The sequence below is a fragment of the Sceloporus occidentalis genome, unplaced genomic scaffold, assembly GCF_023333645.1.
Source record: "Sceloporus occidentalis isolate IW3139 unplaced genomic scaffold, rSceOcc1.0.p SCAF_5, whole genome shotgun sequence".
Classification (NCBI taxonomy): Eukaryota; Metazoa; Chordata; class Lepidosauria; order Squamata; family Phrynosomatidae; genus Sceloporus; species Sceloporus occidentalis.
The window spans coordinates 33,544,065-33,600,866 of NW_028316985.1; the positions used below are offsets into that span (position 1 = coordinate 33,544,065).

At 39.8% G+C, this 56,802-nt stretch overlaps 1 protein-coding gene across 1 annotated transcript; it reads right to left on the reverse strand.

Moving 5' to 3' along the window:
- Positions 1 to 10,783: 10,783 nt before the first annotated feature.
- Positions 10,784 to 51,376, reverse strand: MFNG (MFNG O-fucosylpeptide 3-beta-N-acetylglucosaminyltransferase). Its single transcript, XM_089528117.1, has 8 exons — positions 51,023 to 51,376; positions 44,376 to 44,424; positions 38,393 to 38,495; positions 37,162 to 37,315; positions 36,399 to 36,484; positions 13,753 to 13,918; positions 11,735 to 11,820; positions 10,784 to 11,264 (listed from the first exon to the last, which is right to left on the reverse strand). The coding sequence occupies exons 1-8, from the start codon at positions 51,374 to 51,376 to the stop codon at positions 11,198 to 11,200; spliced, it is 1,065 nt and encodes a 354-aa protein (XP_089384243.1). The 3' UTR covers positions 10,784 to 11,197.
- Positions 51,377 to 56,802: the final 5,426 nt, after the last annotated feature.

Below are 56,802 nucleotides of genomic sequence, written 5' to 3' on the forward strand. Positions count from 1 at the left end.
GATGACCACACACTCAGAAAGGAGAGATGTAGTAGTGATGGGTGACTTCAACTATTCTGATATTTGCTGGAAGTCAAACTCAGCCAAATCCTCAAGGTCTAGTAAATTCCTCACTTGCCTTGAAGACAATTTCATTGTCCAACAGGTGGAAGAGGCAACAAGGGGGTCAGCTATTTTAGATCTGATCCTAACCAACAAGGATGACTTGGTTAATGGGGTGCAAGTGGTGGGATCATTAGGTGGAAGTGACCATGTTCTCCTGGAGTTTGTTATACAGTGGAAAGGAGAAGCCAGGCAGAGTCAGACACGCATCCTAGACTTTAGGAGAGTGGATTTCAGTAAACTTAGAGAAATACTGGGGTTGATCCCATGGTCAGGAATACTAAAAGAGAAGGGAGTTCAAGATGGATGGGAGTTTCTCAAAAGGGAGATACTGAAGGCACAAATTAAAACAGTTCCGGTGAGAAAGAAAAACAGGAGATGTCTCAAGAAACCAGGATGGATCACCAAGGAACTTTCAACTCAGCTAAATTTTAAACAGAACATGTATAAGAAATGGAAAAATGGGGAAATCACCAAAGAGAAATTCAAACAAATAGCTAGCACGTGTAGAGATAAAGTCAGAACAGCTAAAGCACAGAATGAACTCAGGCTTGCTAGAGAGGTGAAGAACAACAAAAAGGGCTTTTATGGATATGTCCGCAGCAAAAGGAAGAAGAAGGAAACGGTAGGGTCACTGCATGGAGAAGATGGCAAAATGCTAACAGAAGACAGAGAAAAGGCAGAATTACTCAACACTTTCTTTGTCTCAGTCTTCTCAGAAAAGGCAAAGGGTCCTCAACCTGAGGATAATGGAGCAGAGGACAGAATAGGGGAATTTCAGCACAAAATAAGTAAAGAGATAGTACAGGAATACCTGTTTAACCTAAATGAATATAAGTCTCCAGGACCAGATGAACTACATCCAAGGGTATTAAAAGAACTGGCAAATATAATATTGGAGCCATTGACAATAATCTTTGAAAACTCCTGGAGAACAGGAGAAGTATCAGCAGACTGGAGGAGGGCAAACATTGTTCCCATCTTCAAAAAGGGGAAGAAAGAGGATCCAAACAATTATCGTCCAGTTAGTCTGACATCAATACCAGGAAAGATTCTGGAGCAGATCATTAAAAAGAGAGTCTGTGAACATCTAGAAAGCAATTCCATAATCACAAAAAGTCAACATGGGTTTCAGAGAAACAAATCATGCCAGACAAATCTTATCTCATTCTTTGATAAAGTTAACAGCTTGTTAGATGAAGGGAATGCTGTGGATATAATATATCTTGATTTCAGTAAGGCCTTTGACAAAGTTCCCCATGACATTCTTGCAAACAAGTTTGTAAAATGTGGGCTTGGCAAGGCAACTGTTACGTGGATTTGTAATTGGTTGACCGGACAAACCCAAAGGGTGCTCAACAATGGCACCTTTTCTTCCTGGAGAGAAGTGATCAGTGGGGTCCCACAGGGCTCTGTCCTGGCCCAGTGTTATTCAACATCTTTATCAATGACTTGGAGGAAAAAATTGGGGGAATACTTATCAAATTTGCAGATGACACCAAATTAGGAGGAATAGCTAATACTCCAGAGGACAGGATCAAAATTCAAAATGACCTGAATAAACTAGAAAGCTGGGCCACAGCTAACAAAATGAACTTCAACAGGGAGAAATATAAGGTACTGCACTTAGGGCGGAAAAATGAAATGCACAGATATAGGATGGGGGACACCTGGCTTAAGGAGACAACATGTGAAAGGGATCTAGGAGTCCAAGTAGACCACAAGTTGAACATGAGTCAACAATGCGATGCGGCAGCTAACAAGGCCAATGCGATTTTAGGCTGCATCAATAGAAGTATAGTGTCTAGATCAAGGGAAGTAATAGTGCCACTATATTCTGTTCTGGTCAGGCCCCACCTGGAATATTGTGTCCAGTTCTGGGCGCCACAATTCAAAAAGGACATTGAGAAACTGGAGCGTGTCCAAAGGAGGGCGACTAAAATGGTGAAGGGTCTAGAACACCTTAGGGAGCTGGGTATGTTTAGCCTGGAGAAAAGAAGGTTAAGAGGTGATATGATAGCCCTGTTTAAATATTTGAAGGGATGTCATATTGAGGAGGGAGCAAGTTTGTTTTCTGCTGCTCCAGAGACTAGGACCCGGAGCAATGGATGCAAGCTGCAGGAAAAGAGATTCCACCTCAACATTAGGAGGAACTTCCTGACAGTATGGCTGTTCGACAGTGGAACACACTTCCTCGGAGTGTAGTGGAGTCTCCCTCCTTGGAGGTCTTCAAACGGAGGCTGGATGGCCATCTGTCGGGGATGCTTTGATTTGGATTTCCTGCATGGCAGGGGGTTGGACTGGATGGCCCTTATGGTCTCTTCCAACTCTATGATTCTATGATTCTATGATTTCTGTGCCATTTTAAGTCCAAGGGAGGCCTTTGTTCAGCAGGAGGTGACCTAAAAGTCAATAGCCCAGGGGCAATAAAAGTATCGAAACTGCAATACATGCTAGCTATGGGGCATTTTGGAAGGTGAGATCAGAAAGAAAGAAAACTCTGAAGACTATTAAAATGGCCCTGGAGAGTGTATGTAACCCACAGGCCACATTTCCCCCACTCCTGGATTAAAGTGAAAGGTCTGAGAGGGAAACATGAAGTCTGGCATCCTCTCACTTCATATATACATGTGTGAATCTGTGAATTTTTTACCCCTTTTTCATTATGTGGGTCAGAATTTTCTTCCTTCCCCATGCAATGACAAAATCCTCTGACACCCCACCATATTTCTGTGCTCTCCTTCCATTGCCATGACATGGTCAAAGGAGAGCAGGAAAAGCTGAGAAGCATCTTAGCCCAACACACAACAAGAAGGCATCATCTGGAATTTTCTGGGCCTCCTCAAGAGGTCCTGGAAGATGATTTCATCATTGTGTGTCTGACTATAGTCACAATACCAGACTCTTTGTAGATGCCCCTTGGCCTCCACCCTACATGACAGTGAGGTATGGGGCACAGGAGAATGGTGAGTCCTTTGGGAGGCAATTGCAGAGACATTTCATAGTTCTGTCATGGGAGAAATTGAGGATATCTCCCAGTGCAGCATCTCAAGTGAAGATAGCTTGACCCTGGATCACGAATGAGGAGTGTGACCTGCCATACATTTTTGGACTGCAACTCTCATGTTATCTCTCCCCTGGCTACAATGGGTAGGATTGATGAGTACTGAAGTTCAACAAAGCCTAGAGAGCCACTTAAACCAAAGCTGGAGCTTCTGTCTAGACAGTTCAGGCAAAAGCTCAGGAGATCGGGAGTTTATCCTGTGAATATTTTGGAAAAATCATGTAATTATGCATAATGATTTGACACAATATCACACAAAGCCTGCCACAAAGAAGTATCAAAGTACATCTTTTTACTTTTGGAATTTCAGCAACAATGCATTTCCGATATCACTTTTTTTGTGCAATTGCATGTAATAATCACTCACCATTTCGACTTCATTTGCAGGATGCTTTAAATCAAGGGTAGGCAACCTTATTGAGGTGGGGGCCGGGTTGCTGTCCCTCAGACAACTGGGGGGCCGAAGCCAAAAAATAAATAATTAAATATTTTTTTTAAAAAAAGTAAATATATAAATAAACCAGGACAAATGTAGGACAAAATTTTCAAATGGAAGACACTTTTTTAAAAAAAAAAATGTAGGACACGTGAAAAATTTTGCTGATTTTTAAAAAAATGTTAATATAAATGCATGTTTCTGAGGCTTCTATAGACAATTTTCCCCCAAAGGCCCCGGCGGCAATCGGCGGCAGGACCGGGCTGGGGCCGGTCCCAAGGCCTTGCCGGGCCGCATCCGGCCCGCGGGCCGCAGGTTGCCTACCCCTGCTTTAAATGCATTTTAATCTCTCTTTAATGTTGAAATCAGCACCAGTGTGATAAACTCCTAAGACTGACCAAGCTCCAGCCCTAGCCATTCTGGTTGTTGTTGTTATTATTATTATTATTATTATTTACTATTATTTAAATTATTTAGATTGTGTTTCCGACCCTGGTCTCTGGAGCAGCAGAAAACAAGTGTACCCCATCCTCAGTCACTTCAAATATTTAAACCTGGCTCCAAATATTTCTTCAAATATTTAAACATGGCTATCGTGTTGATCATATTAACCTTCTCCTGTCCAAGCTAAACATACCCAGCTCCCCAAGGCACTCTTCTTATGGTATGTTTTCCAAACTTTTCACCAGTTTGGTTGCCCTCCTCTGGACATACTCCAGCTTGTCAACACCCTTCTTGAATTGTGGTGCCCAGAACTGAACACAATATTCCAGGTGTGGTCTGACCAAGGCAGAACAGAATGGTGCTATTACTTCCCTCAAAATATTACCATATTATCTAGTCCCAAATCTTCTGCAACATACCAAGGAGCTTATGACAAAATGGTCTCTCCCTTCCTGCTAGATGCCTGAAAATGTCAGAGATGGCAGCAAGTGACCTCTGTTGCAATGTGAAATAATAGAGTATGTTTCTACTATGACATTGTAACCTCCATTAAGAATTTACTTGGGAATGTAACTTTCACTTTTTTAAAAAATATCCCTTGCTTCTATCAATCCTATCTTCCCTCAAGTACAAAACCATTCCCTTAGCAATAGAACAGAAACTGTGATAATGAGAGTATATAAATCAGTAATGTACCATTGCAACCCAGTTTATAGACAACTGCTGAGGACAAGGGACTCCAGTATCAGCAACTTTGATATTAACCCTTGCTGTCTAAGGAATTCAGGAAGATGTAGACCAAACATGTAAGGTTTCCAAGTCTTCTGGTAATAACAGTTCCAGAGGCAGTTTTGTTCCCCTCTTCTAATAATGACCTTCCATTTTAACTAAGCCCCCACTGGGGTTTCACCAGCCCTCACAAATCTACTCTGGGTCTGCAGTCCATCCACTCCTGCCTTTCTCCATGTTCCCCCCCCCAAAAAAAAAAAACTGTGAGGGAGAATGTCACTGGCCAAGTCAACATTAGCTGTTCTAGCAGGGTCTGCGAGAAGATATAGTTCTGCCAGGAACTTCATTTTGTTTGTCAGATGTCCATAGCCAAGGTCTCTAACAGCTGTTCTTCTTCATGGAGGATAAGATTATCAAAAGGTACTAGGCATGCCAGGATCAGAGATGGCATACCTCTGAATGACAACTACAGAACATCAAAAGGGGGTTTGCTCTCTTGGCCTTACATCCTGCTTATGGGTTTGCCAGAGGCTGGGCATCATGGGAAACACGGTGCTGTGAAATAGGAACAGGCAACTACATCTCCCAATGTTTTGGCCTACAACTGCCATCGGCTTTAGCAAGGTTTCTCTAATATTATTTGCATTTCCAAATAAAATATCTCATATGTGCATAGAAAAATGATCCCATTGAAGATGAAGCACCAAACTTGTGTGTGGCTGCTTAAAGAACAGTGTGAATTTTCTAAATCACCCAATAAAATAGCTTTTGTGGCCTAGAAAATAACTTTACCAGGTTTTTTGCTTTCTTCCTCCAGCCTTATGGTTAGAATAAAAGGGTAACTAGGCTCTCTGATTTGAGAGGTGTTTTTCAAGTGAAATCAAGTGGTGTACCTGGACTTTGATTCCCCTGATCATTCTTGACATTCCCTTTTTGTAAGTCCAGCCAATTTGCCTAAGGGTAGACTAATTTGCATGTGTTAAGCAACTGCTTCCTGTATTTAAATCCATGCCTAGCCAAAGACTTTAAAATACTTCAGGGTATTCCTAGTAAACTTGTTCTGTTGTTTTTGAACAGAGAATAAATAGCAGATGGTAAGCGGAGCAAATTACTAGGAACCTCTGTAATTTATATTGCCTTGTTCTCACACTGCAAGAACCACATTCTTTTCTATACATGTATTTGGATCCTGATGATATTCATGGCACTTTTCTAATCCTTGCTTTTATTCAATAAGCATTTCTTGAATATTAAGTATATGTCCTTGAATGTCATGACCAGAAGAAGTAAAGCTGTACAGGATCTATGTATGTAATTAGCACATCTTGGAAAATTTTGGACAATGGCTCCCAGAATCTGCCACTTAGTATGAGCAGAGTGGCTGAGCAATTCTGGTAGTTGCAGAAAATTAATTAATTTTTCCAGGTTTTGGCAAATAGGAGAGTACATACATGATTGCCCTAATTCACTCTTTTTATTTAAATCAAGGACAGGGAACATGGGGTCATCCATAGATTCTTAGATTTTAGCCACAAGCCATAAGTCCAACAGGACCTAGAGGGGCACCTATTCCCCAATCCATAATTCTTACTTTATTATTTATATTCTAACCCTCAAAAATCTCCATGTCTTTGCTTCCTTTATTTCTTCACTCATGTCTTTATACATTCCTATCCATGATCTCTATTCATCCAGTTCCCCTGTTTTTACCCATGCAAAGATCTTTTGCCTCCCCAGATTTTACCCATTCTGTTTTGCTACTATTACACCTTGAACTGCCTCCTAGGACATCGTTGTGGGACCACCTCCCTCACTTTCTTCAAATTTCTTTCATACATGCAACTTTTCCATGAATCATTTCAGAAATTTACCCAGTCTTCATGTTCACAGTAGGCAAACTGTAATCCTCCAGATGTTGGTGAATGCCTATCACCCTGAAAGTTAAACTTATGCACCACAGGCTCAGAATAAGAGATCATGTTGTCTTGTCAGTCAAAGTCTAGAGGTCGAAGTAGAGCCTTTAGCAACTAGCTGGATTTACAGACAGGTGTTGTGTCATTTTGCCAGTTCCTTCCTCTGAACTATAGCCTACAGCACCTGGTATTCATTGGTGGTCTCCCATTCAAGTACAACCAGGGTTGACCCTACTTATCTTCCAAAATCAGACTGTATCTGGTGCCTTTGAGGTATTTCAGCCACACACAGGACATTACTGTAAATATAATACAGATCAGACATAGAAGTTAAGAAGCAAACCAGTTGCAGCACTAAAGACAGCTCCTGACAGAGAACATATTCCAGCACACTCCAGACAGAGTAGAAGTAACCATTACAAAGATCTCCTCATGGCAGTTCTCTATAAGATTTATATTAGTTACACAAGGGCTTTTGACTCCCAGTCTTTTAACAATAGCAGCAACAAAATGAGTCACCACTATAACCCTCTTCATTCTGGTGAGATGGGGGGACTTGAGTAACCACGATTACCTGATTACATTAAAGGAGATATATTAAAGGAGAAGTACTTAAGATTTTAAACAATCATATTCTGAAATCCATTCTAAGTGCAGAATAATAACTGAAGACAACCAGTGCTGGTGCTACGTACAACTATTTTAATCTTATCTTTATATTAGACGTCGTGTGTTGTGTGTGATCTTTATATCAGCATTTTTATAACCTGGAAAATATTAGATTCTGCATTTCATTTTCCTTTCTGTAGGGCAAGTAATTTTCTAGGGCAAGATTTTTCCTAGCTTTGAGATTTTGTACTCTCAGTTATTATTGTCATAACACTTGAAGTATCACTTTTAAAAATGATAATTGCTCAAATAAGCTTTGCATCAAACATTATTGGAATATATATTGTGAGCAAAGCAGCTCCTCATCTTAAAAACCCTAAAGGATCACATCTGATCTTAGAAACTAAGCAGGGTCAGCCTTGTTAGTCCTTGAATGGGAGACTGCCAACATATACTAGGTGCTGTAGCCAGTGGCGGGATACAAACCGCCATATAGTATGTATAGGATACGTACTAGGGTTAGGAAGGGGCGGTGCTTCCGCACCCCCCTAACCCTAGTACATATCCTATATGTACAAGATGGCAGCGCCCCTTCTACATGGGCGCCGCCATCTTTACGTACTGGACACATAGTGTCCAGACGTGTCGCAGCGCCTATGACGTCATGAGTCCACGCCAGGCGCCTCGCGACATCATAGAGGCGCCGCAAGAAGAAGCTCCGAAATGGAGCTTCTTATTTGCTCCGCGCGGGAGCCGCGCGGTTTGACTGCTGCAGCTCCCGCGCGGAGCAAACGGCGGCGGCGGGGAAGCGCCGCAAAGCGGCGGTTTGTATCCCGCCTATATTTCAGAGGGAAGAACTGGTAAAGCCACCTTTGAATCCTCTTTGCCTCAGAAAATCTTATGAAATTCATGGGGTCACCATAAGTCAACAGACAACTTGAAGGCATACACACACACACACTTCAGTTTACATGCCTTCTTATAACTTCATCTCAGGCCCTTTTTACCATCCAGTGGAACCATCATTGTTACTTCTTGTGTTTAAAAAACACCAACATGTCTTTGGGCTCTTTTGTGTAACACTACATTTCAAAATCTTATTCTGAATGCTGTCTATAATCTCTCTGGCTGGTTTGGAAATATCTTAAATATTTGGGGTGCATTATGAAAATGGACATGTCCCATTTCTGGGCTCTACTAATTAGAGCGTCTTGGACTACATGTGTTCCCTCTTCTTCTTTGTTCTTTCTTCAGATCAAATTCTTCATCTTAAGATGCAGGAGCTCAAACCATTGGACATGTCAAAGACAAGAACATCACCCAAAATGGACTTGCTCTCTAATATTCCAACTTATTTTCTGAAAAACTATGGCACTGTTATAACCTTCCAAAAATTAATAATAACGAATTCTTCATAATCTATTCACTCATTAAAAAAAATACCTTTTACCTGCACTGAGAGCTTCAAAACACAAAGTGTTTTATACTTCACTGAAATAGAGGCCTCACTTTTTAGGGCTTTGATCAATGTGATGCTATTTGATCTCCATTACTCTGTACCTAGAACAGTTCTCAGAGAATTAATGTTCAGATTTTTCAAAAGAATGAAAGACTTAAGGTTATTTAGCATGCTAGAGTAGGCATCCTTTAAGATACTAGTGCTTCAGAAGTTTTTTAAAAAGCCAAAGCCACTGATCCCCTCCTTAGGCATGGGTTTTACAAAACCAATAGACTTTCAGTGGACAAAGATAAAGGGCTAACCCCTAGGAGTAGACTGTGACGACTGCGGTAACGAACCCATATTCTGTTAGCATGGTGTAATGAGTACCGTACTGGGTTATGATTGTAAAGACCTGGGAACAAAATCCTGACTTGGGCCTGATGAGCATGGGATAACTTTGGGTCAGTCACTATCTTTCAGCCTCACTTACCTTTTGGGATTGTTAAAGGAACAAAATGGAAGAGGGGATCAAGATACATGACCACTGAATAACTCAGGTATAAATTAACAATAAGACAAATATATTATTATTAATAAAGAATGAATATAGCCTTTTTCTAATAATTAACATGAGGCTTAATCCACCAGAGGATGTTCCCGAATAATCCTCACCTATCAGCATCTTTACAAAACAAATGCATATACCAGTCTTCTCTAGCTGGACACTTTCCAGATGTGTTGGACTATAACTTCCATCATCCCAAGGCAATGTGCACAATATGATTTGTGGATGATAGAGTTCTAATTCAACAAATTTGGGAGGTTCCACATTTGAGAAGGCCAGCTGATACTACTGCACTCTCTCCTGGCTTCTGATTCTATAGGGCTTGTTAAAGAAGTCTTCCCAGTGACTTTGATCATATGGGCCAGATATATCTAGTTCCTAATTATTTTCTTGCACTGCTTCTGTTCAGTTCAATTGTGCTTGCACGGGACTATTTAATGCTGCTCCAAATTCCACCTACCAAGCTGTCTGCTTCATCTGGGCTCTTGGTAGGGACAACTAAACAAGAAAGCAATGCCCTTGAAACTTCTTCAACCTCTTTTTGGAGATACAGGTGGAAAACACAGCATATGAACCCTTTCATTCAATTCATGTTGGCTTTCTAAGCCAAGTGTATTTCACAGATCCAAGATGGTATCAATATTGAAAAATGCAGAGAGTATCTAAAAGAGGGCATACAAAGGCTAAAGACTGGCCTATGGATGCTGCAGAAATTAAAATGAACACTGCTGGATTAGACCAAAAAGTTCTTCTTGTCCAGGAATCTATTCTACACAGTGGACAGCAAGTAAGACCTGTCACCAATCCAACACCTGCTGCTCTTCCCCAATAATTGTTAAGTGGAGACATACTGCTTCTGATCCTAAAGGCAGTATTGTTTGCCTTCAAAAAAATTTGCTCTCTTATGGTAACTCTAATGCAAACCTATTAGGTTTCCTTGGCAAAGTAGGGGGTTTGTCACTGCCGTCTTCTGGACAGACAGAGTGTGACTTGACCAAGGGGTCACCCAATTGGTTTCCGTGGTTGAGCAGGATCCAAACCTTTATCCCAACACTCAAAACACTACACCACATTGGCTCAGAAGTTGTATATAGCCATCAGAATATCTAATAGCCATTGATAGTCTTATGCTCCATTGGTTTTACAGTACTAACCCCCTTTGAAAGCCATCTAAACTGGTGACCAATTTCATTGTCTTAGTGGCCTTAGAACTTCTCATCTTATATCTTCCCTTCTGGGGTCTGGGAAATAATGAGTAGCCTTTCAGATTTGTTGTAAGGATGACAGCCAGGCAATGCACACACTTTGCTTTGAACACTGGTTACATTGTTGTTATTACTACTATCTCCACTATTGCTATTGCTGTTACTCTTAGTATTCTAACCTCAACTTTTGTTCCTGCTATCAAAAGACAAACTAGCAATTCTGAAGGATACTCTGACTTGGATTCTCTGACAATGTGTCCCTTATCTATGTGTACATTATCAGCAGACCACAATATTTATCCATAGCTTCTTTAATTATTTAATTAAATAGAATTAAAAAGGATAGAATGAGCAAGCTATAGGCCCTGAGTTACCCATGAAATTGCACCAGTAGCTACTGGAGAGATGTGTTTTCATTGGAGAGGCAATGTGAATTGATCAGAGGACAGTCACATTTAACTGCCACAGTCATAGTCTGAAGAACAACTTTTTGCCTATCCTCTTTTCTCAAACACCAATAGGCCCTCTAGTCTGTTACTTCATCTCCTTGTCTATCGTCAATAAGCACAGACATGATTAAGTCAGTGTGTAGCTCTCCTGTTTTCTGCTGAACAGGGACTTGAGAGAGGTGTGGGCTTCATCTGACATAAGAGACTTCTTCACTCATAGTGAGGGTTTCCAAGAAGTTGTCATTGAGTGACTGATTGTGGGCACCAGGATGTATCTGGATAAAGAAGGCAATGAAGCGACCGGAACCTGGAAAAAAGAGAGGACGGGGGAGGCACATAACGTGAGAGCTTCTGCTGTTGTGGGGAGAGAATGCATAGGAAAAGTGTATATTCCCCAGTGCCCTATCCAACACCAGATGCTCTCACACTGCACTGCAGAGAAACCCTCTTATTCTGTGTAGATTTAACAGGAGCTGCAGCCAGAGTACACCTTGTCCAGCCCCTTGGGACTGAACAACCTTGAATGTTTTGGCTTTGATTTCAGCCTTTGCAATAAAGGTTCAGTTTAAATGATTATAAAAGAAAGTAAACCATGAACAGCAGGAATGAAGCCAAGACAGTTTTGGCTGTACATTTCCCCCCAGTTCCAGGCCTTCGTTCTTCCTCTGGACAATCACTACCTGAAGCTCCACTGGTTTCCTCATAAAGCTCTGCTCTTGCTACTTATCCTTCTCCACCTGGCTTCATATAATTGCCAGACACAAACTTAAGACATACCTGGAAGGATCTTCTTGTTGGGAAAAAGGACCAGCCAGTTTGATAGTATTGAGTTTCTTCTCAAAAATGCCATAGCTGAGAGTGACCTAGAAGGGAATAGCAGATGAAGAAATAGCTGTGTAATATGCATGCCCTTATGTTACATCTGTTTTATGACCACCTAAAATTATATGTCATGCATGCACATATGCTCTGCTAACTCAGGACAAAGTTTCCTATGGGGCTGTGCAGCTGCCTCCATCTTCCCCAGATCATGGCAACCACTCACCGTGACCCCAATCTGGCCTTTTCAGGGTACAAAAAGGAGCTGCAAAAGAAGCTCTTTTTTGCGCCCTAGAAAGGGCATAATAGCCCTGGCACTGTGGCTTTAAGGTGCTCCTTTGGTGCTGCATCATGTAAATGCAGCACCAGAGGAGCACCGTGACACTGCACACCGTGTGGAGCGGCGGATGGCATCATGCTGCCATGAGGGCAGAGTTGGGGCATGCATTATATGGATGTCATCATGCCCCAACTCCACCACCAGACCAGCCTTAATGGCCGGACTGCACAGTCCCTATGTCCCACCTATGCTCTTAATTCTTGCACATTTTAAATAATAGATCTGGTTGGGAACATGGAACCAGGAAGTTATCAACACTTACCCAAGGAATGGTTGATTGTGCATCTCTTTAAAATAAATAAATGGCTATATATATATAAATATATATATTTAATATATATATTAAACCTTTTTACTTCCAGCATTTAAGGCAGAAACTTCACAAAGTTTACAAGGTGAAACAATAAAACAACTCTCAGACTGAGTCATAGGTCCAAATGACCATGCCTTGACTGTTTCTAACACCTGTACTCTCCAATATATTAACTCAAAGATCGAGAACCCCAAATTTAATGGTATTTCAAGTCTCCAAGCTGTTCACAAGTCCTCTTCTTCTTTTAAACAACTACTTTAGAAGGGATGGGCAAGACTGAGATATGAGCTACACAATTAGCCCAATTAATGCAGTGGTTGATGCTGGAATGTACCAATTCAGACTGAAGGCAAGTACTGCTTTCACATTTTTGGAAACACATACTACACAGATAGACAAACAAATAATAATAATAATAATAATAATAATAATAATAATAATAATAATTTTATTTATATACCGCCCTTCTATAAACCAGGGCGGTGTACAACATAAAATCATATACAATACATACAATGAAAACAGCAGATACATTAAAATAGGTTCCTCACCACAGAAATCTAGCATTCCATCTATCCAATGATACTGAGAAGAGTTTATATCATGCACTATTGCTGACTTCATGGCTCTCCTCTCAGAAGAAGGGTGGGTAATTTACTGGCACTTCTTCAGAATGGAAGAGGTGCCTTTCCCTGCATGTTGACTGGCAGAAGTTTTATTGGCTATTTAATTGCCTTTTCATTCCCTAGCCTATTATTGACAAGAAGTGTCTGGGGAAGCATTTGTCAGGAAAGCCTCATCTAAATAATGCATGATTGATTCAATCAGTGTCACAATTACTAAGGAGATGATGTGAATGACTGCCTTTCCTGCAGCCTCTCTCTCTCTCTCTCTCCCACTTTCTCCTGACCCTCCTGGTCTCTCCCTTTTCTGGGCAACCCAGAATTTTGATAATCTGGCAAATCCCTATTCAAAGTCAATTTCAGGCTATTTGGTCACATGTAATAGATGGAGAGCTAGCATGCTGCTGGCAGTAGGAAAGAGAATGAGTCTGGCCCTAGCAATCTCCACAGCAAGGAATGAGTTCTTCTGGGAAAAGAATTGCATTGCCCCCAGGTATAAAATATAACACATCCTAATTGAACTGAGAAAATGTTACATCACTGCAACAGATGTGCAACTTCAAGGAGAGATTATTGGATTTTGGACAACCCAATATGTAACAATGGGACCAATTCAGGCACTACACAAACTCTTCATTTGGAATGTCTGCCTCACTCAAGCATAGTTACAACCATCCTCTGCCTTTCTGCATCATCTCACCTGCTTGGTTAACTCAGGATTCTGAATGAGCTGCAGGTTCTCCAGGTGAGAGTGAAACAGTGTACTGGGAACCAGATGACCTCCTAATTTGCACTCAATGATGTAACCCACCGTGCAGTCATCTGGAAGATGGATGAGCTCTGATGTGATCAGGAAGTTGCTGCCACTTAAGAAAAACAGAACCAGATATATTGAGTAAGAGACTTGAAATTATGGAAGTGAAAACCAGGAACTGAAATTAGGGGATTAATTTTCTAGGTAGAACAGTAGGACTGAGAGTGAACATAAGAGTGAACATGGGTGTATGAGACAAAAGAACTATCTAGACCAGCATTATTTCCCCACTATGATCAACCACATATTGCCTAGGTTCCCTATCAGTTGGTATCCAGAAGCATATTATACAAATATGCTCAGGATATATGGTACCTATGGCCTGGGATAGACCGCCCATGCGCTGCCTCTCCGGAGTAAAAAGAACCCAGTGTTTCTGGGTTCTTTTTATGGTGCCAGAGTGATGTCACAAGTGTGCCACTGGCGCACTCACGACATAAGCGATGCACGTCATTGTGTGGATGCTGCGCATCGCTTACGTCAAAATGGTGGCGTCCGTGTACATGGGACGTCATCATTAGTCTGCCGCCACTCCATACTAGGGTTAGGGACCGTGCGGTTGGTGCGTGGTCCCTAACCCTAGAATCGGAAGCAGCATGGCACTTTGGGACCATCTGTCCCACGCCATAGTGAAAAGAAAAGAATTACAGTTGTGGCCATTTTATTAAGTTTAAATGGTGCCTGAATTACCAACATTACATGAATTATGTAGATTTTGTGTAATTGTTTGGTTGTTGCAGTTTTTGTTGCTGTTCCAGTTTTGCAGAATGAAGTGAGTGAATGCAGTGAGTTAAAACGTCAGATGCTTGCCATACATCTGTTAGTCAGGTTGATCAACGTGTATAGTTTAAGATTCACTGGCAATTTTACTTCTGTTTGGTTTTAATCAAATCACAGATTTCTTCATATCCTGGATGGAAAGAATTTATAAAAATGTGGGAACAACAGAAAAGGCTGGAGAAAATAGTTAAACTGCCATAGAGGGAACAAGGCAAACAATGCAAGGACCCAACAGTGGGAGGCAAGAAAATCTGCACAGGCAGCAAGTAGGGGGGACACATGGGACCTTACCACACAGGGCACAGAAGTAGGGTCAGTTCGCATTGGCCGATGCGTATTCACACCTGGGCGGCCTTCCGCATCGAGGTTTTGCGAATCGGCCAATCCATATTCAGGCAAAGTGAGGCAAGTGCAGATTGGATAACCACACCAGCCCAATACAATGTGTATTGGCCGATGCGCATCGGCAGCTTTGCGCATGCTCTGTGGGGCGATGAACGGGGGCAACATTTTTAACTTCCAGGGGTGAAGAATGAGGTCACTGTTTAGCACGTAATATCGCGAGAATTGCTGCCTTTAGCCACTTACGAAAGGGGTATGCACCATCTGTGTGTGTGTGTGTGTGTGTGTGTGTGTGTGTGTGTATGCACATAAATACATATATATAAATACACACACACACACACACACACATACTTATATATATATATACACATAGTGGTACAGCCAAAAGTGAGATGCCTTTTTTTATGTGTACACACACATTTGTCTGTATGAGTGTTTATATATATATATATATATATACACACACACACACACACACACACACACATATATATACACACATATATATGCAAAAAAACACTTGCCACAGCCAAAAGTGTGATGCCGTATTTATATGTGTACACACATCTGTCTGCTTGAGTGTTTATATATGTGTGTGTGTGTGTGTGTGTGTGTGTGTGTGTACACACACACACAGAGAGAGATATACACACATATACACATAGTGGTACTGCCAAAAGTGTGAAGCCGTATTTATATGTGTACACACACAGCTGTCTGTGTGTGTGTGTGTATACCTACAAATACATATACACACACATGCATACACACACACACACACACACACACACACAAACTGTGGCGCAGCCGAAAGTGTAATGCTGCGTGTATATGCTTACACACACATCTTTGTGTGTGTGTGTGTGTATATACACACATACATATACATACACACACACACACACATATACACACACACACACACACAAGCTGTGGAGCAGCCGAAAGTGTAATGCTGCATGTATATGCTTACACACACATCTTTGTGTGTGTGTGTGTGTGTGTGTGTATACATACATATACATACATATACACACACAGACACACACACACACAAGCTGTGGAGCAGCCGAAAGTGTAATGCTGCATGTATATGCTTACACACACACGTTTTTGTGTGTGTGTGTGTGTGTGTGTGTGTGTGTGTGTATATACATACATATACATATACATCCCCCCCCCCCCGACACAAAAGGTTTGTGCTTTATCTTGTCGGTCAGTGGAAAAATCGCTCCCCAGCCCCGGTGGTTGTCCTGAAAGGGGAAAGGGCCAACGGAAGGAGAAGGGGGAAATTCCAGCGCAGCATCATGGGAAATTTGTAACCTGGTGGTCTTCAGGAGAACCAGCGGATTGGATGTACACACCAGCCAAAGCAGCAGAGGTTTCGCACTGGCCATCAATACGGATCCCGCCGATCCACTAATTTTGCGCACTCGCAAAACGGAGGAGCCGGCTGCCTTCAGTTCAGAACCCAGCCGTGAATACGCATTGGCCAAAGTGTATTCACATTATATCGCATTGGTCAATATGTATTCTGAGCTCACAGGTGTGGAACACAAATGCAATATAACGCGAATACGCATCGACCAATGCGAACTGACCCTAATTCCGCACTCAGAAAATCCCTGTGTGGTAAGGTCTATGGTCTTAGATGTCTCTACACTAAAGCACAGAGCATGGGAAATAAACAGGATGAACTTGAACACCTAGCACAACAAAGCAAATAAGATATAAAAGGCATCACTAAATCCTGGTAGGATAAATCTCATGATTGGAATGTAGTAATAAAGGGGTATAACCTTTTTAAGAGAAATAGGCCAAACAGGAAAAAAGAGGAATAGCATTATATGTCAGGGAAATTTACACCAGTGAAGAGATCCAGGATTTCAATCCTGGAAGCCAGGTGGAGAGCATCTGAATAAAAATGAAAGGGGAGGGAAACAACAGGGATGTTATTGATTGGGTCTACTACAGACCCCCAAATCAAACAGAGGAACTGGATCATGCCTTTCTAGAACAGATGATCACACACTCAGAAAGGAGAGATGTAGTAGTTATGGGTGACTTCAACTATTCTAGAGCCAGCGGGAGGGGGGGAAATGCCAGTAAGGCAGGCAGCAAGGGAATTTCACAAATAGTCAAGTCCTATTGTCCCCAGTGCTGCCACTGGGGACAATGAGACTTGAATACTTGTGAAATTTCAGATTGGCAGGGGGAGGGAGACAGATGTATCCCCCTGTGAATCCAGAGGGACTACTGTAATTTCTTTTACAAAGATTTCCATTCTCAATATAGATTCATATGGCAACCCAGAGTACATAGGTAAAACTATTACTACTACTACTACTACTACTTCTACATGGCATCTCTCTTGTTACAGCAGGCAGACATCAGGACTGTGAAGAAAGGAAAGAGAAGGAGAAACCATATCTGCCTCTTCCCCGACTGTCTGGAAGAATTTAAAACTGCATAAAGATACATATTCATGTTGCATATGCTACCTTTGTTGTTTCTCTAAATGTAAAGAACCTGCATCCAGTCAATGGCTGAGCCTCTCTAGACGCAAATATCCTTTGCTCCTCAAATATAAATTGAAAGAATTTATTTTACTCCCTCTGAACTCCTGTTTGCCTACACATCAGACATCTACTGAATCGATACTCTCTAAAAAGGAGACAAATGTGCTAATAAGTTCCTCAACAGGCAGATTCCTCTTCCTGGCCTACTTCCTGTTTAATGTGAAAATTAATGACTTTGTTATTCAGTTTTTAACACTTCAAAATGAGAAGGGAAGCTTCTGGAGTATTTTATTTCTCATTTATGCAAGAAAACCAGGGGAAGAACAGCATCTGGGTGCATTAAAAAGGCGTAGGTAGCCATGTTAGACCATGAGGCAGGAAAATCCAAATATTGCAGTAGGAATGCCTTTATAAGAGCAACCAAAATACTGTAAAGTAGTATGACCTTTTTCTCAGGCTTTCCACCATCTTCACAGGTACAATTATGGGGATGCAAGACAAGGGTTTTTGTGCTGATGCCCCAGGTAATAGGACACTCTTCATAGGCAGGTTAGAATAACCCCCTCCTTATAGACCTTCTGTGGGCTTTCAAAGATATTTTATTTCAAATAGGCTTTACAGAACTGAAGATTTTTAAAGCAAGGCATTTCCAGAGGTTGTGTATGATTTTAGTTATTTTAATTGTACTTGTCTTTTAAACTACTTTTTATCATTTATTAAATGTTTTACAATGGTTCCATTCCTTCCTGGAGGATTGAACCCAGAAGGTGGTGCTGGAAGACTTCTCTTTGATGCTCTGGCCATTTGGTTGTAAGGTCTGTCAAGGTCCACCACCACCACCACCACCTCCATCATGCTAGTTAATATATACATGAAACCACTGGGAGAGGTCATCCAGAGTTTTGGGGTGCAGTGCCATCAATATGTGGACAACACCCAACTCTACTACTCCTTTCTACCTCAACCCCAGGAGGTGTCTTGGTTCTAAACCATATGTCTGTCATCAGAAATCGGCAAATTCATACTTAATCCAGACAAGGCAAAGTGTTCTTGGCCAACCATAAGGCTGCTCAGAGAATAGGGATTCAGCCTGTGTTAGATGGGCTTACACTTCCCTTGAAGATGCAGGTTTGCAGTTTTGATGTACTCCTGGACTGTGTTTTGAACCTGGAGTCCCAGGTTTCGGCAGTGACCAGAGGTGTCACAACTGTGCCTGTTCCTTGAGACATCAGACCCGGCCCCAGTGGTACATGCCTTAGTTACATCCCATTTGGACTACTGTAATGTGTTTTACTTGAGTCTGCTTTCGAAGAGTATTCAGAAGTTTCAGCTGATCTAAAGTTGCAGTCAGATTGTTAACTGGGTCAGGTTACAGAAACCAAACTACGCCCCTGTTGATACAGCTTCACTGGCTGCCACTTTGTCTCTGGACACAATTCAAAATGCTGGTTATGACCTATAAAGTCGTATATGGCTAAGGTTCAGGCTATCTGGCAAGCGGTATCTCCCAATATGAGCTGGCCCAGGCTCTGAGGTGATCAGGCGAGGCCCTTCTCTCACTCTTGCCATCAGAGGCATAGTTTGTGGGGCCCTTCCTAATGGCTGCCCCTAGACTCTACAACTCCCTTCCCAAGGAAACTAGAATGGCCCCCTCTCTGTTGTCCTTCTGCTGGCAGTATGAGACCTTCCTGTTCAGACAGGCATTTAAAATAGAAATTTTAAAGAACATCTGGGGGCTTTACATTATTTTAAAGGTTATGTTTTTAAGTGCTTTTATCTTTTGTATTCTATTTTCGAATAAATGATCCATTTTAATATTGTAGTAATTTAATACCTTTTTAACTGTCATTTTAAAAAATGTTTAATTGTACTGTATTTTTAGACTGTAAGCTGCTTTGAATCCTAATTTTGGGAAGAAAGCAGGGTACAAAAATATAATAATAATAATAATAATAATAATAATAATAATAATAATGCTGTATTGTTCTAATTGAACTGTTTTTAAGAACTTTTTTTTAAAGTAGCATTGTTTCTTTTTATATGAGGGTGAAATATTTTAACACTGTAAATAGTTTAACTATATTTTAATATTCACTTTTTTATTTTTTTTATTGTATTGTCCTTTCAAATTGTGAGTCACTTTGAGTCCCCATTTTGGGGGGAAGTAGGATGCAGATGATGATGATGATGATTTTGACATCATCTTTCTTCCAATAAGTTCAAAGTGAAATATGTGTTTCTCATCCCCATATACATCCCATAAAGCAGGTTAGACTGAGAGAGAGAGACAGGCCTAAAATCACCCCCGGAGCTTCATGTCTACATGGGATTTAAACCCAGGACTAAATTGAATTGCTACTCCCAGTTAGAATAGGCCCAGTGAATCAATAGGATTAGCATGAAATAGGTGTACTTTAGTTGGGGCTAGTGATGGGGTTTAGGCTCGGGTTTTGAGAGCCAGCACAGTGTAGTAGTCTGAGCATTGGACTATGGCTCTGGAAGCCAGGGTTTGAATCTCCACTCAACCATGGAAACCCACTAGTTGACCTTGAGCATGTCACACTCTCTAAGTTTCAGAGGAAGGCCATAGCAAAAACCCCTCTGAACCAATCTTGCCAAAAAATTCCAATGACAAGTTTGCATTAGAGATGCCATAACAACTTCAAGGCACACAACAATAACAACCCCCAGTCCTAGTCTAACACTCCACAGTTACTTTAGGATATAGATATGTTCCTAATCATGGGCACACATACGCACAAAAACACAGGTACACTCATAAGTGCTGGCACAAAATTTTCTTGGGTGCAAGATGATTTTAGGAGGGAATTTTAATGGTGTTCAAGTAGCCGAGGTCAGATGGCCTCCCTCTGGCCAGTGTGTTTCCAGAAGCTTTTATGAAAATGTAGAGCTTTTAAAACTTATTTTTAACATTCGTGAGATATTGTTATCCATTGATTTCAGTCTGCAGTTTTTCTTCTTCTCTGCATGACTCATATTCATGTATTGACTTGTCCTCTCACTGTGCCAGGTTTTTAGCAGAAATAACAGATGTTAAGATAGTGCCTCAGGTTTATGTAGATTTGCGTTTCAGTTGCAATATATTGGAATGCTGTGAAATAGCCAAGGTACCACTCATTTTCAGCCTCAGAGATTGACAGAGCCATCCTGCATATGTCAACTCAAAAGAATGCCCCGCTGAGTTGCTCTGAAGCAAACCTGTATAGCATTGTCTCTTAAATGCACTGCTGATGTATTGTTGAAGAGTATTACCAAAGAAAAATTTCAGCAGTACCTCAGACTCAAATACATACCGGGGATAAATCAAATTGTTATATTGGATGCAGGGGAGACAGTGGTGACAGAACAGTTTATTCAATTTATAGTTCTGTATTAAATCCATGGCATAGTGGTTTGAATGCTGGACTATGACTCTGGAGATCATGGTTCAATTCCTACCTCAGCTATGAAACCCACTGGGGAAACCTGGGCAAGTCACATGCTCTCAGCCTCAGGATAAGGCAATGGCAAGCCACCTCTGAACAAATCGTGCCAAAGAAATCCCATGACAGGTTCACCTTAAGGTTGCCATAAGTTGGAAATGACTTGAAGGCACACAACAACAATAAATTAAATCTTAAACATATCAAACATCTATATTAAATATATTAAAAGTAAACTTCTTTTTATACAAATATATTAAATATTAATTAATTTAAAACAGAACAAATCCTGAAATAATAGTTTCCAGGGGAGAGGCAATAATTAAATTATTATAGTTTTACAGTCTACAAGGTATTACAGACTAGAGTTTTGGACCATTTATGATTCAAATTCTATCCAAGAAATTAGCAATCAGTGAGATATTGTCAATAATGTGATAAATTTCAAGGAGTGTCACTTCTTGTAATTGTGTTGTAATCCTATATGTGGTGATGTCATTCAGATGGTTTGTCAGTCCATTTGGAATTGCTTCCAATGGAGCACCTATCACAACAGGAACCATCATTATTTTCTTTTCTCAAAGGAACTGACTTTCAGTTTGTTAAATATCAATTTTAAAAAAATCGCAATAGGACATCATTTTTAAGTGCATAAATAAATCCTTTTAAAGTACTTAAGAGAACCCTAGAATATAATAAGACTTTACTCATGCCAGTGCAAAGATTCTAGAGGACATAATCTGCACTGCAGAAATAATGCAGTTTGGCACTGCTTTAATTGTTATGGCTCCATCCTATGGAATCCTGGAATTTGTTGTTAGCTGTGGAACCAAAACACTCTTACAAATTCTAGACCTCCATAGCATTCAGCCATGGCAGTTACACACTATATTATTTTTGCAATGCAGATTTAGCTGAAGAACTAGCCTAAAAGGTACTTTTCAATGCTCTGAATATACTGTGAGGAAAGTCATGAAGTTTTAGAAAGAGAGGGCTCTTTCACCATGGTCGTCACATGGGAGTAAGGAACTGTACTTGCTGGCCATTCCCTTTCTATGCCCTCCTACATGCCATCCAGTGTGGGGGAGCAGAATGTCTATAGAAGGCAGCCTGCTATACAGGCCCCCTCTTGGGTCTGAAACTTAAGTGTTGATGCCTTCAAATCATAAAAAGCAGGGTTAAAGAGAATTTGAGAATTTGCTCAGAAACAAAGAAAATGGGAGGAGGGGAGGAGGAGGAGACTATAATTTAGAAAAACCAGTTGCTCTTGTGGTTGAAGCACTCTGCTCATAAAAAACCTGGAGCTTTCTTGATGGCTTCTATCATTCCATCATCCTCAGAAAGCAAGACCAGTGATCAGAGAGAATGGAGACTGCGTTCTAAAGCAAAACTAGAGGATTAATAATAATGCATTGCCTTGTGTTGAGGGGGTCTACAGATCCAGTATACCTGGATTGCACCATGTTGGACAACGTTGGTATGAAATGCCTGAAGAGTTTTGATTTTTGTAGTTATCTGGATAAAAAAAAATTCAAGCAAAATACTATATTCCTAAAAGTAGAAGAAAACTAGGATCATTATTTAGGGGGGAAGAAGAGGTGAGAGAAAACTGTTATTGAGCTTAAAAATATAATAAATCTTCCTGATTGGTTGGACTGTATACTGCATCTTTTAAAATTGTTTTTTTATTCTTTTATGAGTTCTTTCAGACAGCCAAAACAAATCACGTTATGATTAAAGAGAAAGTACCATTCTTGGGAAGAATCAGTCTCTAAAAACATATGGAAATATTACCTGAATTTACATCCCCGCACCCTCAATGTTTTAGATTACATCTTTTGTTGTTGTTTTGCCATCATCTTCTTCTGCTACTACTAATTGTACTTCTTTATTTATATCCCACCTTTTCCCCAAGATTGAGACTCAAGGCAAGTGACAATTCAAAACAAGTACAATATAGCTAAAAATAGTCAAAAGTCAATATTAAAATAAAATAAACCTTCCTTGGCCATAGGACATGCTGGTTGGGGGCAATGGGAACTGCAGACTAAAACACAAGGAGAGCATATCTGATGAGCATCAGATTGAGAAGACTGCCTCTTGGAATGGCTTCTGATAATGTTCAGAATTGTTGAGATACACAATATGACAAAGTCCAATGAAGAAATGAAAAATCTCCTTTATCAGATGTTCAGTATAATCTTACACATGTTTATACTGCAGGAAGACCTACAGTTTTCAGTGAAGACTACTCCTAAAAAGTTTGTTTAGTATTGTTACCCAAAAGGCAAAGGTCCTGAGAGACCACCACATATAAGGATCTACTTATATGGTCAACCGGCTTTCTCTGCCCTAGGGCATCTTCTGGGCTCCAAGCCTTGTGACAGACCCTTTAATAGTATGTTCATATCAAATGAAGGGGCCCTGCATGGATGGTTGTTCTTTGAGGTAACAGTATTGTAATCCTTGGGGGAGAAATAAGCACCATTTTGGGACACTATCCCATGGGATTAAAAGAGTGGCTTACCTTTCCCAGGTTCTGTGCTAATTCGGGAGGCAGCTGGTTCCTATCACATATAAATCACCACCGAATCGCTGCCTGGGTCTCTCCCTGATCCAGCCTGGGTCATCTAAGCCACTTCAGTGGCCATTTTTAGAAATCAGAAGCTTCCATTTTTGAAAAGGGGCCACGGAAGCGGCTTAACTGACCCAAGCTGCATTTAGGCAGTGATTCAGTGGTGATTTAAGTGTGATAGCAACCAGCTGCATTCTGAATTAGCACTGAATTTGGGAAAGGTAAGCCACTCTTTTAACCCCATGTGATAGGGTCCTTAGTCTGTACTGGAATTCTATTTATAGCAATGTAATATTGGCGAGATACCAGGTTGTTGTTTTTTGAGAGCCAGCATGGTGGAATGGTTTCAGCATTGGACTAAGACTCTAGAGACCAGATTCTGCATTCCCACTTGGCCATGGAAACCCACTGGGAAAGTCCCACTCTCTCAGATTCAAAGGAAGTCCACTGAAAAGAACCTCTGAACAAATCTTGCCAGGAAAACCCTATGATAGGTTCAGTTTAAAATCACCATAAGCCAGAAATGACATGAAGGTATGCAACAACAATAACCGTTGTTTAAATCTTTTTCTATTATTACATTTATTTTTATAAAAATATTATTACATTATTACATTTATTTTTAAATATATATATAAAGAATAATTCCAAAAGAGGACTTTTTTAAAAAAAAAATTGATTTTGTCACTCACTGTAAAAAAATAGGATCTAGCTAAGCAGTTGGATTCAGGAACTTTGACCGAGCTCTTGAAATAGCCCTGGGTCTCCAGATATTTGTGTCTATATGTGCCTTCAAGTTTCCTGTCAACTTATGGTGATCCCATGAATTTAATAAGGTTTTATTTAGGCAATGACTGCTCAGCTGTGGAATTAAGGCTCCATTTTATACACTAGTACATCTCATACGCCCTTACTTGTGAGTACAGTAGGAATTCATACAAGTATCTTGTTAATCTAGCAGAAAAGCCTGCAGTTTATGTTTTGATAATTTACAATAAACCTCACTACAAGATCCAATTAAACTGAAATACACCATTAATAAAGGCAAGCTAAGTTTCTCCTCATCTTGTCTTTTCTGTTCTTTGCAATAGATTTCGAGTCAATGACGGGATACAGACTGCCCCTTTAGGGCGGCCTGCACCCGCCCCTTTCCCCGATGGATTGAGGCTTCAGCTGCCACAGTGGCAGCCCTGGAGGCCCCGATCCGCCGCTTTTCTTGGCCTCGGGGAAGCGGCAAAATGTGCTTCCCCGTGGCCTGGAAAGGGGTGTCCTTGGGGCTTCATGCCCCAAGGACACCCCGACAGCAGCGGGGAAAGGGAGAAAGGGGCCACTCAACCCCTTTCTCTCCGTTTAAAGGCCACGCCAGCGATATGCATGGCGGAAAGAGCTCCAAAACAGAGCTCCTTCTGGCACCACTGAAAGGGCGCCACAAGCACCCTGCAGCGGCACCAGGACGTCACATCCACAGCCATTTGGCTGCGCGCAGAGGTCATGTCATAATGGCAGCGCCCATGTAAACAAGGCGCCGCCATTACAATGCTGCAGTTATGTGCTAGGGTTGCGGGGCATCTGGAAAGGATGCCCCGAGGCAACCCTAGCACATATCCAGGCTGGCGCTTTGCGTCAGTCTGGATACCACCAATGTTAGCCTAAAGTGACAAGCCAAAGCTTTTTTATTAGATGGTTTATATTTAAGAATCACATATATAAAATAAATCTCTGTCCTGAGCCATTGCTTGGACACAATTTTTTAAAACAAAAATCAGAATCCTAGCATAAAATGTGAAGAAAGAAATTATGTATCTGAAAAACTTGTAGCATCAAATGCCAGAAAATATATAATACTGGAGTGGTTCTTTGAATAGGGTGAAGGCAGTTATGTCCAAGCTGTTAAGAAAATTCAGAACAAGTTTCTGTTATAGGCTAATATAAAGATTTCTTGCTTTGAAAGAATCTGTAAAAAACAGTTGTACTGCCATATATATATATATATATATATATATATATGATTCTTCCTATGCTTTGGAGGATTTTTTTTTTCATTTATGGTTTCTACAGTTTAGTGATAATTGTAAACCAAACACCTGGCAACAATATATTACTAAATTATATTGGGCTGCAACGAAAAAAAACACAAATAAAACTGGCATCTTTACAGAGTACAGTAAAGAGCAGGTGATTAGCTATATCAAATCATTTATTTTACTACCTTTCACCAAACTTAGTGGCAGCAAGGGAGCACTGCGTACTGATAAAAGCACAAAACTGGGACACTAGGTTATTTTTTAATAAATCTGCTGAACTATAAAAGATGTATAAACTAGGTCTAAATATTTCTGCATTAGCATACCTTAAGTATTTGTAAAGTAGACATATGTGTTAGGAGTACAGGGAATTTACTATCAATGGAGTGACATAATTTAATTGTGTGGGGAAATCTTATGTGTAAAGGCTATACATTGTCAAAGCAATGGATCTTTCTATGTGTAATATCTCTGGTAGTTCCTGCCCCCTCCCCTCCCCCAAGTATTTTCAAATTAGAATTTTCAGCAGCATCATGATAAACTGATTTGCTTGTGCTGAGCTTACTCATGAATATTAAAAACCTATTCTGGATGTGATTAGTATGTTTAAGGCTGCATTCTCATTCTTATACTCATTTAGCTAGGAATAAGCCCGGTCAAAATCAATGAAATTTACTTCTAAGTAAGCATGCATAGGATCACATTATACAGTACCCACCAAGCTCTGGAACAGGACAGAGCAAAGGTGTGGGCTAACCCAGCATTACTGAAGAATACTGGATCAGTAGTGGAAGGAAGGTTTAGTCTGTATATTTATAGTTGTTGGGTTTTTTTATTGGTTGGCTTGCTGTAAAAATAACTATTCAATACAACAGACAATCAAATAAAAATCAAAGATAGCAGCGGTTTTGCAAACCAACAAGGGGAAGGAGAAGAGGGGAGGGAAGAGAGACACTGAGGAATTGGAATTGAGGAATATCTATCATGGCGACCAGCTCATCAGCTAAAGATTGAAAGAGAACTTTGGGAGAGGGAAGTACTAATCCAATAAAATCTCTATTAATCATTAAGAAGGGAGTTAATTAAGGGGCTGCAATTGTAAAAACAGGAAAGAACATTTTGATAATATTGTATCCATTATACCTGCTTGAGGAAAAAAGAATTACGATTTATATATATTTAGATAACTTGTTGCAAAGAAAGACTACTGCTGTGTATTTACACAAGTCAAGAAGTGTAAGTCTAAGTGGAAAGGGTGCAGCAACTTATGATTAGGGCAGGAAACTGTGGGAAAGTGAAATTCTTGGTTAATAGTAACTACTTGGAAGAGACTTACTAAGTAGAAAGTGATAACCTACTACTACTATTGATACTGCTGTGCGTGTGTTTTTCTTCTTTTGGCATTCACTCCTCTCCAAGTGGTTTACTCTAGCTTAAGAAGATGAGACATTCATAAATGTTTTAGAAGTAAAAACAATTGGAGATTGATACAGATTGAAACTGAGATAGGATTAAGAGATTAAGAGGGAACAGAGAGAGATTGGCTAAGACATATAGTAGAAGTGAGTCTAAGATAAGATTGTGTGTACTGATCCTAACTTGCTGGCTTGTCTGTATTCCCCAGGGCTATTCCCTAAAGTTGGTTTTTCCCACACTTAATTGGTGTTTCTACTCATATCTCTATACAGTATTGGTATACTTTGAGAGACTGTGACTTGAAGATTTACCATTTACGGGTAGCTGATCAAAGGACTTCAGAAGGTAACACCCCTGTATAAATTTCTGATAAAAAGGGAACTAAATTGGCCCAACTTAAAGATTTGGGTGATTTGGAAAGGGTAATCAGAGAGGGTAAAGGGAGGAATCCTCCAAGTGAGGGTTTTTTTTTTGTTTTGTTTTGTTTTTTTCTTCTTGTGAGAATCTTCTAAATTCCCGGTTTTGTTTCCCTCAAGATCAGGGGGAAAAAGAAAAAGAGGATGTCAATGGTGACAAGGAAATTTGCATCGCAGTCACAAGCATCAGCTACGACACAAAGAAGACCTTCTTTGGAGGGACCTTCCAAAACTCCAGACCATAATGAATCCCTTATAGAAACAATGAAAAGGCTGCAGCAAGAGACAAATCAAGAAATTCTCAAATCTAAAGACGAGATGAAAAAGGAATTCCAATTGGAATTAGGGGAGATAAAAACGAGATTGGACAAGATAGACGGAGAATTTGCTGCAATTTCGGGCAAAGTAAAGAGATTAGAAGTAGAGGTAAAAAAGGTGGAAACAAAAGTAGACCTATTGTCCAAAGAACAAAAAGAAGATCAAGAACTTATATTGAGGCTTCAGGTCAAGCAAAGGGAAAATTGTTTAAAGCTGAGAGGTCTACCTGAAAATATCAACGAAAATCTGTATACTTACCTATCTCCAATCTTGGCAAGATTTATAGATGAACCCGAGTCACAGTTCCCATGGGAGCTGGACAGGGTATATAGGATTAACTCAAGGATTGCCAAGATAAAGAAGGTACCACGGGACGTTGTGGTTTATTTTGTTAGGAAGCAAACAAGGGATTTGGTACTCCAGCAGAGTTACAAGACGAGACTGGTAATTGATGGAAAGGAAATTTCGGTCCTAAGGGACATCCCGGGCAGAATATTGAAAAAACGACGTGATTATTTTTTCCTAACCGAACATTTGAAAAAGTATGATATCCCCTTCAGGTGGGAAGAGGTAGAAGGAGTACAGGTGACCTGGAAGCAACGGAAAGTAAAACTGAATTCAATCGGAAAAGCAAATACCTTTTTGGAAGATTTGAAGAAAGAAATTGAAAGAGAAAACAAAGAGAAGGACAAGGGAGGAGGTGAAGGAGTTGAAAACAGTGAAATCTAAGGGAGGCTGAGGGGTGACAAACTAGTTGAACTAAATAACTGATTATTGCAGCCATCTTCCCCTATTTGTAATGCTTCAATAAGATATCAAGTGCCGTGTATATGTTGTCTCTCCTTTTTTTCCTGTCTGCGCATATTTTGATTTTATTAAATTAGACAAATCAATAAAATTCGATTTTCCTTTTTATCTCTCTGTAGCTTTACAAGTGTTTTTCCGCTTTAAACTATTAAAAATATTTAAAATGAAAATTTTGTCGTGGAACGTAAAAGGGTTAAACTCACCCCAGAAAAGAAAAAGAGTATTTTGGTATTTGGAGAAGAAGGATGCAGACATTATCTGTTTGCAAGAGTCACATATAAAGAATAAAGATGTAAGGTTGATTAAAAGGGAAAAATTGGGAAAGGAATATCACTCCTCTATTGACAAAAGCAAAAGGGGGATAATAATTTATATAAAAAAACATATCCAATCAAAACAAGTTTTTTGTGACAAGAAGGGACAATACCTAGGAGTAGAAATCCAATGGAACGGGAAAAGTTATTTAGTAATTGGTATATATGGGCCCCAGAACAACAAAAGTGATTACTTCAAAAATATAAAGGCAATATTAACAAACGGTGATTATGAGAATGTAATTCTAACTGGAGATTTCAATGGGGTAATCGATCCGAAGTTAGATAGGAAATCCACTAAAAAGATAAAAGAAAAACAAGGTAAACTACCCAATTCTTTTTTTGATTTAATGGAGGATATGTCCCTGATAGAAGTCTGGCGATACCTATATAACGATAAAGAATCCTATACCTTCTTCTCGGATAGACACAAGTCTCTGTCCAGAATAGATCTTTTTTTGTTATCGAAATCATTGTGCAATGAGTTAGAGGAGATGACAGTCCTAAATAGAGAAATTTCGGATCACAATCCGATAATCCTAACATTTAAAAAGGCACAGAAGGGATACCATTGGCATTTGAATGAAGAGTTGTTACAGGATAAGAAAGTAGTGGAGAGAGGGAAACAAACAATTCAATTATACTTTCAGGAAAACATGAATAATGAAGTGAAGACACCAATTGTGTGGGATGCAGGAAAGGCTACCTTTAGGGGATTTTTTACACAACAAAATAGCATCTTCCAAAAACAGAAAAACCAGAAACTAAATTCACTAAATAAACAATTGAAGGATAAAGAAGAAGAACTTAAAAGATTCCCAACTCAAAAACAAACTTTAAGAGATATTAAAGTTCTTCAAAAACAACTGGAATTAGAATCTACAAGGGAATTAGATAAAAAATTAAAGGCGATGAAACAGAAAACATTCGAACATGCAAACAAGACAGGTAAATGGCTCGCACATAGGTTAAGAAAGGACAAGGAGAAAAAAACGATAAACAGGATTAGGGAAGGAGACAGGATATACACGAAACAAGATGAGATTACAAACATATTCGAGAGATTTTATTCAAACTTATATAAGGAACGAGCAACTAATATGGAGGAGATTAAAGAATACTTAGACAACCTTTGTACTATTAAAATTCCTGAAGATCAACGAGACCAGCTAAACCAACCAATCTCTAAGCTGGAAATTTGGGAGGCAATCGACAAATGTAAATCAGGGAAAGCGCCGGGTAACGACGGCTTAACAGCCTCATTTTATAAAACATTCAAAGAGGAACTAGGACACCCGTTACAGTTGGTTATGAATGAAGCCCTGATGGGAGACTTACCAGAATCATGGAAGGAGGCAGAGATTATCTTAATTCCCAAGGAAGGGAAAGATATGCTTGACCCTTCAAATTATCGCCCAATTTCCCTACTCAATATCGATTACAAAATCTTTACGACAATTTTAGCAAACAGGTTGAAAAAATGTTTGGTGAACTTAATTAGTGAAGAACAAAGAGGGTTTCTGCCGAATCGATACTTGAGAGAGAATACAAGAATTGTTCTGGACGTTTTGGAATACTACGAGCAACATTGTGATAAAAAGTTGGGCTTATGCTTTCTTGATTTAGAAAAGGCATTTGATTCTGTAAATTGGTCAACGTTATTAGAGGTACTGGAGAGGATAAAAGTAGGGGAGAATTTTTTAAACTGGATGAAAAAGATTTATAGAGATCAAAAAGCACAGATAAGGATCAATGGTGCGAAATCAAAATTCATCGAAATTCAAAGAGGAACAAGGCAAGGCTGTCCCCTCTCCCCTCTTTTGTTCTTATTAGTTATGGAATTACTTATAAATGACATCAAAACAGACCCAAAAATAAAAGGTACGTCAATAAAAAAACAGACCTATAAAATAAGGGCTTTTGCGGATGATACAACAATTATTTTAGATGACCCATTAGATTCACTAGAGGAGGTCTTAAGGAAATTAGAAAAATTTGGTCTTGTAACAGGCTGTAAAATTAACAAAGGTAAATCAATGCTATTGACAAAAAATATTAAGGGAAAAGAGGAGAAAGAATTGGAAAGGTTATCAGGTATAAAAATTGGGAAAAAGATCAAATACCTGGGAATACAAATTACTAAAAATTCGAAAGACCTATTCGAAAATAACTACAAGAAGGTATGGAGTGAAATAAAAAAAGGATTTGATAGTGTGGAACAGATTAAACTTATCACTAACGGGAAGAATTGCAGTAATTAAAATGGCTGTTTTGCCACGTATCCTCTTTTTATTCCAAATGATCCCAATCATAACATCAGATAGGATTTTTAAAGAGTGGGATAAAGATCTTTCCTCATTTATTTGGAGAGGCAGAAAACCTAGAATAAAATTCAAAACTCTCCAGGATGCACGAGAGAGAGGGGGGATCAACTTGCCTAACTTAAAACTTTATCACGAGGCGTGTTGTTTGATGTGGACAAAAGATTGGATACTATTAGAGAATGGGAATTTATTAGAACTAGAGGGAGACGGGTTGGGCTATGGCTGGCACGCATATCTAGCGTACGAAAAGGACAAAACAAATAAAGCCTTCAACAACCATTGCGTCAGGAAAGCCTTGATAAGAGTATGGAACAAATATAGAAGGAGAATAATACCTAAAAATGCAGGTTGGATATCCCCACAAGAGGCTTTCTATAGGAAAGAAATGATTAGAGAAACAAAATGGTATAAGTACTCGGATATCTTACAAAGAAAGGATGGTAAAATAGTACTAAAGACAAGAGAGGACCTAAATACAGAAGGGTGGAATTTTAACTGGTTCGCATACAGACAGATTGTGGAAAGATTTACAATAGATAATAAAGAACCGGGATTGGATATTGAAGAAGGAACGTCTGAGATAGGGAAAATATTGCTAGATCCAAACAATAAAGTAATTGGAAAACTATACAAAATTTTGTTAAAATATGAAATGGAGGATGAAGTGGTTAAAGAACAAATGATCAAATGGGCAAGAAATATTGGTCATGAAATTCAACTATCCCAATGGGAAAAAATTTGGAAGGATAACTTCAAGTTCACAGCCTCTCAGAGTATTCGGGAAAACTTCTATAAAATGTTTTTTCAATGGTATTTAACACCTAATAAGCTCGCTAAGATATATAGATCAAGATCAAACGTATGTTGGAAATGCAAAAAAGAATTAGGAACATTCTACCATTGCTGGTGGACTTGCAAGAAAGCAAGGGAATTCTGGAATATGATAAACGTAGAGATAGGTGTAATTCTGAAGAAAAAAATACAACCCAGACCGGAACTCTATCTATTAGGAATTTTCGGAAAGGGAATAGATAGGGAGGACGAAAAGATTGTCTATTATATGGTAACTCTTGCCCGCACCTGTTATGCCCAAAAATGGAAATGTGAGGAGAATCCAACTTTGGAGGAATGGCTGATAAAATTATATGATGGGATGGAGATGGACAAACTGACACAGGCATTGAGAAATAAACCCAGGGATCAGTTTAGTGAAGACTGGTGTAAGGTTAAAAACTATCTTGAAGCGAGCTGGGGAAGAATAGCAGTAACGGGTTTGTAGTAGGCGATGTAGGGCTGGGATCCACAAACAAGGATGTTAAGTAAGAAAGCCATATTCAAACAAGAATTATATAAACTGGCAAGCAGGAAGTCAGAATGAATGGTGTGTTGAGAATGAAGTGAGGTATGCATGTTAAATGTTCAAGATGAAAGAAGTCGAAGAATACATGAAGATGAAGTAGGTATTAGATGCGTAGAAGCGAGACAGAAGGAGTTAAAGAGAGGTAAAATAGAGAAGGGAAAGAAGGAATTAGTAAGTGAAGAGAGTTAGAGTAGGTAGGTTAAGCTAGGATTAGAAGAAGTGAAGGGGTGATATTAGAAGGCAAAGGAAAGAGGATATATGTAGAAAGTTATTGAGGAGACAAGTTGGTGGAGATTAAGAGGATAACGAAACGGAATATTGTATCACAACTTCTGGTGGTGGAGAATATGAAGTAGATGTGAAGAAGTAATAGTGGAAGTGGTTTGTATGTGCTTTAGAGTATTAGATATAACTGGTAAGTTGTATGTTAGTTTGCATGATTGTAAATATGTTTATGTAAATGTTTGTGTGTTTGGTATGTATCAATAAAGTTTTTTAAAAAATAAAAAAAAAATCAAAGAATAAAATGGACTATCAACCAAAATAGAGGAGAGCTAGATAAAAGCTAAAACTATTTAGAAAACAGAAAAGAGTAAACAACTTTATCTTTCTGAATGAAAGATGGCTTGACAACAGTTTTTCCTAGTAGGCTGGTTCCAAAATTTGGGTACCACTGGATGGCCTTGTTCTAGCTTCTTTGGTATTTTATTATATTTTTTCAAGGTACCAAGAGCCATCATTGTGGCTTGAGTGTTGGACTAGGAATCTGGGAGGCCAAGGTTTCAATCCCCACTAGGCCATGGAAATTCACTGGGTAATTCTGGGCAAGTCAGTCTCTCAGCCTCAGAGAAAGACAAAAGCAAACTTTCTCTGAACAAATCTGGCCAAGAACCTGTTATAGGTTTGCTGTAGGGTTGCCATAACTCAGAAATGACTTGTAGGCACACAGCACAACAACAACCTGGAGCAAGTTGTCTCCAGAAAATCTCAAAGAGCAGGGAAGCCAGCAGGCAATTTGTCTCTCAGTTTAACTACCTTTTAATTCAATAGTGGTTCTTACTGATTAGGGTTGCCATAAGTGAGGACCTCCAAACCGGGACAAATGTAGGACAAATGCAGGGCAACATTTTCAAATGTAGGACACATTTTTATAAAAATGGAGGACGTGCAAAAAATTGAGTGTTTTTTTTAAAAATGTTAATATAAATGCATGTTTTTAGGCATGATCAAAATGGAGGACATTTTGGCATTATTCTTAGACAGATGGCAGAAATGGACTTGCCCTTGGGTTCAACTTTACTTCTCAGAAGTGTGTACTTGGTCAAGGGACTGTGGTTTTTCTTCACTGTGCATGAGTTTGTAAAAATCACAGCAAGTTACACTGGCCGTGCCTCAGAGGCTTGTTGATATCAATATCATCATCATCATCATCATCATCATCATCATCATCATCACCACTATAATTAGCCAAGAAAGGCAGACTTGTTAGCATTCAAAGCACCATAAATACACAAAAAATGCACTTGCATATATTTAATAATAAAAAATAATGAAAAAATAAATAAAAAACAAGGCAGGGGTGCATATATTTGATAATAAAAATTAATAAAATAAAACAAAAACAAGCAATAATAAAATTAATGAAATAAAATAAAACAAGCAATAATAAAAATTAATAAAATAAAACAAGCAATAATAAAAATTAATGAAATAAAACAAAAACAAGCAATAATAAAAATTAATAAAATAAAACAAAAACAAGCAATAATAAAAATTAATAAAATAAAACAAAAACAAGCAATAAAAATTAATGAAATAAAATAAAACAAGCAATAATAAAAATTAATGAAATAAAATAAAACAAGCAATAATAAAAATTAATGAAATAAAATAAAACAAGCAATAATAAAATTAATAAAATAAAATAAAACAAGCAATAATAAAAATTAATAAAATAAAATAAAACAAGCAATAATAAAAATTAATAAAATAAAACTAAAACAAGCAATAATAAAATTAATGAAATAAAATAAAACAAGCAATAATAAAAATTAATAAAATAAAACAAGCAATAATAAAATTAATGAAATAAAATAAAACAAGCAATAATAAAAATTAATGAAATAAAACAAAAACAAGCAATAATAAAAATTAATAAAATAAAACAAAAACAAGCAATAATAAAATTAATGAAATAAAATAAAAACAAGCAATAATAAAAATTAATAAAATAAAATAAAACAAGCAATAATAAAATTAATGAAATAAAATAAAACAAGCAATAATAAAAATTAATAAAATAAAATAAAAACAAGCAATAATAAAAATTAATAAAATAAAATAAAACAAGCAATAATAAAAATTAATAAAATAAAATAAAAACAAGCAATAATAAAAATTAATAAAATAAAACAAAAACAAGCAATAATAAAATTAATGAAATAAAATAAAAACAAGCAATAATAAAAATTAATAAAATAAAATAAAACAAGCAATAATAAAATTAATGAAATAAAATAAAACAAGCAATAATAAAAATTAATAAAATAAAATAAAACAAGCAATAATAAAAATTAATAAAATTAAATAAAAACAAGCAATAATAAAAATTAATAAAATAAAATAAAACAAGCAATAATAAAATTAATGAAATAAAATAAACAAGCAATAATAAAAATTAATACAATAAAAAATAAAAAGCAATAATAAAAATTAAAAAAAATTAAATAAAATAAGTATTTTATATTTTAAAAAATAATTTAAAACCTCCAAAATACCAAGGCAGACCTAATGGCCACTGACTCAGCTTTCCTCTTCGTCCTCCTCCTCCTTCTGTGGCCCAATTCTGCCCTGGCCTTCAGGCACCCTTCCTCCTCCTCCTCCTCCTCTCCCCCCTCCTCCTCCTTAGGATGCCTGGCGCGGGAAGAAGGGAAGCGGGGCAAGCACACGCGCGCGCGCGGAGGGAATGGGGCAGGCGCGCGCTGCCACTGACCCCTACAGAGGCCTGGGCAGCGCGCAAGCTCTCTCAGTGCGGGCGCGGTGGCAGCGGCGCTTCTGCCGCCGGCCTGCCAAGGAAGAGGAGGAAGGTGGAGCCGGAGGAGGAGGAGGAGGTGGGTCGGCGCCGCAGCAGCCGCATTAGCGGCAGCAGCAATGGCCGGAGCGGACCCCCCAAACCGGGAACAAGGCACGGGTGGGGGCCCAAACCGGACCGTGACCGGGAGGGGCCCCCCAAAACCGTGAATGGCACGGGGGCCGCCGGGTTATGGCAACCCTATTACTGATGCACACATTCACACTCACACATGCATGCACACATCTTTAAATGGGTACATTCTACATTTCCCAACCTAGTGCCTCCAAATCTGCTACACCGAAGTTTCTATTATTACAATTACCATGCTGGCTGGAGATTATGAAAATTATAACCCTGGAATTTGCGTGATTAGGGAAAGCTGCTTTATGCATTTACGGTATTCTTACTTCTACAATGTACACATACAGAAGTTCTTCCCTAGATGATGTGGGGGCATAAATATGATTGTTTAGCACATGATCTTTCCCCTTTCATATCTGTTAACTTCAGAGTTGACTGACAGGTTCTTACAATAACATGATCATTGTTTCCCCTCTTGTCTGGAATAATGTGGCACAGTCATCTTTGAACTGGCCCCCAGACTGGTATACTGCTGAAACCTTTTCATGTTGGAGAAGAGACTGAGTTAGACTTATCTGTTGGGAAATTCACTCCACAACTGCATAGATATCCAATCACATTGATGGGATTCAGTAAAGCAGTTCATTTTTGGAGAAAGGTATGGAATCATCCCTCAGAGATATTTATATATAATCTCCGGGTGATCAGACAAGCTCTCTACCATAATCATTGCTTACCCTGCCCAGGGAGCCATCTTGATGGCCAGCTTCCTGCTGATACAGAATCCGGCACCTCCAGTGGCAAACCAAAAGTACACTGACTTCTGAAGGGAGGAAAAAAGTAAATTACAATAAGGCTGACTGGAATGTACTGGACCCAAGGGATTTTGTAGTAGGTTGAACATTAGATTCAATAGAAATTCTCCTTTCTCCTTAATAAAGAAAGTTTGGGACACAACAGAAGTAGATGCGTTTGTGGAAGTATCTGTATCTAAGATACTTCTTTGAAAGTAAACTTCCCAAAAGTAAAAAGGTATCATTTTTGCCCCCTTTAAGTTTGCTTTATTTTCACATTATTTCTGTTTTGCAGAAACACATGTGAAAAACCTCCCGCATTTGCAGTTTTTTTTCTGCTTCTAAAAGCCCATTTCTGAGCACGATTTATCTAGTGTGATAAGGTCATTGGTCCTGTTAAATAGAGGTGACATAGAGAGATTGAATCAGAGATTTTCTGAATACCTGCAAAGGTATTCTACCATGGGACTATGGTCCTCCTTCCAATATGCTAGAAGAAGAGTGCTATGGAGAGTTAATATTTTTGTTCTATGTTCTGGGAACCTATCATTCGCTGCTGAGGTCAGCCTCCTATGAAATCTTCTCTATTTGCAGCAAAACTGGAAATATAATAAACCAGATATTCTTTTTTTAAAAAGCACTCCTTATTCCTAGCCAGCCAACCTGCTGCTTAGTTACGACCACCAATTCAAGTATTAAGACTTACTGTCTGATTGTTAGGCAAGGTTTCTGAGGTGCGAATTGGCCTATTCAAGCTTGGTTTCCCAATATAAACATCTTTGTCTGGAGAATATGAAGACAAGAGCTTCAGCAGAGCTTGTGGATTCAAGTAGTTATCATCATCAAGGTGACAAAACCAACTGAAAAAAATAAATAAGGAAAGACACTCAGTTGGTATAGTCAAGTGGAGGATACAATTTCAACTTAATTGTATACTACTGTTGCCCATGGTTGAATAGTATTTCAACCACTGTTCATTCCACCAGTTAAATCTAGGCTTCACTTGTCACCTGTTTGCTACAATGGCACTTCAGTTTTCATTGAGAGTCAAACACACCATTTAAGGTCAAACACATCAGAGAATACATCCAATGACAGTTGGTAATTCCAATGTCATTCGGGCAGTGAATCCACTTTGGGTTTTACAATACTATGAACTATAAAGAAGCTATACAAGATTCTGAACTCTATCCCCAAAACAGGCTGAGCACCTGGGATAGCTTCTTTCACATTCATGCTGCTCCGCTGACATTGGAGCCATCAGCCACTACTGCACTGAGACATATCCAGAGGGTTTTTTTTCTTAACTGCAAATGCTGAAGAAGGGATGAGATCCATTTTGGAAATATCATTTGTAGAGAGGGAAGGTTTATGTAATCACATAGACCAGTCCAGGATTATTAAAATCTAAATCATCCCCCACCTCTATAAATAATAAATATAATGTGCATGGGATTGGAATACCAATTTTAGAGGAAACTAACCTTTCCATTCACAATGTCAATGCAGCTCCTGGAGCAGACTGATAATCACTCTGAAGCCTACTTTGTCTAGGTCACAGATTGTAGAGGTTTCTCTTTTTTTTAATTAAAATCCCCAGTATCCCAGAATCCCTCATCCATCATGGCTAACAGAAACTTTTCCAAGCTGTGATCAGGGAAAGTTCACATTCCAAACTGCCTATGTAAATACTGTTTGCATTTTCTCAGTGACCTCAGTAGATCCTTATTGGCTGTCTCCAAAGACATTCAGCAAAGTCAAACAGCAGGCTGAAAAATAATTGCCGGACAATCAGTCCATGAGATGCAAACTATAGAACAAGCATCTATATTTATTGACAACATTCATACTTCATTAAACAGCTCTTTGAATTCCCACTTAATTTGTCTGGAAGTTGCTTCCCGGATGCACTGGCCAACTCAAGTAAGTTTGCTCACCTCAGGCCACTAGCTAAAAATGCATCAAACTCTGCTGCCATTTTGCAAGAAAGTGCTGGATGGCTGTGCTCTGCAGAGCAGTTTGTGAATATCACATGATCTCCTGGGAAGAAAAGGGGAAAAAACTCAGGATAAGTATCGAGAGCTATCCTAATTTGTAAACCTGGCAGCAGGAGGCCAACATAGCCAGAGGCAGCCAGACATGTACATATGATTTTGAGAACAAGAGATCACAGCTTTATTGCTTAGAACTGTATACTATTGACTTGACAGGAGGCACAGACTAGGAATGAGATAGCCTACCTGTCATCCAGAAGGCACCAGGCACTCATGTCATCTCCTAAGGGTCTAACACAGGGTGACAGTTAAGGAATCCATGTAGGTACCCCTGTTGGAGTACTGCCCTACTGTTCCCAAAGAGTCACCATATTGGAGGAAGGCAGCTGTTGGCTCAGGGAACAGCTATACACTCAGGTAGTCATGTGTCCTACTTTAGAGAGGCTACTCCTTTATTTGAAGGGCTGTCTGTGTAATTCCAGTGTAAAGATAATGGACCACGCTAGGAAGATAGAAGCAAGGTGTGAAGTTGCTCATCAGCCATGAGCATCTGGTTAGTAGACTGAACAGGTCACATAGGTCACCTAGTCACAATCTTTCCCACTGGCATGATGTATTTCCACTTAAAGCATAATAGTTCTTTTCAGATTTGCAACTGTTTACATAAACTACCATGCACACATGTTATGCAAATCTCTGTCCTGCTTTGTTTCCTTTTTCGATGGAGCATAAGTGCCATCCTAAGTGAAAGCTGCTCAGGGGCACTGAGATAATTCCTTCTCCCTTTCCTTCTGTTTTTGTTACACAACAGACTAGGAAGCACAGAGGGAAGTGGAACAAACACTTCAGAATTGCAGTTCAATCTTTATGCAATGTGCAAAGTTACATTAATTTTTGTTCAAAATTGTGTTGTTATTGGAAGCCCCCAAAAAACTATTAATAGCAGAAACAGGTGGGGGAGTATTCAGCCAGCAAAGATTTGTTTTTTTAAGAGGCCCAATAATGTCATTTGGGTGGAAGGGAGTTATTTGATGCTGGTCATCATTCTCCTCCCAGGCACGACATATGGGGTACTGGTGATGACACTTACCCAATTACTTTATGCACAGTAATTACATTAGCAATGATAGCAGGAGCCAGAAGAAGAATCTAATTTTCTTAGCAACAAGCTACTGAAGTTTTGAGCAGTGGAGAAATGAGATATGTCCTCCGCAGAAACATCATCAAGGAGGCGAGTGGACAGAACTGCAGCAACAAATGAGTAAAAGCTAAGCATTCATGACACACATTTTTTTTAAAAAAATCATTCTCAAGATGTTAGCTGCCATTTTTTAAAAAAAACTTGGTGTGCTACTTAACAGCCCACAGATGGGAGCTGTATTTTTCAAACCCAAGTTCTTTAATTCATGCAAATTTCCTTCTTATTGGGGGGTAGCACTGTCCATTAATTCAAAGCATCTGGAGAACTGTACAAGCTGTGATAAATGATACTACTGATTATTTGACACCTGGGAATCTAAAAATAGTTTTGTTATGTTACCTTAAAGGCTTTGTCAGTGAAACAGATTTGAACTGAGACTGGTGATAAACCATTCTGCAGCCAAGCTAATTGGGGAGAAAGAAAAACCCCTTCCATTTTCAAATAGCTATCCCTTAACAAATCACTTAGGGAGTTTAAGGAAGAGTGGAAATATGTGATACCGCTATGGGGAAACAAATGCGGGAGTCTAGCAACAACAACTTTCCAAGAGTGAGATATTCTACAGAAGATATGAATGGAGATTACTAACTGGGCATTATTAAATATTTCAATAGGGCAGATAATTTTATATAAAATTCAAGGACAGGAGGGACAGAAACAGCTCATCTAGCCCAAGTTTGAAAGTATTAGGAATTTGATAGAGAATAGGGCATATTTTGAGTTGTAATTAATCAATAATATTTTAACTGTTGTTTTAGGTATCATTTAGATTCAACATGTTGTTATTATTATAAGTTTTAATATTATTACTGAGGTTATGAATTTTATCACTAATAATACTATCGTGATTATTTGTATTATCAATATAGTAAGGCTGATGAATTTAATAGCATTGTACAGATAGGTTTAACCATTAGATATGAGATAGATTAAATAAATATACATGTAATCGATACAACTATATTTGCACACAATATACAGTACATATATAAATAAAAAAACAAATTAAGTTTTCACAAAAGGGATCTGGAAAGATTTCAGATGAAAACATTTATTAAAATAGAAATTGTTTGCTAAGTTTTGGAATGCTAAGTTTCAGGACACAGCTGAACCTTTAATTTTATTCCTTATGATATAATTAAAATGTGTCGGTTCCTCTACTGCATTACACCATTTCTCCTCTTGTTTATATCACCATCAGAATCGTCATCATCACCTAAGTTTCATAATCTACCAGGGGCTTGTCACACTGTACAGTTATAACTCATTGATTCCACTTAAATGCTATGGCCGAATCCTGTGGATCCCTGGGCATGTATTCTGATGAAGTACCCTTTGCTAAACTGCAAAACCTATAATTCCTTAGGATGGTGCCAAAACAGTTAAAGTCGAACAATAGTGCTGTAACAGCATAGTTTAAAAGGCGTTACTGAGTTTTTAGACCTTCAGTGATTTAGATTCTCTCCATGAATCTAAGGACTGGTGAGATATTATCAGAGAATATGGCGGGTTTCAAGTGGTGTTACTTTTTGATATTGTGTTCTTATGGTTCTGTCTATGGCAATTTCTTTCAGGTGTTTTGTCCACCTGTATCACCTCAGCCCATTGGCCACAACTAGGGGCTTATCAACACTTGCCAGAATGCTCTTGGCTGCCCCAAATCCCCCCAACAATTCATCCCTTATCTTGCAGGTTTTCAGGAGGCTGCCTTCCCACGTGGTCCCTGTTTGTAGCCCGGCACCACTGCTGTGGTCAGAACAAGGTGCCCAGTCATGCTATTGACGCTCAGCACCTCATTCTTACCTCAGAGTGATTTGTGCCCACAGCAGTGACACCGGGCAACAAATGGGGGCTGCAAGTGAAAAGTCAGCCTCTGTTGTCACAGAACCCCCTGAAAACCCACAGCAAATGAGGAGGTCATTAAATGTGGGTTGCAGGAAGATGCCCTGAATCAGGTGCGGGCATCGTGAAGATACTCCAGACTCAATTTGGGGATTTGGCCCTGTGTTATGTAGGCAGAATGCAGCGAGCCCATGGAGAACATGTTAAATCACCAATGTAGACAAGGCCTATATGTGGCAATGGCAGCACCATTTGAGAATTACCATAAGTTATAATAGTATTGCTCCCCTTGATTGTATCAAAATGAGACCCATCTGTTAGAAGCTGCTCACCTTCAAATAAAGTAAATTTGCATAAAACCTGCTCATTATATAACTTAATCGGCTTCTGTTCTGATTTATTTATCTGTCTATTTTTATTTATTTATTATTTTCCTTTTCTCCCAATATGGACCACAAGGCAGAAAACAGCTTTCCTTAAGAAATGAAAATGCTGTGCGGAGAACTCATGCCCACTCCTTCATCACTGAAAATGTTTCTGAAGTCCTCTACCTGCATAACTGAGATTTCACCAGACATTGCTCAGACACTTTTATCAAGCCTTATCTATAGAGCCTGGAGGGCTAGAAACTTGCGTTTATATTTAGAGTAATAGGTGTAATTTTCAGGAGGCTGATTTCCATTCCTAGTATCACATTTCACTCTTTTACAGAAAACGATTCTATTAACTTCCCCCTTTCCCCCCTCCCAATAGTAAGATATTTCAAAGAGGCAACATTTACCTAGGTTTGGTTTTATTCTGAAAGGTGGCAAATTGTTAATTTTGTTTAAATACACACATATACTTTGAGCATAGGTGTAAGCTAGAGTGGTCACTTTTACATCACCAAAGAAGAGGAAATGCATCAGCAAAAAGAGGACAATCAAAGTAGTCATGACTCTTGTGACACCTTAAAGAGTAGCAAGTTTTATTTGAAAGATGTGTATGTGCACCCTAGCCCACTTCAGTCCACAAAAATATATGATTGTTAGTCTTTAAGCTGCTATAAAATAGTTGTTCCTACAACATACAAATACAGCTACCCTTCTTTGAGAGAGGACACAGGTTTTCTAATCCAAACAGATGCAAATAGAGAAAGAATTACTAAAATGTGCATGGAAATCCACTGCATCACACCATAAAGGGAAAGACTGACCAGATGACTTGTGTACCTCTTCAGTCTGCTACTCAGATGATCCCTATGGGAGACAACTTCAAGGATTCATCAGGCTCACCTTTGTTTGGATTATTTTTAAAATAGACTTGGAGTAGGCAGCCCTTTGAATATGAAAGTAATCTTTAAACAGACAAATTCATGAAGGTAAGACTATCGGTGGCTAGTAGTAATAACAGATATATGTCCTCTCCAGGAGGAGCAAACCAGTATATCCATTACTGGAGAATCCGAGTGGGCAGGTGCTGTTGTTTTCATGTCCTGCTGGCAAATTCCCCATAGGCCTATGTTTAGTCAGTGCTGAACTAAGTCTGCACTCATCCAGCATGGCTCTATCTGCTCTTACACAGTACATTGACCTCTGATAGATTTCCAAATAGAGGAATGTTCTTTGTAAAATAGAACATGTGACCACCAAGCAGAGAAAAGGCTTAAACACTCCAAGACACAGCCAGCATCTATTGTATCACACAAGACCTCCAAAGAAGACAATCTCTGAGTCATGTGATGCTGTTAACTAATAGAGCCCTCAAAAATTCATGCATCCTCTTGATTTCTCATTCTCTCTCTCCTCTCAAAAATAAATAAATAAATAAATAAATAAATAAATAAATAAATAAATAAGAGCTTGCAATTTTCTCCTTTGTTCATGAATTATCCTTAGCTGGTGGCAGGGGACAGATATGGCCTCAATCTCCTTCTAAGAGGTAACTCCCATTAGCTTACATCACAACTGCCCTAGGCTATTAACACACCTTCATTAGATCTAAGACTCAGCCAAGGCAATGGTGTCCAAACCCCAGGTGTCACCCGGTGTCCTACCCAGGGTGCAGCAGTGGCCAAAAATATGCACCAGTAGGGAGGTCTGGCTGGGTGTCACTCCTCTTCTAAGGTGTCACCCAGTGTGGATTGCACCCCTTAATGATGCCACTGAACCCAGGCCTTGACTTAAGGCAAACCCATATTATAGTTCTATTCACAATAATCTGACAACTCTCAAGAATGCACCAGGCCTTATCTCTCAAATAGAAAAGGATCCTCTCAGGAACAGTACCTGCTCCATTTCGGGGGCCAGGTAGCTCCAATGTCCCCCTCTATATACTCTGTCACCTCCAGCTCTGTCACCAACCACAGCTGCTGCTCCTTTTCTTCCTCAGATATTTCTGTTTGCCACAGAAAAAGCAAACAGTGAGCACAAATCCTTCTAACTAATACTGCTTGACTGCTCATTTGCAAGCTGTTCCACAGGAAGAGATGGGTGAACAAGAAGACTGCAATAGTGAAGAAGAAAAGGAGATTCACTCTTCTCAGGATGCCCCTGATGAACTATGGTTGTGAGCAGATGTTTAGCCATACTGCCTCTTGAAGCTGTTTTGGGCACAAATGTAAGAAGCTGCCAGTGGTCCATTAAGCTCAGTAATTATCTACACAGTCTGGCAGCATCTCCAAGATTTCAGGGTTTCAGATAGAAAGCTTTAATAGCTCCACTTCCAGATGCCAGGGATTGAACCCTGGCCTTTCTGCATGCAACACATGCAGCCTGCCACTGAGCAATAGCCCTTCCCCAATGTCGGCAATATGTCAGAATGCTGTTAACCAAGGAGGTTTCCCAATACACAGCTTAAAGAAGTCAGTTAGCAGATGTTGTGCAATGCCAAGGGCTGGATTACCCAGTTTTTCCTGCAGCTCATCGTCTTCTTTATCTGTGAACACATGTGTCTGAGAAACAGAAGAAAAAAAGGGTTATTCCAGTGTCAAACATTTGCTGAATTCCATACCTATGACAGGCCACATAACTTGCTCAGTCCTGAGCATGCATCGTCTGAGATGGATTATTACTGAGGTAATGTACATGAAGTGCTGTGAACACTCAGAAAGTATTTTCTTCTGTACAAATGGAAAAATGATGCCTCCCCCCAATATGCCAGAGATGCTGTGAAATAAAGGTTGTAATGGGTACGGATATTATTGCTATATTATTATTGGCAATAAGCATCTGGCTTATCTTTGCAGAGAGAAGGGGGTTAAAGAAGTAGAGACAGAGAGAGGAATTGAGGAAAAGTCATCTTTACAGATTAATAGATAAGCATTTCTTTATTTTATTTCTTTTTTTAAAAAGATCTGGTTCTCTGGTGGCTTTTTTGTTCTACAATGCAAATCTAAACCAATATGAAAACTGTTTTGTTTTTTGTTTTTTAATGGTGTCGTGACACCTCAGTAAAACTTGCTTCTATAATTTTGAAGAAATACTGATCATTGTCAGGAACAGACATCTTCATGAAAAGATAAATGCAACATCCTATACCAAAAGAGTTTTTCATTTGAGTGGTTGCCTTACCAGTTCAGTAGGTCTGAAACTGGTTTAATGATATAGCATATGCCAAAGCTGACACCAGAGGACCCTATTCTGCGTCTCCTCTCACATAGGTTTATCTGGTAGCCAAGATAGGTAGCCATTTAAATTTCCCACAGTGTCCTAACATGATGCTGCACTTAGAATGGAAGTTAGGGGAGAAAGACAGGCCTCAGTACCAGCGATAAGGCCTTGTCAGGACACTGATGCCCCAGTGCCAGTGCCAAGGATGTCCTAGTACTGCTGACACTAACCCTGGTGTAGATATGGGCCATTTAAATGCGTCTGGACACCAGTACTATTGGCTGAAAGATCTGGTCTGATTTAGTACCTAAATAAATCATGAACCTGAGGTGTGACAATGAAACTAGTCATGAGAGAATCCTGCTCTGAAGGCCATAAGATATCTAATAGCAGATTTAACAGAAGCTTTGTCATGTCATGAAAGGAAACTTGAGTTTAAAAAAGAACATCTGTTTGTGTGCAAAAGACCTAAAATCTCTCCACTGTTTCTGAACCTTCCTCCTTTACCACCAGTCCCTCCCTCAGCCCCTTTTGACAACATTATGTGGCATGTTCTCCCATCCCAAGGGCAAAGGGGAGATCAGTCCAGCAAAGAATAGCTCCTCTCAAGCAGAAAATGGGCTTTCAGAAAGCCAAGGGGACTGAAAGAGAGAAACACAAGCCTTAAACAATCTCCCCACCAGCTGCCTGCAGGCTGGTTAAACACTGCACTTGTATTACACACTGAAAGAAGGGCAAAGTCATTCAGACAGTCGCCAAGGCACATGGGCCTCCCCCTGGGTCTGGCAATGGCGGGGCCTTTTTACATATCCAAATGAGATACTATTGTACTAGTGTGGGTCTCTTGTTTCCAAAAGAATAAAAGTTGCTAAGGGACAACTATAAGGGAGAAGAACCAGAGGAAAAGGCGACACAAACAAAAATATCTAAAGATAAACTACATCTGCTGGGAATAAAAAAAAGTTGAGAAAATATGGAAGAGAATTGTTCCTTAAATCAGTGACTGGTGATGAAAATTTCCAAGCCTAATGACAGTCAGCGATGTCCACCCCTGAAAGAGATTCAATGCTGATATTTTGGCCAACTATCCGTGTACATCTCACAAGTGTTCAATATATTTTTTCTCAACTTCTTGGTAGTGTGTGAATGCAGGTGGATAGACACACATCAATAGATAGATTCATAGGCTTGTTTCACACATTAGTGAAATTAATTCTGTATCTGTCACATGCCACCTCACTCACAAACGTATCTCTATGAAACAGGTATTTCCAGACATTTTGTTTTGTCCATACTTTAGTTTTGTAGATGTATACCTAAAAACATGATGTATGAAGAGGCCCAGAAAGCATAAGGTTTTGTAAACATCAATGTTCCTCTCTTCTCTGTCTCAAAAATCATCTGAAGTAAGTCATTCCTCCTTTGTACCATTTTGTCATCTTAGCTCTTTTTCTGCTTCTTTAAATATGGCAGTCATTTTTTAAATGGTCACAGCTGTGAGGCAGCCATTTTGTAATGCACCCTCATTGCTAAACAAACACAAACATATGAATATATTTTCAGCATGGGTTGCCCAAGCAAGCTAGATACCATTTATTCCTTCTGGCTAATTTGATTCCTTACAGCTACCATCCCTGACTGGTTACTTTTCACCCCATCTTGGAGGCAACTGTCCCATTGTGGGAAACTCATTGATGAAGCATCCATAACAGATCATTCTCTGCAGCCAAAGCCACATGCATATCTAGTTGCCTAATACAGATATATGGCAAAGTGGGATGAAGAGAACTCTGAGTGAGAAGTATAGGAGAACTAACGCGGTATGACAGTTTACCCAAAGTGTATGCTTAAATCTGGTCACGTCTTCATGAGATTTGCCCAACAGTGATGAAGGTGAGAGACTACCCTTATCAGAACTGTCCTTACCATTAGGTCAAATGGAGCAGTCACCTCAGGTGCAGATGTCGGGTTCATGAAAAAACACAAAATTATTATTTTTGTCATTTTTTTCCGCCATGAAGCAGAGGTGCTTGTTGAATTTATGCCTCAGGTACCAAAATAACTTGGTTAATTTGTGAAAATTTCACAAATTAAGTGAAGTATCATTTGCTGCACCATCTCGGGCAACAAAAGGTTTTAAGTCTGCCTTAATCATCACATTCTGCTCCAAATTCCTCCCTCCCTTTTATCCATCTGTTTCTGATCATGTGGCTTGTTTACTTTACTTGCTTTCAGGTTAAGTGAGAGGCATTGATGTTATTTTTCCTGGGTGAAATAAAATGATGGATGAGATAGATCAACAGAAGCATAATGAACAGTGGAAGGACTGGAATATTCAAGGAGCTGTGTCTATGTGAATTTGTGGCAGCAGGCATTCACCCTGTATCTGCTTTGTACATGGATGGTAAACAGCTGAGCTTGGGGAGTTACTTTTTAAAAGAAATTCATCTCCATTACAAGTTATTGTGTCCTGGAGATTGTTCATTGCTGTTACTCACTATAATAATTGTAAAAGTAGCTCATTTTGTTATTGCCATTTTCCCATTACTCTCCGTTACCTTTCAGAGGAACAACCTTAGAAGTGATAAGAGAGTAGCATTAGCTCTGAGAAATTCCTGCCATCATGTCTCTAGAATGTTTGGGGGGAGGGGGTTACAAAAAAACCCCTTTAAAGATACAAAAAAGGCCCCAAATGGCATAAAGATCCCAAAATAACCCCTGAAAATAGATATATCCCCTGACATTGTATGCATCTACAAATGGGGACTTTTAAATATAACTGGAAAACATCATTCTTTACACCAATGAGGTAATTAAGTATTCCCTTTTGTTAGGATTGCCAGAATGAAGACTGGAGAGGCCTTCTGTATTTTTACTTTACTTTTAATAGTTGTGTAGAATAGGGAGTTTCAGCAGGTGTTCCTTCTTACTTGGTTGTGTGGCAAGCAATATCTGGTGAAATTCCCTCTTCTACATATCCATTAAGGGTACAAGAACCCTCTCCAGTTTTCAGTATGGCAACCCTAAAATTCTCTTAAGTCTGTCACCCAAAAAGATAATCTTCCTCCATTAATGTTATATTAAATGTAACTAATTACTTCCAAATTCTGAAGAAGAGCTGTGCTGGATTACCCAAAAATCCTATCTATGCCAGCATTCTGTTTCTAGATGTCCAACTGGATGCCTCACTGAGAAGCTCACAGACAGAACATGAAAAGTTCTCCTGATATTCTCCAGCTAGTGGCATGCAGTGGCATACTCAAAATCTTCAGACACATGAAGGAGCATACATCTGTGTTAGATCATATATTTTACATACAGAAGATGTCACATTCACCTTGTGGAGTTCCATTAAAAAATGGAAACAAAGGTCCTTTCTGCATGGGCCAAATAAACTGGCTTCCCCTGTCCTCTCAGTGGGGAGACCAGACAATGCAGGACTGAGTCCCTGAGTCTGGAGCAAACACTCTGGATGAAGTCCAGGCTATTCAGTGCCAAACCCAGGGTATACCACCAGTTGCTCCAGATCTTCCTGGATGATTCAGAGCCCTCCACTTTGATGCCAGAAGCTGTTCACATGCATTTCCCACTCTGCATGGCCACTGCCACCATGGGTCACTTCACTCAGGTCAGAAGAAAATGCCCCACCATGGGATCATGGCTGGGCAGCTTGTTCTGACCTCAGAAGTGAGTGATTCACCACCACAGTGGCCACACTGGGTGGCAAAGTGGGTCACATGTGAACAGCTGCCCATCATCATAAGGGAAGACTAAGGTAACAGAGGGAGGCTGGGGCAACTGTGGGGCCAGGCTACTCCAGGTTTCCCCCAAAATTACCAAGCCAGTGCAGACAGGATCGCAGGTAGGAGGTGATGAAAGAATAATATCTGAGATCCTAGAAAGCCACTCATAGGTCCAAAACACACTGCAGAAATAATCCAGTTTGGGACTGCTTTAACTGCCCTGTCTCAATGTTACGGAATCCGGAGAACTGTAGTTTGATGTGTCACCAGAGCTCTCTGACAGAGAAGGCTAAATGTCCCACAAAACTACAATTCCCAGGATTCCCCAACACTGAGCCAGGGCAGTTAAAGTGGCCTTAGACTGGATTATTTCTACAGTGTGTTTTGGACTATATTCATCTACTCAATACTGTGTTATCTGGAAAAATAATTGGACATGAAATAAGGATGTTTGCTATGAAAAAAACTGTTCCTTTTCCTTTCAGTAAAAAGAAAAGGTTTCTCTTTTAGTATAAGTTATTTTAAAAGAGGACTGAAGTACTGAAGGTACTTCTAGTTCCTTGCTCCCTATTTTGGATATTTTCTAAACAGAGTTCAGTCAGTAAAATGATGATGAGCCTAAACTACCCCTGAATCCCAAAATAAGCTTTGCACAACCACATATTACATATGTATCTGTGATCAGAGGACTGTCTCCCTCAAAATCAGCAATAATTCTTTCCCACTGGAAACAGCATTATTGCAGGATGCACATTAATGCCTGATGGTGAGATGTTTTGAATTTTTTAAAAATAAGATACTAGTAACTAATTTCAGTACCATGATTAAAAGCAGGTTAGACCAGAGCCTGAGGACAAATAAAATTACTTTAGGAGGTGGTTTCAGCCTTGTGGCTGCCAATTTACTGTTCCTAGTTAAAAGCAAAATCTTCTAGTTCAATCGTGAGTGTGTGTGCATGAATCACACACATACTATATGTTTGCTGGCCCCTTGGTGGTTCCTTCCTTGGCTTTCATCCACAGAATCTCATAAGTTTCACTTCCTCATAAATGAGCTGGTTTCAGGGGCTTTACCATCTCAAAGACCTCAAAGAGTTTCAGTTCTGAATTGTCAGCAGCTTCCTCCCTGCAGTGTAGGGCAAACACAGGTTGGCATATCACAGAAAAGAGCCGAACCAGACTGGGGCAGTTCTTCTGCATCTGACTTTCTCCAAAGCTTGTTCCCAAGATGTCTCTGCATGAAATCCATTCATGCTTCCCAGTCTTCCTTTTCTGGGATATGCCAACCATTGACATCAAAGCCCCAGAAAGACACCATTTGGAACAACTGGCCACTTGGTACTTTCCCATCTGTGGACTATATCATCTGTACTTACTATACATTATTCAGTTATCATCTACCCAGTGGATAAAAGAGGATCTAAATGGGATGGGCATGGGTACCAGTTCCTTACAGTTTTCAGGTCTACAATGAGAAGAATCAAATTTGTGCATTTCTTAAAAATAGCATATTCTAATCCTGGAAGACCCATTATGCTGATCCCTATATAGCCCAGAAGCTTTTTTGCATCATCTTCACCTATCTCACACAGTTGTTATAGAGTGGAGAATCATCTCTCCCAATAGAAATGGCTAGTGGCTTGCATTTCAGGAGAACGACAAATCCATTCTGTTTTTTAGTTCAAACTTGAAAGAAGCTTTCCAACATACTGGATCCAGTACTCCCAAAATAATTCAGCATCTTTGTTAGCTCCTTTAAAATTCATACTAAAATCCAGAGCAGATGTCAGTCCCATTGACAATGAAAACATCAACCACCCCTGTATGTCACCCTGAGCTTCTTGGAGAAAAGCATTCCATAAATGTAATAAATACAGTACAGACATTTTGCAATGAGAGTATTCAAAACCTTTTTTAAAACATGACACAGAATTGCCCTTACTTGAGAGGCATTTATCAGTCTTATTCCTTTTCGCAGCAATAATTCAATTCCTCTAGACATCCTTTGGCTTCTGGCTCCAATAGTTCAGACTCTCCCAAGGTAATTCCTCCATAAGTGTTGGACGACTACCTATTACCCAAAACCAGTTGATCCATTTACATCCTGGTTTGGGATAACAACAACACATCTGGAGGACACCAATTTGGAGAAAACTGCAAATAGCTCATTCAGTTCTCTTACTCAATCTCATACCAACCTGTTGTTTGAGCCGAGATATCCAGGTGTCCAACAGCAATCCCATCCTGGATTGGTGGAATTTCTGGGTTGTCTTTACAGCAATGAAAAGATCTTCAAGCAACAGACCTTTTCCAACAATAGAATGAGCTACATGAGCCATGGATGTTTTATTTTCTGGCTCCATGTGACTACCATAGTCCCTCACATCCACCAGGCTCATCTCTTGTTCTGACCATCTACTGGGTGTTCCTCCTGCATGCTTTTGGAAGGCAAAGGTCTCCTCCTGGATATCATAATGCCTTGTGGAGAGCAGCACCATGCTCACAAGAAGAAGGGTAACTCCAGAGAAGGCCCGGATAAGACACCAGTGCATTGCTTTCCTCTTTGGAGCCCACAAAGAGACCAGCAGAATGGTAGATCTTCTTTCCCACTTGTGTGGTGCAAATCCTGGTCTAGTACATCCAGCTTCCTCCACATGAAAAGTGACAGAGAAAATAGACCAAGTTTCCTGGCTAAGAAATATTCCCAGAATGTAAGAACAGGGGCCTTTGAGGTTCTTAAACAAACAAAACACCCCCACCCCCAACAACACACACTCCACCACTCACAGCTAAGGGTATGGGAAAGCCCTCAGGGTAGAGACACAGGAGCTAGGGAGACCTGATTTTCCAGATAGTAGAAGACAAGTGACAGATACTTTCCTAGTAACAAGTAAAAGGACCAGGCAGTTGAGTCCAGAGGATCACAGCACCACTGTTGTGAGCTCCATCTGAAGTTAGCCCAGATGACCCCCAGGAGAGAGAGAAGTCAAGGACCCATCACAAGAAAAAAAAGTCCTACAAGTCCAACAAAAAGAAAAGCAACAACCCAGTTTCTAAGGAACAGCCAGAGTGCAGAGAATATCAGACTTAAGGCAGTTGGTCTTCCAAGCTGTATAGCACTGACCGAGTAGAGAGCTGTTGCTGAAAGGGGACTGCTTTCCTCTATTCCCCCTTTCCAGCTGTCTGCTGCCCTCTCTCCTTTCTTATTGCAAATTGGGTGCAGGCTCCACCCTATTCTTTTATGGGTACACAACAGAGCTAGGCAGATCTTTCTTCTCCTCAGGGAAATCTCTCCTCTAACAGACGTCCGCCTGCCTGCACTCCCAGCTGCTGCCCTCTGGCCAGCTTCCTCAAGCAGAGAAAAGTACCCTGACTCTCCTTTAAAAAAGCAACTTCTCACTAATGAAAATATCAGGATGGCTGATGAAAATATCAGGACGGCTCTAAACATTGATTTCTCAAGTGGACCTGCTCCTGTATAAAGAAGCCTGATCATGTAGTGCAGAGTGAGGGGAACTGTTCTCTGCCAGTGTTACTGTTGTGCAATTATCAGCAATCCCAGAAAAGCTGGCCAATGCTTAGGAATCATAAGAGTCCTTGCAGCCTACCAATATGTAGAAGACCACAAAGCCCACCATGGAATTAGTTTTGTTCTTGTAGTTTTTGTGCCTTCAAGTCATTTCTGACGAATGGCAGCTCTAAGGTGGTTTTGTTGGCAAGTTTCTTCAGAGAGGGTTTGCCATTGCCATCCTCTGAGGCTGAAAGGGTTAATATGGCTGAGCCATATCTCCAGAATGATGGCCCAGTGCTCAAACCACTACACCACACTCACTTAATCTGAAAGAGTACAATTGTGAATAGACATGGTTGGGAGCATTTCTTCTCTCTTGCATTATAGAGATAATTTGATTTGTCTTAGACAACAGAACCAGGAAAAAGTAGCTGTTGAGGAATGAGGAACAGAAATAAGGCATGTTTCACAGGGCACCGTCCAGGTGACTTCACATACTACAGTTTCACAAAGAGGACACCACAAGCTGCTACATTCATGTTTAGGTATGTATTGAAATCAGGCTTCCCCAACCCTGCACCTTTCTGATGTGTTTGACTACAAATTCAACTGTCCCCTAACAAGATACTTAAAACAGCTATGTGAATGCAAAAATAAAATAAAAGCGGTCCCATGAACCTGAAGGATGTGTGAGTCAATAAATGTGCTTGGGGGACTCTTTCCTGGTTATAAGAGCTGTTCAACAGTGGAACAGATTCCCTCAGAAGATGTTGGAGTTTCTATCATTAGTGGTTTTTAAACAAAGTTTATATGGCCATCTCTCAGGGGTGCTTTAGTAGTGGATCAATTTCATTCCAGTTGAACTTTGTTAAGGGGTTTAAATGTGGTCATTCCGGTTTTGGAAATGCCTCCTCCCCAAGCAGCTCTCTAGGAACAAATAGGGCAGAACCCTAGTGTGTATCAATGGCCTTTTAAAGTATAGTGGGCTCTTAGTATCTGCTGGGGTATGGTTCCAGGACCCCTGTGGATATTAAAATTCATGGACATTCAAATCCCATTAAATACAATGGATAGTAAAATGGTGACTCTTATAAAAATGCCCAAATCAATACTTTTTGGAATTTATGTATTTTAAAAATATTTTCAAGCCATGGATACTTGAATCCATGGTTAAAGAATCTGTGGATACAGAGCAATAGCAGCTTCATTTATATACCGCTTCATACCACCTAAGCAGTCTCTAAGCAGTTTATAGTTGTAAGCTAATTGCCCCCAACAAGCTGGGTACTCATTTTAGTGACCTTGGAAGGATGCAAGGCTGAGTTGACTATGAGCTCCTGGCTGGTATTCAACTTGCAACCTTGTGGGCCAACTGTAAAACATTTGGAGAGTAAGGGAAGCAATGACGTGGGCACATGCAGCTGGTGGGCCACACTTTATCTATCCCTGGTTAAAAACAAAGTATGCACAGTGGACTGTGCTGGGGGAGGTACCCTTCCCCGACTCTCCCAGCCAAACTGAACCATGAAAAGAAAGAAAAAATGTTGACTTTTATCTATGAGCAGGGGGTTCAGACCACACTGGGTGACATTCAGAACATGGGTTGCACCCGGTTGGGCCCTCTTCTTGCTGTGGGATGAGAAGAGCTGAACGGTCCCCTCCTGACTTCACTGCAGCGGTGCTGGTCTCCTTATAAGGAGTCTGGTGGTGCAACAGCAAAGAAGAAAGCCAAGCATGCCCTTTTGACCATCCCTCAGCATAGGTTCAGGACCTTGGCTACCCCCTTTCAGACTACAACTTCATAGAATCATAGAGTCATAGAATCGTAGAGTTGGAAGAGACCACAAGGGCCATCTAGTCTAACCCCCTTGCCATTCAAGAACTCTCCATCAAAGCATCCCCGACAGATGGCCATCCAGCCTCTGCTTAAAGACCTCCAGGGAAGGAGACTCCACTCCACTCTGAGGGAATGTATTCCACTGTCGAACAGCCCTTACTGCCAGGAAGTTTCTCCTAATGTTGAAGTGGAATCTCTTTTCCTGTAGCTTGCATCCATTGTTCTGGATCCTGTTCCCTGGAGCAGGAGAAAACAAGCTTGTTCCCTCCTCAGTATGACAATATGACTTTCAAATATTTAAACAGGGCTATCATATTACCTCTTTACCTTCTCTTCTCCAGGCTAAACATCCTCAGCTCCCTAAGTCGTTCCTCATAGGACATGGTTTCCAGACCCTTCACTATTTTAGTCGCCTTCCTCTGGACACGCTCCAGTTTCTCAATGTCCTTTTTTAATTGTGGTGCCCAGAACTGGACACAATATTACAGGTGGGGCCTGACCAATGCAGAATACAGTGGCACTACTACTTCTCTTGATCTAGACACTATACTTCTATTGATGCAGCCTAAAATCACATTGGCCTTTTTAGCTGCCGCATCACACTGTTGACTCATGTTCAACTTGTGGTCTACTTGGACTCCCAGATCCCTTTCACATGTAGTCTCATTCAGCCAGGTGTCCCCCATCCTATATCTGTGCATTTCATTTTTCCGCCCTAAGTGCTGTTCCTTACATTTCTCCGTGTTAAATTTCATTTTGTTAGCTTTGGCCCAGCTTTCTAGTGTATTCCAAAATACCAGCTAGTCCAAAATACTGCAGCCAGATTGGTCACTGGTACCCCAAGGTCAGACCACGTAACACCTGTACTAAAATCCGTACACTGACTGCCAATTAGCTTCCAGGCGCAATACAAAGTGCTAGTGATCACCTTTAAAGCCCTATATGGCTTGGGCCTGACTTACTTAAGGGAATGCCTCTCCCGACATAATCTGCCCCGCACTCTCAGAACATCTGGGAAGAACCTACTTGAACACCCCAAGGTAAGATTAACATCTACTCACCAGAGAGCATTCTTGGCTAGGGCCCCAACGATTTGGAACAACCTTCTGGAAGAGCTTTGACTCATTCCCACCTTGGACGCCTTCAAAAAGGTGCTGAAAACATACCTCTTCCGGCAAGCATACCCTCCTGATCTTTTATAGATTCAACAAGTTCGCTACCTCCCGATCAGGAGTCTACCTCAGGCTGTGATAAATTTTTATATTGTACCAATTGTTTTTAGATGAGATATGTTATATATTGTGATTTTAAATAATAATAATAATTAATAATAATTTGTTTTATTTATATACCGCTATTCCAAAGATCATAGCGGTGAACAGCAAGTAAGCTAATTAGCAAGTAAGCTAATTTGCCCCCAACAGTCTGGGTACTCATTTTAGTGACCTCGGAAGGATGCAAGCCTGAGTCGAGCTTGGGCCCTTTTGCTGGTCTTGAACTCGCAACCTTGTGGTTTTGAGTGAATGGCTGCAGTACAGGCATTTAACCACTGCGCCACCAGGGCTCCTAATAAATAACTGTTATTAGTATTATTGTGTTTGTATAATTCTGTTGTAATCCCGCCTCGATCCATCGGGAGAGGCGGGACAATATAAATAAAACTTATTATTATTATTATTATTATTATTATTCAGGCCATTTTGAATTTTGATCCTATCCTCTGGGGTATTAGCTATTCCTCCTAATTTGGTGTCATCTGCAAATTTGATAAGTATGTCCCCAATTCTGTCATCCAAGTCAGTGATAAAGATATTGAATAGCACTGGGACCAGGACAGAGCCCTGTGGGAACCCACTGGTCACTTCTTTCCAGGATGAAAAGAAGCCATTGTTGAGCACCCTTTGGGTTCAACCAGTCAACCAATTACAAATCCATATAACAGTTACCTTGTCTAGCCCACATTTTACAAGCTTGTTTGCAAGAATGTCATGGGAAACCTTGTCAAGGACCTTACTGAAATCAAGATATACTATATCCACATGGATATACTATACCATATCCAACTTGGACCAGGCTGACTAGCCCACTGACACATAAGCCACAATTGCCATGGTCCTTTACAAATTTAGAAGCACAAGAACCCATTTGCTCTTTTCACTTATGCCAGTAGCTTGGGCTGCTAAGCATAATCTACAGTACATTGCCAGGCTTGGATTTCAAAAGGAAGGAATCAGATCTGGGCCAGCCCACGATATTTTACTGCCTCCCACAAATCCCAAGAGTTCTCCATGTACAAAATGTACACTCCATGTACAAAATTTAACTAGGCTAGCAACTGAGTCTTGCTTCAATACTGGCAATTTGAAAGCATCCCATACCTCACCTGAAGGCAGCAGCCCAGCATACAGTAAGTAGCAGAGGACAAGTTAAGTGGAACATAGCTCTCCTTTCCCTACTACCACTCAGTATCTGCCACCTAAAGTGACTGTCTCATTCTACCTAATGGTAAACCCCTCCCTGGGTGGTCTGTGCCCTTGTGAGTTGTTGCAGTGCTTTCAAATAAGAAAGCAGCACTACATTGACTGTGTTTTACATTGTTCAGCAATAAGAAAAAATTCTCTGGAATAAGG

Coding starts and splice junctions, on each gene's coding strand:
- MFNG (XM_089528117.1), bottom strand. CDS start 51,376: ATGCACTGGTGTCTTATCCGGGCCTTCTCTGGAGTTACCCTTCTTCTT. Junction 44,425..51,022: donor TATCTCGGCTCAAACAACAG/GTTGGTATGAGA, acceptor TCTGTTTCTCAG/ACACATGTGTTCACAGATAA. Junction 36,485..37,161: donor CCTTGCCTAACAATCAGACA/GTAAGTCTTAAT, acceptor TCCTCCCTTCAG/AAGTCAGTGTACTTTTGGTT.